Raw genomic sequence first — 72,089 nt, 5'->3', positions numbered from 1 at the left:
CACCTCACTGATGATGCCCAACAAGGCTGAAACACGTGTATGGGGTTGCTGATGGTACTCTTGTTCAGAGAGGAATTGCCATAGCATTTCGGTGCTGGACTGCTCTTGTGGGCGGGACAAAGACTGATATGCAAATGGATATTTCCCATCTGTGAAGGTACAGTGAGCAAAAAGCTATGGCTGCGAACTCTCAATGTGGTTAATAACCACTGAACAGGTTATCATGCCTCGTTCTTTCGAGAGAGGGGCGCCTGCTTCCTTTTTTGTATTATTGAAAGGAACTTGGGGTTGGTCACCCTAGGTTACCTGGGGGCAACCAGACGTGGACTCCCTGCTCACTGTGCTTAGAGAGGCTGAGCTTCACCTCACTGATGATGCCCAACAAGGCTGAAACACGTGTATGGGGTTGCTGATGGTACTCTTGTTCAGAGAGGAATTGCCATAGCATTTCGGTGCTGGACTGCTCTTGTGGGCGGGACAAAGACTGATATGCAAATGGATATTTCCCATCTGTGAAGGTACAGTGAGCAAAAAGCTATGGCTGCGAACTCTCAATGTGGTTAATAACCACTGAACAGGTCATCATGCCTCGTTCTTTCGAGAGAGGGGCGCCTGCTTCCTTTTTTGTATTATTGAAAGGAACTTGGGGTTGGTCACCCTAGGTTACCTGGGGGCAACCAGACGTGGACTCCCTGCTCACTGTGCTTAGAGAGGCTCAGCTTCACCTCACTGATGATGCCCAACAAGGCTGAAACACGTGTATGGGGTTGCTGATGGTACTCTTGTTCAGAGAGGAATTGCCATAGCATTTCGGTGCTGGACTGCTCTTGTGGGCGGGACAAAGACTGATATGCAAATGGATATTTCCCATCTGTGAAGGTACAGTGAGCAAAAAGCTATGGCTGCGAACTCTCAAAGTGGTTAATAACCACTGAACAGGTTATCATGCCTCGTTCTTTCGAGAGAGGGGCGCCTGCTTCCTTTTTTGTATTATTGAAAGGAACTTGGGGTTGGTCACCCTAGGTTACCTGGGGGCAACCAGACGTGGACTCCCTGCTCACTGTGCTTAGAGAGGCTCAGCTTCACCTCACTGATGATGCCCAACAAGGCTGAAACACGTGTATGGGGTTGCTGATGGTACTCTTGTTCAGAGAGGAATTGCCATAGCATTTCGGTGCTGGACTGCTCTTGTGGGCGGGACAAAGACTGATATGCAAATGGATATTTCCCATCTGTGAAGGTACAGTGAGCAAAAAGCTATGGCTGCGAACTCTCAATGTGGTTAATAACCACTGAACAGGTTATCATGCCTCGTTCTTTCGAGAGAGGGGCGCCTGCTTCCTTTTTTGTATTATTGAAAGGAACTTGGGGTTGGTCACCCTAGGTTACCTGGGGGCAACCAGACGTGGACTCCCTGCTCACTGTGCTTAGAGAGGCTCAGCTTCACCTCACTGATGATGCCCAACAAGGCTGAAACACGTGTATGGGGTTGCTGATGGTACTCTTGTTCAGAGAGGAATTGCCATAGCATTTCGGTGCTGGACTGCTCTTGTGGGCGGGACAAAGACTGATCTGCAAATGGATATTTCCCATCTGTGAAGGTACAGTGAGCAAAAAGCTATGGCTGCGAACTCTCAATGTGGTTAATAACCACTGAACAGGTTATCATGCCTCGTTCTTTCGAGAGAGGGGCGCCTGCTTCCTTTTTTGTATTATTGAAAGGAACTTGGGGTTGGTCACCCTAGGTTACCTGGGGGCAACCAGACGTGGACTCCCTGCTCACTGTGCTTAGAGAGGCTCAGCTTCACCTCACTGATGATGCCCAACAAGGCTGAAACACGTGTATGGGGTTGCTGATGGTACTCTTGTTCAGAGAGGAATTGCCATAGCATTTCGGTGCTGGACTGCTCTTGTGGGCGGGACAAAGACTGATATGCAAATGGATATTTCCCATCTGTGAAGGTACAGTGAGCAAAAAGCTATGGCTGCGAACTCTCAATGTGGTTAATAACCACTGAACAGGTTATCATGCCTCGTTCTTTCGAGAGAGGGGCGCCTGCTTCCTTTTTTGTATTATTGAAAGGAACTTGGGGTTGGTCACCCTAGGTTACCTGGGGGCAACCAGACGTGGACTCCCTGCTCACTGTGCTTAGAGAGGCTCAGCTTCACCTCACTGATGATGCCCAACAAGGCTGAAACACGTGTATGGGGTTGCTGATGGTACTCTTGTTCAGAGAGGAATTGCCATAGCATTTCGGTGCTGGACTGCTCTTGTGGGCGGGACAAAGACTGATATGCAAATGGATATTTCCCATCTGTGAAGGTACAGTGAGCAAAAAGCTATGGCTGCAAACTCTCAATGTGGTTAATAACCACTGAACAGGTTATCATGCCTCGTTCTTTCGAGAGAGGGGCGCCTGCTTCCTTTTTTGTATCACATACAATGCTGCTTATTCTGGCAGTCTTGGAAGATGGTAACTATTTAGCTGGAGGTAATTGTACCATATTAAGGCATGCACGGCTAAGTGACCTATTAGGCTATCAGCTTCTGAACATTCATATGGGATATTTAGGTTCAAGGCAGTATCCTGGCCTGTCAAAGGTCTGGTGAACGTATATGTTGATGTTACACCTCCTCAGAGGTACTCTACCTTTTCTCACTTTCCCCCAGCAGCGTACTGTCGCCAGAGCACTGGTTCTCTCGAGGCTGGACTATTGCAACAGCCTCTTCCTCAACCTCCCCTCTTCTACCCTACACCCTCTGTAACTCATCAAGAACAGAACCACAAGACTTATCCTTGGCCTCAAGCTCGGGGACCGTATCTCTCTGGCAGTGAAATCCCTTCACTGGCTCCCCGTGGCTGCAAGGATCAAGTTCAAGACAGTCTGCATTGTTCTCAAGGCTTTCTGGGGCCTGGGACCTACCTACCTGCCACGCTGCCTAACTAAATTCTGTCCTTCATGAGCCCTCCACTCTTCTACCTCCAACCTTCTGTAAGTGAGCCGGTTCTCCTAAATACTGTCCCTCACAAGCCGTCCGCTCTTCTACCTCCAACCTTCTGTGAATGAGCCGGTTCTCTGCGCAGAGATTTGGAGGGAGATCCTTATCCTCAGCAGGGGCCTCCCTCTGTAATAGTGAAGTATGCAAGCAGGAACACTGAAGGTACGAGCAACTTCAAGTTTATTTATATCTGCAAATGTCCCAGCGCCCTGCACTGCAGCTCTCCACACATCCGCCCGTCTCCACTCCAACTCCCAACCATCCGAACTCGACACACACTTCCAATATAAACATTCTATATCTCGCTCACGCAGGCAGGGCACCTGATTACATAGAGAACTGTAAACAGCTTTTTACAATACAACATCACCCCCCCCCTTTGAGAAATTACAAAAGCAGAGAAGAAAACGAAAAGAACAATAAAATAAAAGAATTATGTAAAACATGAAATTACACAGAATGCATGTACATGGCTCTCGAACAAATTCCGAAAAACAAAGTATAATCGATTCACAACTGGTCGTCCTAAAACCCAAACATGGTCTTATATTAATTGTATATAGAGTAGTTAAGAGACTACAAAGGTAACTAAAAGTCCTTAATTTTCCATGACATAGGGCCTCATCACGAGTTTGGCGGTAGCCCTTAAATCCAGCGGTAGCGCTGTTACCACCGGATTTAAGGGTCTGCCAAATCACGGCTTCAGCTGATTTCCCCCCCAGCTGTAAACTGGGGGGAAATCCGCCGAGATTTTGCCGATTTTCGGCACGTTTACCGCCGGCGGGAAACCTTCCAAATACAAACCCTCCCAATTCTACTGCATTACAAATCTCACTTTGTATGCATTCTACTGCTTTATTACATTCATTACTCCATTCATACCTAGCATCCTTTTTCATCAATTTCCTCAACGGTTCCGTTACGCTGGCAACATTTCTTACAAATCTATTATAATATTCACACAAACCAAGAAATGATCTGAGCTCATCCTTATTAGTGAGATTAGGATAATCCCCAATCACTTTCATGGCCTCCATTTTAGGTTTGTAACCCTTTCCATTCACAGTGTGACCCAAATATTCAACTTCTTTCACACCAAACTTGCATTTGCTTTGTTCAATCTTTAACCCACCAGCCTCCACCTTCGCCAACACTTCTTTCAACCTTTTGTCATGTTCTTCAAGACCTTTGCCGAAAACAATAATATCGTCTTGGTACACTAGTGTTCCACTTAAACCTTTAAAACACTGCTGCTGCGGACGTCAACCCAAATGGCATTCCCTTGTACCTGTACAAACCATATGGCGTGATAAACGCTGTGATATCCCTACAGTCCTCTGTGAGCGATATCTGATGATACGCACTTGAAGGGTCCAATGTGGAAAATAAGTCTGCGTCCCCAATGCGGTTTAACATTTCAGATATTATTGGTAAGGGAAATATATCCGTAATGATGTTTTTGTTAACATCTCTCAAATCCACACAAATTCTTGGTTTTCCATTCTTCTTTATGGCTACAACAATGGGACTCACCCACTGTGATGACTCAATCTTCTCAATTACTCCTTCTGATTCTAATCTTCCTAGTTCTTGTTCAACCTTGTCGACAATGGCAAATGGAATGGGTCTGGTTTTCGTGTGTGCCACTGCCAATGCTCCTCGTTTGAGTCGTATTCTGTGAGCAAAATCTTTTAACGACCCCAAATTCGCTTGTAATTCATTTCCAGATGTCTCCATTCTCTTACTTTGTTCTTGGCTACTGTTCACGATCAGAATTTGTTCTTCTTCACACGGATCTAACCTTATTCTCAAGCCTGCTTGATCTCTCCAACCTATTATGTTCACACCCCTTTCAGCCACATAAACTTTCACCTGGGCACGCCTGTCCTTGAACTGAATGATGCTTGAAAACCAACCCATAATTTGAATCTTCGACCCTTCGAATCCGCCTGGATTCTTTATGTCTGATGCTTTCAATTTGCATCTGAGGCCACTTGTCACCAGATTCTGCCAAGTCCTCTTCGTAATGATTGTCCATGGAGAACAGCTATCAACCTTCATCTTTAATTTCCAATTGTCTAATATCACTTCACAACTTGGGCATTTAAACTCTCCTCCTGGTGGTTCATGAATCATGAACACTCTCTCTTCATCGGATTCTTCTTCCTCATCTTGGATTGGATTTTTTCGTCTACAAGTGACAGCAAAATGTCCTTTCACTCCGCAATTTCCACATTTTTGCCCAATCGCAGGACAATTTCTGGAGTAGCATAATGGCCTTATCTACCACAACTGTAACATCTGTCGCCATTTCTTGTTTGTGTATTCTGGGCTCTGGGTTCAGTCTTCGTCCAAATCTTTCCTCTAGGAAAATTTCCTTTACTCTCAAATCCTTTTGCTCTATTGCCTTTGTTTGTGGCAAAATCAACTCGATCCTTGGTGCGTAGTGTATTAACTAGACCTTGCTCCTCCGCTTCTTGCCCGCCTTTAACACTATATTGCAACATATTATGAGTGGCTTCCTGCTTTTTGTTCATCTCCTTAGAACACAATTGACTATGTTCTATCCTTTTTGCGATGGCAATAGTCTCGGGTAGGGATGGGTTTCCTACCATCCACAACCTATCTTGAATTAGGCTGTATTTAGAATGGATTATAATTTGGTCTCTAATTAGTTCATCAAGAGTGATCCCATTTCCAAAATGACATGTACGTGCCAGCAATCTCAATGCTGAAACATACTCTTGTATATTTTCCTGCTCCTTTTGCACTCTTGTGTAGAAATGATATCTATTGAGTGCCACATTAGCCTCTGGGGCATAGTATTTATCTAGTTGTCTTATGGCTTTATCATGCTCATCACCATCGCCAGCTTCATCTCCTGATAATTCTGGAAGCTCCCTATATTTCCTTTGACCCTCCAAACCCAAAGCATGGAGAAGTAACAGTTTCTTTTTGTGAGAAGTAAGTCCTTCTTGCTCCACAGTCTGAATATAGTTCAACCAAAACTCCTTCCATTCAGACCCAATCACTGCAGGCTGCCCAGGTGTTGGGAGAAAACTTGCGGGCGGTTGTATGCTGATGCCTTGCATGGTCAGCCTTGAACTATGCTGACCACTATCTCCTTCCAGAATACTAATCAGTCTTTCAAAGTCTAATGTATCCCTTGAATAATAACAAAACGTTTTGTTATTCTATTGTTCGCCTGATATGAGTTTCCAAGAGGGAAAGATAATTTTTTTTTTCTTCAACTACTGAGACGAGGAAGAAGCTTGACTCCTCTCGTCCCTGCCTGACTTCCTCGTTTGCTACTGGATCCGCGTCACGTGAGCGTGTGACGTTTCATTAGGTTCTTTACTCTAATATGGTTGAAATCAATATGCCCCTTAGGTGCGCGCATATGCAACAATCTGCGTCTGAAAAAAAAAATCTCTGTCTGCGAGCAAAAAATCAAAATAGCTGAGGAATCATAATCGTCTGATCTCCTGGCCTCCGGGATTGATGACTTAAATAGCACAAGCAAACATAACCGTTCGCTCGGAGCAGCCGCTCTCTCTCCGTGGGTGAAAGCGACGCTGGGTCAATCCTCGTCACCAAAATGAAGTATGCAAGCAGGAACACTGAAGGTACGAGCCACTTCAAGTTTATTTATATCTGCAAATGACCCGGCGCCCTGCACTGCAGCTCTCCGCACATCCGCCCATCTCCACTCCAACTCCCAACCATCCAAACTCGACGCACACTTCCAATATAAACATTCTGTATCTCGCTCACGCAGGCAGGGCACCTGATTACATAGAGAACTGTAAACAGCTTATTACAATACAACAAATAGCCTCCCTGCCGCCCTCCGTCTTGAGCCCGATCTTCTTAAATTCTGGAAACTCCTCAAGACCTTCCTGTTCTCCTCTTCCTTCTCTCTCCCTCTATCCTGCTTACCTAGTTCTCTGCTCTTCCCCTCCCTCCTCCTCCATACAGGTTGATGACTAGCCGCCTGGTGTGCCTCGAAGTCTTACAGGTCCCTAGCACCCCCGCCAGTCCTCTTTCGCACTTGCCCCACGGCCCTACTCCCCACCCACACTCATTGCACTTTGAGAAATAACCCAAAAGAGTGGTTCTCTCTGCACTTACCCCAGTCCCCACTGATTGGGTGCACTTAGACCTCCCCCTCCCTGTGACCGTCAATGCACTTGCCCAATACGTACGTACCGTGCCTGAAGTTCGTCTTGTTTGTTATCCCTTGTCTTGACCCCCAAATTGCACTGGTAAAACTGCAGTATCCCTGTCAGGCCTATTTGCTGTGTCTCCAATGTTAAATGTATTTTATGCACTTACTCTACCTATTATCGTCGCAGAATTTCAAGGGCTCTGAGCGACTGTTTTTTTCCCTATGTTCCAACCCTCCTTGCACTCTTTAAAACACTGCCTGTGTATCGGCACTTTATGAATAAACAATACCATACCTACCAATACCATTATTTTAATTTGTAAAGCACAAGTTACTACGAGGCACCAATTGTAATGTGTCTACGACATTTGTTACCTATGGTCAGCCAAAACTATCTTCTTTTGTTTTTCTGGCATGTTATTGTGATTTTTACCATGTACCACTGCCATTTGCATGGTCTCCAGGCACGCTTAGTCAAATAGAGCTTCTGGGTCCAACAGTTCAGGAGCAGTGTCTTTGAGAATACTCTTACCACTTAGATAGCAGGCTAGCTTTGTGGGGCTGATTAATAGATTCTTGGATGCCCACCTATTAACAGTAAGTGATCCCTCAAAGACAGATTGCAATGCAAAAAGTAATTGCGAGCCCAAGATAAAGATGTCTATGTTGCTCACAAAGCTTGAGAAATTATGAACGATTTTGGTATGAAAACTATTAGGCTGAGAAAAAATAAATGTTCAAAAAGATACACTTCCAGACACATTGCAGTTCTGACACAGTTTAAAGGTTAAAGTCCAGTAATTGGTATAATAACCACGCTATTTGTGAGTTTGAGTATCGACAATAACAAAAAACAATAGCGGGATCCGGCGGAGTCGTTAGCCAAAAATGTTGGAGGAGGGCTTATTGTCCTGAATCGTTTGCATAGACATTTTGGATTGTCAAAACACCCAGCTTTGGGCCGATAGTCCTCTGTGGAAAAGCTCCATCCAACCTAAGTAAGTCCATTGGTAACAACCAATTATCCCCTTCTGTACAAAGCCAGTAGGCGATACAAACAGGCCAAACTGACCTGATAGCTGCCCAAGCATAACACGCGTTCAACATGTGTACCAAATGGTATCACCACAATTGTGAGCGTATAGAGGAGTGAATATCATCCTCTGCGATGACCACAAATGTTTAGTGCCCAATCCCAAAAATGATCTGTAGCATGGAAGTATCACACCAGGGACGTCCTTTAAAATATGGCTTTCCCCTTTATCTTAGTAGCTAACAGTCAAAGCTAGAGGCTTCTAGACAGACATACATACCGTTGAGAGTTAAGCTGAATTTCTTTCCAATCTTTCCGAACTTTTGCATCCACCCACCACACTTTAAGTCGATAGCTTCCAGAATTTCACAGGTACTTGAGACAGTCGCCACAGAACAACAGGACACTAAATGCCTCTAGATAAACAAGACCAGAGACAGTGTCCAAGGCGTTCCCCTTGCTACTTACAGCAACTTTATCACTACACCGAACATTGCACTCGTGTATACAGGTATGACAGTCACACTAACACTATCCTAGGTACATCATGGACCTCATCATGCATAGCAGCTTCATATCCAACTCCTTAAGAACACATCCCATTCCTCTACCCTCACAGCACTGCACTACTCTGCAGTCTGCTGCAGTCTGGGGCTAGGTAGTGATGCACTACCATGCAAATGAAAAACAGTACAAGGCGATGTGCGCTATACAGGTGCCTACAACACAACTTCGTTGTGTTCATGTCTGTGTCTCAGTTTCAACGCTTTCGCAGGCTTGTGTTACAGTCACATCTGGAGTAATGCAATAAGAGTCGAAACAATAGCTTTATTAGAAAAGTATTCCTTTAAAAAGGCTCCGCTCCAGTCGCCTTCTCAACCATCTCTTCTCCAGCTCCGTCTCTCGTTCTCCTTGGCATTCAAGCACCTATTCTGGAATCTGCATGCAAGACACCACACGTACATATGAACGTGTTGCAACTTCGGAAGTCATAGCCAGCTTCTTTCTGATTACAGTAATATTGCTGGCGCCTTCCATGATAAAAGGGCTAGAGATGTTACTTTGCTTTCAGTTGTCCCGGTGCCAAAGAGAGACAGGGCTTCCCTGCCCTTGCAAGCCCAGAGAAGCAGTAATGACTGCATGTGCAGCTTGCAGATGCATGCAGTACTTCAAATGGAAAAAAGAAGTGCAGGTACCCACCAGTCTAGGTTGAAGTGGGTGGGGGCTCAGACCTGGCCAGGTCCCAAAAATTGCACAAAGTTCGGGCCGTGCCAAGCGAAACCTGCCTCACTTCTAATAAGGTCACTCTCTGTGTCTTTTTGTGTAGTTTCCCATTTGAGTCACGTTCTATGTGTGCCACCCACTTTTTGTCTCACTCTTCATGTTTCGCTTTTCGTGACCCTCTCTGTCCTTTTTGTCTGTCTCAACAACCCTCACCACCACACGGCCATTGCATTCAACCTATTTGCACCGCACCAGATATGTACACCTAGCGGCGGACAAAAAATATTGCACATTACAGAGAAATTATGCATAATTGTATTTGGTTATTTATAATGCACTTAATATCCAGAGGTTTCCTAACGCGGACCCGGGGATCGAACCGTGTGTTGCTCCATATCGTCTTGCTTCCAAGGCGAGCGCGTTGCCCGAGCAATCCTCCCGAGAAGATGACAGCATTGGGTCATCACAGGTCGCCCACTGATCTAGCAGAGTTACTGTTGGACGCAATAGGATACAGCACGCTCAAGGCAGTATAAGACCTGATGCTCATACAGCATGGCAATACTTCAAACACACAGGAGGACAATACCATTAAGGGATCTCAAGTAGTTTGCGATAACAACTTTCTTAGTAGAGCTCATACTTCCCAGCACTGCACAGCCGCCCGGGTAACCAGTGGCATACATTCCCCATCCTGATTAGAATTCTTTACTAAAGCAATGTGTGCTGTGGGTAGTGAACACTGACACAGTTACAAACAAAAAAGAAAAAACACAAAAGCCAAATAAACTCTATTTTAGGCACTATAATAATTGTTTGAAACATGCACTTGACGTTGCTTGGACTTCTGAGTAAGTAAGGCACATGCACTTCTGGGCTTACACTCATAGCCTTGTAGGCTTCCATAGAATTCATGTATTTACTGGCAAACACAACATGGTGGGGGGGTAGTTGGGTGGTGGGGGGGTGTTTACCACATGCACTGCGAATCAACCTGTTTCTACAGATAGAAACCATTAGCACATCCACAAATTCCAAAATGAAACCTACTTAGCCTCAACCACGCATGATTACAACTTCCATTTAGGAAGAGATGTGCTTTGCTCAGGGGGCTAACTCACAGAAAAGTGCATAGAATTTATTTTTGAAAATCAGCAAATCATTCATGCCAGGCGGGAGGGGAGGATTAAGAAGATGACTCAACTGGACGGCCCGTCCAGAAATCAACTGATAAAAATGAAGCTAGATTTACTGAAGGAGGAGAGCATACCACATACCTATTTTATGCATTGTGTGGTTGTTAACAATGCACCTATCATGGTCCAAGGTCCTCAGGCCAATCTCCTCCTCTTTGATAGGCTCTTCCCTCGCCTCATCAATTTCCTCTAATCTCCTGCTGTCCCCTCCTCTCCCCCCTTGGCTACCTTGCCCTCTCCCTCATCTTCCTCCTCCTCTGCCCCTGAGAGGGCTCTTTCTCCTACGCAGGGCGTACCTCTGATTTGTACCCCTCTCCGGAATGTCTTTAAGGCTGGCAACCTTCTTCATATTGCCACTCTCAACTCTCGCTCTGCCGTCAAACACTCCCCTGACATCTGCCACCTCCTTGACGAACTAGACCTTGATGTCTTTGGCCTTACTGAGACATGGTTCACGGCCAGCTCTGTCACGAGCTTTGACACTCTCCTCCCTGATGGCTACAAGATCCTCTCAGCACCCAGATCCTCCCGGTACGGTGGTGGGGTAGCCCTGATCTTTCCTGAGTGGATTCCTGCCTCTATCATTCCCACTCAGACCTACTCCTCTTTTGAATGCCTTGTCTGTAGGCTTTCTCTCTCGCCTACCCATTCTCTTACTGTGGTTACCATCTACCGGCCTCCTGGTCAAATCACATCATTTCTCTCTGAGTGGGCAGACCTGTCCTCCTCCCTCCTGGCCTCTACCACTCAACTCCTCCTTCTCGGTGACCTAAATATACATTTAGACTCTCCTTGCTCCTCCTCTGTACTCTTCCGTGACCTCTGCGACTCCCTCTCCCTGTCCATCCTCCCCTCTGGCCCGACTCACTCTGCAGGGCACACACTCGATGTCTTGATCTGCTCTGACCTCCCCCTCTCCATCCCTCTGACCACTCCTCTCTCCTGGAGCGATCACTCCCTCCTCTCATCTCATCTCTCCTTCTCTTCCCCCCAAGCCAAGCCTACCCCAACACTGTCACCTACCTTCTCGAACATCTGGCCCATGAAGCGTGTGTCAGTTGAGGCTATTGCCACCACTTTCTCTCCCCCCCTCCACCTTTGGCTGTCTCACATCCTGACACAGCCCTGTCTCTGCTCTACTCTTCAATTTCTGATACGCTTGATGCTCTTGCCCCTGTCATGAGGATCATTTTGAAGTCTAAAGTCAAGTGCAATTCCTGGTATGACTGACCTAGCTACACTTAAACGTAAGTGTAGGGCAGCTGAGAGGAAATGGAGGACTTCCTGTTCATCCTCTGATAAACTGGCCTGTCGCCTGCTACAAAGGCAATACCGACTCTCTGTCCTCGCCAAGAAGAGAGCACACATTCAATCTCGTGTCTCTGCGGCATCTAACAACTCTAGCCCGAACTCTTTAAAATCTGCAAGGAGCTGGCCAACCCTGCTGCAGTCTCTACCCCTCCTGTTGCCTCCCAGGCTCTTTGCAATGCCCTTGCCTCTCACTTCATTTCAAAAACCCAGGACATCCTGTCCACCCTGTCCACCCACACCCCTCCTCTTTGTTAGGGATGATTCTCATCTATGGCTGATGTCCCTCACCTAGTGAGTCCCCCAGCAGCTTTGCTGGACTTCTGGAGTTTTTTTTTCCCACTTGGTAAGAGTGAGAGCTTTTCTCCCACTCTTACCTGCGTTTTGCTATGTGTTTCTATCTGTTTTTGTGATTGTGGACTCTGAAGTACACCACTTCAGTAGCCCCCTTCTTTTTGTGTGTCACAGAGCACCTTCAGTGCCGTGGCACAGGGTTGTCTTTGAGACTTCCCTCAACTCCATTTCTGAGGCGACTAATGTATCCCAGAAAAGGGTAAAGTTACCATTAACTTTACTTATCAATCTACCACAGACCCAGTACACCCCATCTTCCATGGAGTACTGGAAAGGGTTAACTTGTATCCCTTTGTATCTGTACCTCCTAGAGCATTGTTTTGCTCTTTTAACATTTAGACTCGGTTGGTGGCAGTGGTATCTATCCTAACTTTTCTACCACGATTATATTAGATAAACATGGTACTGTTATTGGCTATTATATTAGCCCCGAACATAAACCTGCTTGACCAAATCGTCTTTCTTTTGGCTCCGGTTGGGTTTATTCGCCATTTCTTTTTGTTAAAGTCCTTCTTGTGTTTTACTTTGCGCGGCAAACTAGGTTCGCCTTCTTTGTTCACTGTCTTTTGGCGGGCTTCTGCCCAGAAGCCCTCCTCAAAGGCGCCTGGGTGTCTAGGTGGCTGAATGTGAGGGAGGGGTGTAGTCACCCCCTGCACAGGGTATCCTAGGAAACCCAAGTCGCACTTTGTCATGATTGGCCAGGGTAGTTGTTCGGGCTGGACAACCCCCTGCTGGGTGATTGACATCCAGGCTGCGTGAATGGGGGTTTTTCGCATAAAAGGCAGGTCTCTTGAGCTAGAAGTCAGAGAGTCGCCACTGGAACTACAAGGAACCGAAGAGAAGCAGAGAGAACGACGGCTGCTGCAACTACCCCGTCCCGGTGAAGCCCTGCTGCAGTCCTGAGCTATCTGCCCTTCGATGACTCAGAGAAGATCCAGTCTGGAGTCTTCTTCCGTTGAGCTTGGTGGGGATAACCAGCTCATCTTCTACAGCCAGAGGATCCTCTTCCATGGTCGAAATCGATGCACACTGCTGCAGTGGTCCGGATAGCCACCTGAAGAGCCTCTCCTGTTTTTAAGGAGTGCACCTTTTATTCCTTATCGCGGCTGCCGGCTTCATACCTGTGTGGTGCAGACCCCCTTCAGACGTCCTCCTTCACACAAAGCTCCAGGAATCATGGGTCTGCGGGAAACCAACAGGAACAACTGCAAGGGCACTAGCTGCACCACTGGAACAAGGTACTGTGTTCTGTTGAGGAAACTGGGTGAATCCCTTTTTCTTCATTTCCAAGGCTTGCCCATGTCTTCCCTCCTTCTTATAACTTTTGCTTCCGAACATTGACAATATCGAAGTACTTTTGGCTACGTTGATTTGTGAACTGTCTGACTGTGTGATCTTCGGCAACTGGCCCTGGTGTCTTTCGACCCTGGCTCCGGCCCTTTGACTTTTGACCTCCTGTCTCGGAGTGTTTCTTGATTCTGCCTGCCTAACCAAAATATTGCCTGTGATTTTTGTCTCCAACTGCCTCTGGGTATCTCAGGTGCCAAGTGTGTTTTTGCCCCGGTAGCATTTCATGTCACGGATACGCGTTTGTTTAGTAGACCGAACTGTGAAAAAGTGATCACAATCGTATTTGCGGTAACGTGTTTTGTTCATAACACCGGTTTATTCAAACACAGGGTCCTTACCTTGAGACTTACTGTACAAAGTGAATTGGTTATTTGTAGTATATTTAACGTGTGGTTTTTATTGAAGTTTAATAGAAGTGTTGTGTTTATAACGAATGGTTTAAAAATAAATGTACTTATATTTTTCTACCTGAAACCTTGAGTCAGTGTTTGCTTGAGTCACAGTTATTGTGGTCCCTTTGTGTAATCTCTGCTTCTGCCCATATACTCTTGAGATAAGCCTGGCTGCTCCGCCACCGCTACCACTCTGACATAGTAGTACAGGCTTGTACCAAAGGTAAAACTTGTATTGCCACCTGTAGTCTTAATTGTGTGTCGTGGTCCCTAAGGGCACGGCACAGGATTCTGCCTAACACTCTTCCCTCTCCATTTGTGCTTGCTGACCCTCCTTTAGCCACCCTCCCACCATCCTTCTCGTCCTTTTCTCTTTTCACCCCTGACAAGGTCGCTAGACAAGTCCGATCTATGAAAGCCTCTTCAAAACAGGTTCATCCCTGTTCCCCTAAAACCATCAAGGACCACATTGACACCCTCGCTCCGGCCCTTGCTGATTTTTGCAACCACTCCTTTGCCTCTGGATCCTTCTCCTCCCCTCTGAAGCAATCCTTTGTGCATCCTCTTCTCAAGAAACCCACAGCTGATCCTTCTTGTCCAGCTATCACCCAATTTCAATTACTCCCTTTCTTGGCATACGCCTGGAAAAGTTGGCCATCTCTCAGCTTAACCTTCATTCCAATTTTGTTGGCTGTCTCCATGACCACCAGTCTGGCTTCAGAGCTGCCAGAAGCACGGAAACTGCTCTCCTGAACATCCGTGAAGATCTGCTCTCCAACCTTGACTCTAACATTCCCTCTGTCCTCATCCTCCTCAATCTCTCTTCTGCCTTCGACACGGTCAACCATACCATCTTGCTCAACCATCTCCGTGAAAACCTGGGCATCACTGATCAGGCTCTGGCCTGGCTGACCTCTTTCCTCACAGATCGACCCTCCCAGGTCCAACTTGGTTCCTTCCTTTCATCTATCTTCCTCTCTACCTGTGGTGTTCACCAGGGGTCTAACCTCTCGCCCTGGCTTTTCAACCAATACCTGGCAACTCTCGCCCACTGCATTGCCACTTTCTGCTCAAATTTCCAGTGCTATGCTGACGACACTCAACTTATTTTCAAGCTGCCCTCTGCCACCTCCTCTCCCTCTCTCCTCTCTGATTGCCTAACTGCCATTCAAGATTGGTGTGCCGCCAATGATCTTTGTCTGAATGCCAGCAAGACGGAGATCCTTCTCATCGGCACACCTTCACCATCCTTTCCCCTCACTCTCTGGCCAGCCTCCCTTGGCCCTCCTCCTACCCCCACCTATGAGGCTAAGAACCTCGAGGTCATCTTTGACTCCACCCTTTCCTTCTCCGTCCACATCTCTGAGGTCTCCAAAAAGTCAAATTTCCGACTGCACCTCCTCAGATGTACTCTGCCTTTCCTCTCCTTCCTCCAGAAGCTCATGGTATCCCAAGCTCTGGTTCTCTCTAGCTTGGACTATTGTAACAGCCTCTTTCTAAATCTACCTGCTTCTTCGGCCTCTGCAACTAATCCAGAACAGGACTGCAATGACTTGTCCTTGGCCTCAAGCCCTGGGATCGTATCTCTCCAGCTCTGAAATCTCTCCACTGGCTCCCAGTGGATTCAAGGATTAAATTCAAAACCCTCTGCATTGTCCACAAGGCTTTCTGGGGCCTGGGTCCAAAATACCTTCAGATTTCCCTCTGAAAATACCTCCCCTCTTGAGCTATACGCTCCTCTACCTCCAACTCCCTCAGGGTCAGTCGTTTTTCAAAGAAACGAGGTGGGGGTAGATCTCTGTCTTCGGCTGGGGCCTCCCTCTGGAACAGCCTCCCTGCCACTCTAAAACTTGAGGAGAACCATCTCCGGTTCCGGAAGCACCTCAAGACCTTCCTCTTTTCTTCTGTCTTCCCCCTCTCCCCTGCTGATCTGTTCTCTCTTGGCACCGTGCACCTGGTCACACTCTGTCCTTCGGGCTCAGGTACCTGCTCACCCTGCCACCCTCCCGCCGGGCCTCCCCTTGCACTGGGGTCTGTATTTATACCCATACAGCCCCGCCCTTTTTCTTCCTGCTCTTATCAGACCTACCCTTTCTGCTGCCTTAAACCTAGCACTTGCAAATTGCTGGCTGCATTACCACTGTTTGTTGCCTTTATTATTTATTTATTGTTATTTATCTGTTTCTCCTCTGCTTCGCACTTTCCACTTCTCCCCCCTTCCATGCACTTTTCCCCTCCTCCCTCTCCCATGCACTTGCGCGTTCTCAATGTCACTGGGCCTAGTAAGATCGCTGTTTTGTTCTCCTCTGTTCCCCTCCCTTGCCTTGTCCCGCTCTGAAACACTTGTGTACGAGCGCGATAGAAATAAAATATCAATCAATCAATTAACAAAACAATGACCAATTTTGCAAAGAACTTAACCCATCTAATGCATTGGAGATCTGTTAAACTGGGCTACTTTCATATATTTAGCTATTTCCAGCTTGTATGACAGATTATCTGTCAACACATTCAAAAGTGCCCTAAAGAAGTCAGAGGAGGGAAGGCCACAGGGCATGGCAGGAGGTCTGAGCAGGGGGCTTCTGCTTGATTGGGGGAGCCAGGTCATACTGTAATGTGCTGTCTGGCTCTGCCTTTGCTTTAACTTGTGCTGGCGAACCTGCATCCTAATGAGATCTTTCTGCAGGTTGGGACTTAAAGGTGTCAGGATGTGATGGGGAGAAGGAGGGGGGGCGAGCATAGCTTCCCACAGCAAAGGCTGCATGAGCTATCTCATAGCTGAAAGCTATGAAATGCTTTCATTTTGACTGCACTGTATATGTGATTAACTGTACTCTTCTACAGTTTGGAAAAGTCTGGATACCCAATATTTAGAAAAATGAGACATGGCGACCATGACAACCGGCTACGACCGACACATTTCAAGCACTTGATGTATTCATGCTAACATTGGGGGTCTTTTAACAGTCTCACCAAACTTGAGAGAAATCATCCCTGTGCCCCACCCTGAAATTAGAGAGAAGCGGGAAACAAGCCGCGAAGTGAGTTGCGGAGAGTGGGGCCATTCCAAAGGGGCTTGCTTCAGCTCCGGCACCCCGGCATCACTGCCCCATCAACCCCTTTATACACAATAAAAGGTACAAACGAACAAGGAGGAAGCGGCAGTAAGCGTGGGTGTCCACAGCACGCGATGAACGACCTGAGACGGGGTTCGCTGAAGCGCGACCCGTACCAAGTGGCCGGAAGGAGCGGGACGGCGAATGACCTAGGATGGGGTTCGCTGAAGCGTGACCCGTACCAAGAGGCCGGAAGGAGCAGCTCTACAGGCAGAGGCGGCCAGGAGACAGCAGGGTTCGCTGGGAGCGACATGCTTCAAAGGAAGCACAGCGACAAGGGGAAGCAACAGGCAAGTGTGCAGAAAAGCAAGGGCAATGGACCTAGCAGCATTTATGGCCATGGCCAAACTGGCAGCTGCAACACATGGCCCCAAGTGGATGGAGGTCTTAAGAGCACAACAAAGGGAAGAGGAGCAAACGGGGCAAAGCCAAGGGCCGACCTCCCCGCTGCTGTACCCAGACAACGAGAAACTGCAGGAACTAGAAGAAGAGGAGCATCTGGAGGAAGAAGAGGAGCTGTAACGCTCACCTGATTCTCGCAGAGGCGCCGGTCTTGACTGGGCGACTACCGTATCTTCAAAGGTGATGTGTAGCACCCGGTTGGCTCTTTGGGCTGGACCTCTGTGCACTGTATGCCTGACGTGTAGAGTAAGATGTCTGCAGATAGAAAATATGGGGTTAATGAACTGGGGTTATTGGGGTGTCCCTATCTCTTTCCTCTTCTCCTCTCCTGTAGACCCCCAAAGGTTAACGCTCTCACCTTAGGTAAGTGAATGCCGAGCTCTCCATCTGCCTCGGGGCAGGGTGCTGTAACCAGTTTCTTCACTGGATAGGTAGCGCAGGCCTCTTGACTTCAGAGGACTGCTGTCCGTCGTTTACTGCACGAACGGTAAGTTTCGAGTCATTCAAATATCTTTAAAGTCTTTAGTAATGATGTCTCTTGTTTTGCAGGGTTCCGGCGATGGCGGATGACGGGCTGAAGTGAGTTGAAGATGGAGCCCGTGTGATGAATAGAAGCGCCTGGAAGCACGTAAGTAAGCGCTTGTTGCCTGCTTCACTATGCGCTCTAACTGTCTTTTTATTTTGCAGGTACGAGTTCGGAGCGGCTGCAGGGTGCCGGAATACCCACTGGATTAGATGTGGAAAGGAGTAATGGCACGTGAGTATTAAAGTTCCCCAATGTCTTTAAATGCACCTTGTTTTGTCTTTCAGATGCGGGATGCAGCGCCGAAGGCCTCCGGAGCGTGCAAAGAGTTGGTAAACTTTTGTCTTTCAGATGCCGGAATGCAGTGTGAAGACCTCCGGAGCGCACGAAGAGTAGGTAAGCCTTTGCCTTTCAGATGCCGGAATGCTAACCTGTTCTTTCTTGTCTTTATAGGTGTTGCTGAAGACTGGATTCAGGATGGTAAGCCTTTGCCTTTCAGATGCCGGAATGCTAACCTGTTCTTTCTTGTCTTTATAGGTGTTGCTGAAGACTGGATTCAGGATGGTAAGCCTTTTTCCTTAGGCCCAGGACCGGATGCAGAAGACACGATGAGCGTTCTGCTGCAGAGGTTGCAGAATAACGCAAAGCAAGATTCATCCACCGGGTGTGGTTTAAATAGCCTCCTGTAGTGCTTAGAAGTCTCCTTCCACAGCCACGCCTAAGTAAGAAAAGACTTCCTGGTAAGAAAAGAGTTCCTGCCTTCCAGAAGAGTTCCAGTGTTCTGAATCTAGGGAGTGGCTCCAGCCCCACCCAACAGGAAAAGTAGTTCCAAACAGAAGAGGATCAGAGGCTCAACTGGCAGGCAAGTAAGCAGCATGGTCTGCTGAAGGTGAGTCCACCCAAGCATTATGAGCCCGGCGCTTCCAGCGCTGGGACTGGGCATATTTATGAGCCTGGTGCCACTGGCGCCAGGACTGGGTCCAAAAGGTCCCAATTGGGACTGGTTGGCACTCGGAACCTGGGTTATGGATCTGCTTCCAAGGGAGTTGGGAAAACCCTGACCTTTTGGAAGCAGAGATCATGACAGTACCCCCCCTCAAGGCCCCTCCCAAACCGGGCTTCTCCGGGGGTTTTGGCTTGTCAGGAAATGTTCAGTGAAATCTTTTGATTAGGCGAGGAGCGTGGACATATTCAGCAGGTTCCCAGGATCTCTCTTGGGGGCCGCAGCCTTTCCAGTCAATTAGGTAGAATAGTTTAGATTTGGAGATCTTGGAGTCCAGAATGCTTTTGACTTCAAACTCGAGTTCTCCATCCACTAGGATAGGTTTTGGAGATTTGGTTAGTCGGGTTTGAGGTTGCACGGGTTTTAATAGAGAGACGTGGAAGACCGGATGTATCTTCATGTGCGGGGGCAAGTCCAACTTGACCGCTACTGGGTTTACTATGGTAGTGATGGAATAGGGACCAAGGTATCTTGGGTTGAATGTGCGTGGCCCTTTTAGAGATAGATATTTGGTGGATAACCAGACTTGATCCCCTACTTGATAGTGAGGGGCTTCCTTCCGATGTTGATCTGCTCCTTTCTTGTATTGTTCTTTAGCCCTTTGAAGGTGAGAAACAGCTTCCTTAAAGGCTTGGGTGATTGTAGAATGCAGGAAGTCTACTGCTGGTGTTTCAAGATCTTGGAGGGGATCCAACTCCGAGGTTCGAGGGTGACTGCCGTACAAAAGAAAAAACGGGGTTTTCCCAGTTCCCGAATGGACAGAGTTATTGTAGGCATACTCGGCTATCCAAAGGATATCTTTCCAAGTTTTTTCAGTTTGTTGCAGCATGCACCGTAAATACTGTTCCAGAGTTTGATTGGTCCTCTCGGTTTGTCCGTCGGTCTGAGGGTGGTGACTGGTCGATAGTCTCACATCAATTTGAGCCGACCGACAGCAACTTCGCCAAAAATGAGAAATAAATTGACTTCCTCGATCCGAAATTAGAACCGAAGGAAAACCGTGCAGTCGGACGATGTTTTCGAGAAATTCTCGGGCCAGAGTTGCTGCTGTTGGCAAGCCTTTGAGCGGAATGAAATGCGCCATCTTGGAGAATAAGTCCACGATTACTAGAATCGTATTGTATCCGGAGCATGGAGGTAGATGGGTGATGAAGTCCATAGAAAGCGTATGCCAAGGGCGAGGTGGGATGTCAATAGGGCGTAAGAGGCCTGCTGGTCTTTCCTTTTGACTCTTGTTTTGGGCGCATACTCCACAGGACATTATAAAGTCTCTGATATCTTTTTTCCAAGACGGCCACCAGAAGTAGCGCTTGATCTTTTCAGAGGTCTTGGCTATACCGGGATGACCTTCCATTAAAGAGTCGTGATAACAAGAGATTACTTTTTTCTGTAAATCTGTGCTGGGTAGGTATAATCGTTCTTGGAAATACAATAAGTTGTCCTTTACTGCAAAGTCCTTTCCCTGCAGATGCCAATTCTGTATGTCTGCTGGAGTTACAAGTTGCCTGGCTTTATCCTTAACTTCCTCTATGGATTCTGTGGCGATTACACCCAGAATTCTTTGTTCGGGAATGATTGGTACAGGTTTAGGGTTGACCAAGTGTTCTTCCACTCCCATCCGAGAAAGGGCATCGGCTTTACCGTTCTTTGTACCAGGTCGATAGGTAATTATGAAGTCAAACTCGGCAAAGAATAATGCCCAACGGAGTTGTCTAGAGGATTGGGCTTTTGCGGTCTTCAAATATTGCAGGTTTCGGTGATCCGTAATCACAGTAACGGTGTGTCGGGCCCCCAGCAGATAATGCCGCCAAGCCTTAAAGGCAGACTTGATAGCCAGAAGTTCCTTGTCAGTAATCGTGTAATTGATTTCAGGAGGCGAGAATTTGCGGGACCAAAATGCCACGGGATGCAACTGATTGGTTACCGGGTCCTTTTGTGATAGAACTGCCCCCATGGCAAGGCTTGAAGCATCAGTTTCCACGATGTAGGGGAGTTCGGGGCGAGGGTGTTTTAAGATTGGTGCAGAGATAAATTTAGTCTTCAAATCCTGGAAAGCTTGTTCCGCCTCGGTAGACCATTCAAAACGTTTGTTTTTCTTTAACAAGGCAGTGATGGGCTGGACTATTCGAGAGAATTCGGGGATGAACCTGCGGTAAAAGTTAGCGAAGCCTAACATGCTTTGCACACCTTTTACGGAGGATGGTGATGGCCATTTGAGAACTGCATCGACCTTCTTTGAATCCATACGCACTCCGCCAGGTGATAATATGAATCCCAAGAATTCAACTTCAGTCACGTTGAAAACACATTTTTCCAATTTAGCGAAAAGTTTGTGTTGACGCAATCTTTCGAGGACCATTTTCACGTGTTTCCGATGTTCAGATTCCGATGAAGAATAAACGAGGATGTCGTCAATGTAAACAACAACACATACATCTATGAGCTCTCTGAGGACATCGTTCATAAAATATTGAAAGGCGGCCGGGGCATTGCAAAGTCCGAAGGGCATGACCTGATATTCAAATAGCCCATACTTGGTGCGGAAGGCCGTCTTCCATTCATCGCCCTCTTTTACTCGTACCAAGTGGTAAGCTCCTCTAAGATCCAGCTTTGTATATATGCATGCTTTTCTGACTTGGTCCAGGAGTTCAGGGATCAAAGGTAACGGATATCTATTCTTAACGGTGATCTGGTTCAGGGAGCGATAATCGATACAAGTTCTAAGGTCTCCTTCCTTTTTTGGAACGAAGAACAAAGCTGAAGAAGCAGGGGACTTGGAAGGACGAATAAACCCATTTGCCAGATATTGATCCAGGTATTGTCGAAGGTGAAGGTTCTCAGGCTCGGTGAGGGCATACATTCTACTACAAGGAGGAGTAGATCCAGGTATCAGGTCTATCTGGCAGTCATAAGACCTATGAGGAGGTAGAGAGTTAGCCTGATCCTTCCGGAAAACATCTTGGTATTCTAGGTATTCGGGAGGTAACTGGGGAGTCTCTGAAGAAATTGCGGCCAGTGCAACACCAGGTGGAGGGTGACAAGTAGAGACACATTCTGGAAACTGGACCGTTCTTGCTCGCCAATCGATCAGAGGATTGTGTTTCTCTAACCAAGGTATTCCTAGAATAATCTGAAACTGAGGGGCCTTGATCACATCGAACACGATCTTCTCATGGTGTCCATCTTGACTTACTAGCGTCACCTCTTGAGTGGTATGCGTTACTGGCCCGGAGGCTATCTCCGTACCATCCACCGTAGTAATGACGTCCTTTACAGCCTTGGGACAAAGAGTTAGATTCATCCTCAAAACCATTTCATGATCCACATAATTGCCGATGGCACCGCTGTCGACGTAAGCTTCAATTGCATGTAATCGATCCGGATTATCAGGGCTAATGAGGACCATAGGTATCACGAAATGCGAGGTCACGGAACTGGTTTTCACGCTCGGCAAGAGGACCTCTATTCTTGTCGGGCGAGGTCGTTTCCCTGCTCAGAGTTTGTAACTTTGGTAACTGCAGCTCCTACTGCCTTCTTGGCAGGTTTCACCGGACAGTCTCGAAGAAAGTGCCCTGAGTTTCCGCAATATAGGCATAATTGCAACTGTTTCCTCCTTTCCCGCTCCCTTTGTGTTAGAGGACCTTTCAGACCCCCTATTTGCATGGGTTCCCCGGAGTCTACTGCTTTGGAAGGAGTTGGCGGTTTGGAAAATACTCGAGCATCAAACTTTGAACGATCGGCCTTCCTGTTCTGCAGCCTGTGATCTATTTGAACGACCAAGTCTATATAATCCGAACAGTCTTGTGGGGGATTCACTACTTGGGCTAAAACGTCTTTGAGCTCTCCACGTAGACCTCTATAAAACAGCGTAATCCTTTTGTCCTCAGGCCATTGAGTTTCCACTATTAGCCTATTGAAAGATGCAATATAAGCCAAAAGGTCTTGATTACCCTGTCGCAACGAAAGAAGCTCATTGTCCAAGGCCTGCCCCTGTGAATGTCTTGCGAACAGTTTTTCCATACTAAGCTGAAAGGCTTGAAAATCATGGAGAACCGGATCATCTTGATTAACTAGAGGGATCGACCAGTCTGCCGCATTGCCACTAAGGTACGAAAGTACAAAAGCTACTTTTGCTTGATCAGTTGGAAAGGCTGCTGGCCGGCATAAGAAGTGCAACCGGCACTGATTGATAAATACTGCAAACCTCTTTGGGTCACCAGAAAATCGTTCGGGCAGAGCCAGAGGTACATTCCCAGGTAGGTTGATCTGCACTGGATTCATAGAGGATGTTGAAGGAAGATTTGCCCCTGATGCGGGTAACGGGGTCTGTCCGGCTTGTGACTGTAGCACTTGTCTAGCAAGATTGTCTGTTCTCTCCTTGGAAATAATTAGTTCCCTTCTTAGAGCATTCGTTTCCTGACGAGCTGCATGCACTTCTGCCCTTAGTTCCCCAAGTAACTGGGCTAGGGGGTCAGTGTTCGAGGTTTCCATAGCGCCTGGGCGAGAGTTTTGCGGTAGGCTTTGCGTTCTGTAACGCTCACCTGATTCTCGCAGAGGCGCTGGTCTTGACTGGGCGACTACCGTATCTTCAAAGGTGATGTGTAGCACCCGGTTGGCTCTTTGAGCTGGACCTCTGTGCACTGTATGCCTGACGTGTAGAGTAAGATGTCTGCAGATAGAAAATATGGGGTTAATGAACTGGGGTTATTGGGGTGTCCCTATCTCTTTCCTCTTCTCCTCTCCTGTAGACCCCCAAAGGTTAACGCTCTCACCTTAGGTAAGTGAATGCCGAGCTCTCCATCTGCCTCGGGGCAGGGTGCTGTAACCAGTTTCTTCACTGGATAGGTAGCGCAGGCCTCTTAACTTCAGAGGACTGCTGTCCGTCGTTTACTGCACGAACGGTAAGTTTCGAGTCATTCAAATGTCTTTAAAGTCTTTAGTAATGATGTCTCTTGTTTTGCAGGGTTCCGGCGATGGCGGATGACGGGCTGAAGTGAGTTGAAGATGGAGCCCGTGTGATGAATAGAAGCGCCTGGAAGCACGTAAGCGCTTGTTGCCTGCTTCACTATGCGCTCTAACTGTCTTTTTATTTTGCAGGTACGAGTTCGGAGCGGCTGCAGGGTGCCGGAATACCCACTGGATTAGATGTGGAAAGGAGTAATGGCACGTGAGTATTAAAGTTCCCCAATGTCTTTAAATGCACCTTGTTTTGTCTTTCAGATGCGGGATGCAGCGCCGAAGGCCTCCGGAGCGTGCAAAGAGTTGGTAAACTTTTGTCTTTCAGATGCCGGAATGCAGTGTGAAGACCTCCGGAGCGCACGAAGAGTAGGTAAGCCTTTGCCTTTCAGAATGCCGGAATGCTAACCTGTTCTTTCTTGTCTTTATAGGTGTTGCTGAAGACTGGATTCAGGATGGTAAGCCTTTGCCTTTCAGATGCCGGAATGCTAACCTGTTCTTTCTTGTCTTTATAGGTGTTGCTGAAGACTGGATTCAGGATGGTAAGCCTTTTTCCTTAGGCCCAGGACCGGATGCAGAAGACACGATGAGCGTTCTGCTGCAGAGGTTGCAGAATAACGCAAAGCAAGATTCATCCACCGGGTGTGGTTTAAATAGCCTCCTGTAGTGCTTAGGTGTCTCCTTCCACAGCCACGCCTAAGTAAGAAAAGAGTTCCTGGTAAGAAAAGAGTTCCTGCCTTCCAGAAGAGTTCCAGTGTTCTGAATCTAGGGAGTGGCTCCAGCCCCACCCAACAGGAAAAGTAGTTCCAAACAGAAGAGGATCAGAGGCTCAACTGGCAGGCAAGTAAGCAGCATGGTCTGCTGAAGGTGAGTCCACCCAAGCATTATGAGCCCGGCGCTTCCAGCGCTGGGACTGGGCATATTTATGAGCCTGGTGCCACTGGCGCCAGGACTGGGTCCAAAAGGTCCCAATTGGGACTGGTTGGCACTCGGAACCTGGGTTATGGATCTGCTTCCAAGGGAGTTGGGAAAACCCTGACCTTTTGGAAGCAGAGATCATGACAGGAGCCGGCTCGTAAAAGGAAGAGGACCTTAACGCAGAAAGCCAAGGCTAGCAAGGAACAAGCAGCAAAGGCCAAGAAACCCAGGACCAACTGGGCTAGGAACAAGGGAAGGGCACAGGAGGTTGTGGCCATACCGGCACCTGCACCTGTGGTACCACCAAGGGAACATGGTCCACCCAACACGCCTGCAACCATACCGGTGGCTGCAAGGGAAGACGGGCCAGCATCCCTGGAGGCGGTAAAAGGTATGCTAATACAATGTATGCAAGCATGGGGTAACGGGGGTAATGGGCAGGTACTGAGTGTGAATGTGAATACATTTAATCAGGGGGGCAACGACGCAGCGTTAGGGCAACAGATAGGGGTTGCACTGGGGCCCGGGGGACTGTGTGCAGGAGGGTACCAGGCCGGGAACCCAAGCATCAATGGGTTGCCAATAGGGATGAACCAGTGGTCAGGGGCATGGTTGAACTCAGCAGTCGCAGGAGGGGCAGCGCTACAGGCGCAGGGGAAGGTGGCCAATGCAATGCCCAAAGTAAACTCCATAGGGCAGGGCAGCAATGTGCAGTTGGCACAGGGTCAACAAGCAATGGCAGGGAGCAGTGCAAACCTCTTGGGGGGACACAGTAGAGCAGCCCAAGAGGGAGGGGCAATGGCAGGGGTTGCCCAGGCACCAGCCTGGTGGGGGCAAGGGGTCGCTGGGGCAGGTCTTGCCCACAGTACAACAGCCCAAGAAGGAGGGGCAATGGCAGGGGCCGCTCAGGCGCCAGCCTGGTGGGGGCAGGGGGTTGCCGGGGCAGGTCTGATCCCAGGCCCTAATGCAAATGTAGGACAGGAGGGGATGTGGGGACCCATGATGACACAGTATGGGAGAACAATGCCAGGCTTTGGCCCAGTGAGGGTGGCAGTGAATTCCTTATCGTGGCATATTCCATTGGCCATTAAAGAGAAGGTATGGAGAAAAGAATTTATTTAAATTTTGGATTTTGTGGGGATGGAACCTCCGGGTAATGGGTTAAGGGAATTATCTGAGAAGGAGAAGAGGGACAAGGAACAACCTAAACGGAGGCATCCATACATAACTGGGTGAAGGCATTCAAGGTTTACACATCCATTATGATTGAAAAGTACCCACAAGATGCGTCTTCAATGATGGCCTATGAACAATACATCCATGACCTCTATTTAAAACATGGGGGGGTGGTTGGTTGCCATATGATCAGGCTTTTCGTTTGAAAATGCAAGTGTGGCCAGCTTTGTCTTGGGATGAAATGGATGTGGGCGGATTCTTAGATAAGCTGATCCAGCCAGGGGCAGGGGGAGAGAAATCCCCAAGTGAGAAACCCTAAGTGTGGAGGGGTAGGGAACGATACACCAAACAGGGGAGGTCGTCCTTTCGCGGGTACTCCTCCTGGAACAGCAGAGCCAGCTACCAGGGGGAGCAAGTGGAATGCTGGAGGGTCAATTCAGAGGAAGGCTGCCCTTTTGGGAAAACATGCCGCTACGAGCACCCCCGGGGGGGAGCCAGGGATCACAACTCCTCAACCAATGAAGCGAAACGTAAAAGCAGCCCCAAAGCAGAGGAGAAGGTCAAAAGGGAATGAAGATGAGAGCAGGATGTCTAGGCCAAAACAGCAGTTGTGTAAAAATGTCATTAAAGAGGGACTGCCTGCCAACCCCAGTCAAACTACAGTCTATGACTCAGTGGTTGAATATTTATCATAACTGTGAGGATGCTAGACTATTGTGGGAAGGTTTCAGGTGGGGGTTTAAAATCCCATGCGCAGGAGTAAAGAAAGGAACAGAGGCAGTCAACCTGCGGTCGGCTCTAGCAATGCCAGAGGTTGTGGCAACTAAGATCGCCAAGGAAGTCAGGTTGGGCATGGGGTGGCAGGCCCATTCCAAAAACCTCCATTGGATAATCTGGTAATATCCCCATTAGGGCTGGTTCCAAAAAAGGAGGAGGGGCAGCATCGACTGATTCACCACCTTTCCTTTCCCGAGAGAGGGTCAGTCAATGATGGGATCAGTGAAGAACGATGCAAGGTACATTATTCATCCTTTGATGATGCAGTGGAAGTGGTAAGGAATGCCGGGAAGGGAGCCCTTATGGGGAAGGCGTACATAGAATCCGCATTCCGGTTACTACCCATTCACAAGGAAAGCCAACATTTGTTCGGGTTCAAAGTGCAGGATATGTATTACTTTGATACATGTCTACCTATGGGGTGTGCCATTTCTTGTGCATATCTTGAGGCTTTTAGCACCTTTTTAGAGTTTACGGTAAAACAGGAGTGACAGGTAGAAGCAGTGGTACATTACCTGGATGACATTTTGTTTATTGGTAAAAAGGGGTCCAAGGATTGTGGGGCTCTCATGGGTACATTCCAGAGATTGATGAAGATAATGGGGGTCCCATTAGCAAGGGAGAAAACAATGGGACCTGTGACTTGTCTAACCTTCCTGGGGATCGAAATTGATACAGTAAAAGGAGAGTGCAGGCTCCCCCAGGAGAAGGTTCAAAAACTGAAAGGGATCATCAAAGGCCTAAGGGGTAAGAACAAGGCAACCCTGCGAGAACTCCAGGCACTGGCTGGTAACCTCAATTTCGCAGGGAAGGTCATCCCAGGGGCAGAGTGTTTGCAAGGAGTGTCGAGCTAAAAACGGTGGGGTTACAACACGCAAATCAGCATGTGCGGTTGGGGGCAGAAGTACGGGAAAACTTAGCCATGTGGGACAATTTCAACAGGGTGCAGATGTGGAGAAGGGACTGGAACAACAGGGACAAGTCCAAGTTGTTCACAGATTCATCCGGAGCACTGGAGTTTGGGGCAATCCTGGACACCAAATGGTGCGGCATGGCCTGGCCAGAAGAATGGCATCGGCAAGGGGTAACCAGAGATATCACGCTGCTAGAACTCTTCCCCATTATGGTAGCATTCAGATTATGGGGGGAGCAACTGAAGGTCAGCAAAATCATGCTTTGGTCGGATAATTTAGCAGTAGTCCAGATCATAAATCAAAGTTCTGCTAGTAACATTAGGGTATTACGGCTGTTAAGAGAGCTCAACAAATGCATGCTGCAATGCAACATTTCGGTGCGAGCAAGACACATACCTGGTGTGCAGAACATGGCCGCTGATGCTTTCTCTCTCGTTTGCAGTGGGAAAAATTCCGAGGGAGTTGTCTGGAAGCAGACGAGTTAATGGCCACATTCGAAACACAGTGGTGGGGCATGATTGGGGCAATCTGAGCGCTCTGATCCAGACGGCGCTAGCTCCGGGCACTGCAAGTAGATACAAAGCATGCTGGAAGCGCTACTTGAAATTCAAACAGGTGGTATAAACGGGTAGTCAACGGGAGCTACCGGTGAGGGCCTTTGTAGGTTGGGGCTGGCATGAAGGAAAAAACAGATCATGGATGGCTTACCACTTAGCAGCCATCGCCCATTATTACAAACTAGAAGGGAAAGACGACCCCACTAAGGAGCACTACATAGTGACAGCCATGAAGGGGTGGGCTAAACAAGGAACACCTAAGAGTGACGAGAGGAGGCCCATAGACGTGGTCAAGCTACAAATAATTGTAGCACACTTGGACAGAGTGTGCCATGGCGGTGTTGAAGTGGCCCTATTTATAGCAGCATTTACTCTGGCGCTTTTTGGGGCCTTCAGGGTGAGTGAGCTGGTGCCTGAAAACGAGGACGCAAAGGAGAAGGGGTTTTTGCAGGTTAAAGATGTCCAAAGTTTAGGTACTCATCTGGCAGTATGGGTGAGGCGCTCAAAAACATACCTAGGAGGCAAAGGGTGCGCAGTGTCCCTCCAACCCATCATGGGCAGTCCGATATGCCCAGTCAGGGCAGTGGCAGATTTCCTCAGGTTAAGACCTCCCTCGGGAGAAGAGGTGCCGCTGATCATTCACCACGATGGGTCGGCATTAAGACACTTTCAATTCAGACGGGTGATGGAAATGGCGCTGGAGGGAATTGGGGAAACAAAGGGAGTGTTTGGAACCCACTCATTTGGAATTGGGGCGGCCACATCTGCCGCGACTATGGGCATGGGGGAAGGAGCAATCAAGCAGATTGGCAGATGGAAGTCGCGGTGTTTCAAGCGATATATCAGGCCTGAAAACATATAAATTGACATGTCACCTTTTCTCCCCTCCAGCAGCAGCCCCGACGGAAAAGTGGACGGTCTGGGTGGTAGGGCATACATTCATATCAAGGGCAGGGGCAAGCTGGTTAGCTGATCAGGAGGAACTGACAGACGGCAAATTCCGAATTGTGTGGCACGGGGTGCCAGGGATGAGATGGGCACAGCTGCAGGGGCAGGTGCGCAGATTGCTGGGGAAACAGCAGATGCCGGACGTGTTGGTCATACACCTGGGGGGTAACGCTCTGAAAAGCCTACGGAGGGGGGCCTTGATGCCGGTAATGATGGCCTCCTTACAGGAGCTGGCAGGTCAATTGGGGGACACAGAAATCATTTGGTCAGAGATAATCCCTAGGCCGGAATGGAGGGGGGCGGATAATCACGCAGCCATGGAGAGGTCCAGACAAAAGCTAAATGGCTCAATGGCAAAATTCTGCAGGGGCAGGGGCTTTGGCCAGATCAGGCACAGCTTGATTAATTTAAAAACTCCTGAGTATTTTCTGAAAGACGGCGTACATTTGTCTCCACTGGGGTTGGAGCTATTTTATTGGAACGTTTGTACAAAACTCCTAGAGTGTAAGCAAGGAGGCAGGGGGGAGCCACAGTGGGAGGTAACCCACCTGTGGCGTGGCGGTGTTTGGGCAACCAAACACAAGAGACAGACTCTGTATGAGCCAGGAGGAAGCGGGAAGGGTCTTTGCTCTTCCCAGGCCAGCGCCCCTTGGGAGCCTAAACGGCAGAGGCGTCTGGGGGGGAACAACAAGGGCTCAGCTTCCCCCAAGGAATCGGCACTCTCCCCGCCTACGGACACCTGCATGGGCATGCGAGGCTCAGGCGCAAAGGGTTGGGAGAGTTGGGCCTATGATGGACTTTTGGAAAGCAAGGGGGAAGCAAGTTTTGGACACAGAGCAGTCGCTGCATCTTCCAAAGTATTTACACTAATGTGTGCAGTGTGTTTTATGATTTTGTGGGAAATAAATCTACGGCCTTTTTATGCCAAAAAACTAAGCAAGACACATGTTACACTTTTCTGGGGGGAAAAGGAGGAATTAGTTATTGCTATGTACCGGGTCCCAAATGGACGGATGCACGGGTTATGACAGTGTCGATGAAATTCCAAAATGGAGGAGGCACCCCGATAACCCAGGCAGTGTCCTCCTCCTAATCTCCCTCCCCCTCCTCAAGGGAGGGGAGGTAACTGCAAAGCGCGGCAAAGGCGGGGGAAAGCCAGCGCAAAGGAAAACAGCACGGTAAAAAGGGGGAGAAAGCCTGCATAGAGCTACAATGGAAAGGGGCGGAGCTACCCCCTTTAAAGCAAGCAGGCTTCCCACTGCAGGCTTCATTCAATAAATGTTGCAATCGCCCCAGTGTATAAACAGGGTGAAAACAGGGCAGAGTCTATTAGTTATGCAGTGTGTTCTCTCTCTCCCCACAGCATGACACTTGTAGTAGACAAGCTCAATGGTGGCATAATAGATGGAGCTGGACATCAGTGTGAGGAGCGAGTACTACCAGACTTCATGGGACAAACTTCTTGAACTAAAGTAAGTGATAGATATTTAGTAATGACTAGCAGTCAACCAGACAATCTGTAAAAACGGAACATGAACAATGGAATAATTACAGCAAAGTTACTATGGGGTCTTTATATGTCATAACAGCATAACGCTGATGTAAATATATAAACGTCCAGTGGGGAAAGCGAGAGAAAATACCACTCTAACTCGACACACAGAGGAAAAGCTGTTTAAGGAAGTGCTTTGCGCTCTGGTTGTTGTTTGTATTATACATCGACTAACACACAATTGGTGTGTCTATGAAGGTAACTAACTAGGCTATGTGGCATATGTTTTCTTAGGGAATCGTACAGAGAATTAACTCTATACAGCCTACCTTAATTACGAAGCTGACAGTAATTCGAGGTAAGCTCCACAAATAGACTCGTAATTTAAGTATTAGTCATTGTGTTTCAATACCGTAAACCGCAAGTAGTTATAGCTGTTTCTTGTGTGTTTTGTGATGCAGGTAGCAACGCTGTCAACGATGAATTAGATCACTACATGGAACTAAGTGCTATGAGTAATTGATATACATTGAAAAGTGTATTTTTGGTGACCTATTTCATGGTATCCCCTTATTTAAGTAGGCAGTGTGAAAACAGCGAAATAGATAAAAATCCCATGGAGACGTTCCTGATATCCATAACATTGATTTAGGAACAAAACATGTTGGGTTACATGTTGCACCCCTGCTTGTAAGGAGTGTGATATCACAAGTTATTTGTTTAATAAGGGTTTTGCACAACGAATAATGAGCACAACCTTTTTACAGTTTTTATATGCATTGCTGTTTTTCAATTGTATGGATGATTTGCTCTAATCGGAGAGACTCATGAATTGTATAAGGTTCTGGTAGCACATGTCACTTTTTTGGATTGCACTTTATAAATGCTGAGCACATTAAAGCAAGTTCTTATGTCTTTTATGAGGATAGTTTGTAATAATAAAATTTGAATTTATACTTTGTATTTATAGTTAGGAATTTGTATTATTTATCTGATTCGAGCTTTGCTACATTCTGCATTACACATAGCTATCCACACACACATGCTCAAGGTTTGTTGAAATCATGTTATATATTACTTAACCAGGATTGACCTTGTTGCATCTTATCCTGTTTTTTCGGAAACCATACATAAAAGAAATGCCTTCCTTCATACAAGATACCACAGATGTTATTAATCTTATACAGGGTCAAACGTGGTATAGTCAGACGAACATCTGGTGGGATTAGATATCATCTCGCTGTACACGAAAATACCTTAGTAGGTAACACTCAATATGGCTGAAGAACTACTCCTTGGCAAATGAGAAGGTGGTTCCACACCAAACTCGTTCATACTTTGGTGTACGGAAATGGCGTTAACCAAGAATTATTTTATGTTCTACAACACTATCTTCCACCAAGTCCACTGCACAGCGATGGGCTCAGCTGTGGCACCCACAATGACCAATCGTTATGTAGAAAGCCTCGAAAGGAGTAGGATTTTCTCTGACAATAATGAGTTCAAAAAACATATTAAATTATGGAAGAGGTACATCGACAATGTACTTGTAATCTGGCATAGGATATCAAAAGCTGTGAGGAATTTTTTTCTTGGCTTGACAAACAGAATCCTTACCGGAAATTTACGAGTAGTCAAAGCAACAGCGAGATTAACTTCTTGGATTTAACCATTTACGTAGACCAGCAAAATGGTGCTCTAAAAATAAAACCGTTTCATAAAGAAACAGATGCATACTAGTTGTTGGATTTCTCAAACTTGCACCCTAAGCACACTAGAGAAACCTACCTGTAGAGCAGTTTTTACGAATGAAGCGCAACAGTATGAACGAACAGGAGTTTGAAAAGGAGGCTCTGAATTTGAGTAATAATCTTAAAGCAAGAGGATACCCAAGAAAAATGATCCGGAAGGCTTTCAAACTAGCTTCAAACAACAAAAGCCATTACTAATTTGACAATAATTTGAGGTAAACTTCACAAATAGACTCGTAATTTAAGTATTGGTCATTGTGTTTTAATATGGTTATACCATAAACAGCAAGTAATTATAGCTGTTTGTTGTGTGTTTTGTGATGCTGGTAGCAAAGCTGTAGACAATGAATTACATCACTTCATGGGATTAAGTGCTATGAGTGATATACATTGAGAAGTGTAGTATTGGTGACCTAATTTATGGTAACCCAATTATTTATGTGGGCAGTGTCAAGACAGCAAAGAAAAATCCCCTGAAGAAGTTCCTGATGTCCATAACATTGATTTAGGAATGAAACATGGGTTCTATTTTTGCACTCCTACTGGTAAGGAGTGCGATATCACAAGCTATTTGTTTAATAAGGGTTGTTTTGCATAACAAATAATAAGCACAATGTTTCTAGAGTTTGTATATGCATTGTTGTTTTTCAGTTTTATGGATGATTTATTGTAATGTCTGAGAGAATTATGAATTGTGTAAGGTTCTGTTAGCACATGTCACTTTTTTGGATTGTGGTTTATACATGCTGAGCACATTAAAGCACGTATTTAGCTCTTTTATATGGAATGTTTGTAATAATAAAATTTGAATTTATATTTTGCGTTTAGAGTGAGGTAATTGTATTATTTATCTTATTCAAGCTTTGCTACATTCGGCATTACATATAGTTATCCACACACACATGCACACGTTTTGTTGAATTCACATTATATACTGATTAACCAGGATTGAACATGTTGCATCTCATCCTAGTGTCCCTTCTTGGTATAGAAAGGAACCCTCTGGCAAAACACTTTCAGCAGGCCAAATCAAGTGGGGTCCCATTAGCATGGTTCTGCCCATGGCAATGCTGTCCCGCCGACTTGCACTTGACAATTAGGCTTTATGGGGCTAGTCTGACGTACCCCTTTGGGTTTAGAGGGGTTACTTACCTTCTATGCAGATGAAAATTCTACTAATATGACAAATTATTTTCTTCAATTCCAATGGTAATTCTGTTTGAAATTGTCCAAAAAGGTGTCAGAATAGCAACTCTTGATCGGTGTACATTTGTTTCCACTAAACAAATATGTAAGGTCACTAAGTCATTACACATTAATTTGAAAAATAATAGACCAGTTTTGCCTGTGTTATGGAGATAGAGAAATCTGTAAAAGGGTGACATAAAATGAAGAGGGGCACCTTGTTTATATATACCCGATTTTATACAGGGCTTGATGGCAGTTTTTTTTTTTTAACCTTTTGTATGGGTATTGTCGGGCATTTTATAATAAAAAAGTGGCCTAAAATGAATGAAGTGAGGAAGGCCATCCTGGCAAGAGCATGATAAATAAGGTGTATTGACTGGCCCTTTTAATGGATTTCTTCCTCTTTGCTGTAACATGAAAAAGGGACAACTGTGGAGCACACCCAAATGTCGAAAGATAACTGTTGAATTTATTTATTTTGAAAGCCTGACTTCATAATTGCAATGTACAGCGAAATATTTTCTTTCAGTCATTGTGCAATCCACATAAAGTGCATCGAAATGTATTTCCTTCAGTGCCGTTCCTGAGTATGTGTGGTGGAGTACACAAACCTTCTTGGCAAAGCGCATCCCTGTCTTGTGTGAAATCCTGAGCCCAACACATCAAGCACAGGATATTATACATTTGGAGTGCAGCTTTAAATAGAGAGAACTGTAATGCTTGCACTAAACCGCCTTTTATTTCCAAGAATGAGCCATGCAACATGTGAAAGGTAGGCCCAGAATTGAAGTCGTTTTCATGGATATTGTAAGATTTTTAGCTAAAAGCTTATAATTGGATTTCTTCATATGTCCTTCCATTGCGAACAGCATATGTAAAGATGTTCTCATTACAGCAAAAGGTCTATTCCAGTCAATGTGAGAATGGACAGAGAACAGAATCGAATCGCATTTTAGGTTTCTATTTGCACTTGTAGGCATACTGAAGAGAACAGAAGTATCCAGTCTAGTGGGAACTCTATCTAAAATAATTATTTGTTATGATGGGGCCAGTTGGCTTTTAAGACCACCCTGAGATGCTCCTTTATGGTATTCAAGGCAGGCTTACAAAGCATAAAAAACTATGAATTATTGGATATTCAGTTTGACACCAGGCTTTGCCTTCAAAGAATCTATCACATGTTTCATTTCACATCAACTCACAGACCGAATCCATTTGCAATAGAGGTCAACAGAAGAGATCATTGGCATTTAGATGCACGGCACTAGCCATCTACCTTGGGTTAGTTAGGGTGAAAAGGTCATTGAAAACATGCACACTAAAGGCATTTTACTTTGAATAGTTGTGGAATAGAAAGGGACTTTTTAGGTGATGTGTTGTCTTTGTCCTCTTGTGGAGTGCAGCTGCAATTGCACACTCAAGAAATCAATGTATTAGAATTGAAGATGAAAATACTTACCGTGTGTAAAAAAATATAAATTACTCACCATAGTGACTAACGTACTCTTAGTCTATAGTCCCCTTTCCTCCACACTGTATGGGCGTCTTTTCCAAGGGACGGGAGACAGAACCCTTTTCAGCAGAAAAAAGCTTCTTCCCCTTTAAACTTAGAGGCGTGTGGGGGCGCGGCCCAGGGAGCATGCGCTACCCTGACTATGTCCTCCGGCGCCACACCTCAGTCCCCATTGACTCGTCAGCAATAGTTTTAACATTGCCTAATTACACCAGTATTATTAGGGAGAGGTTGGTGGGACGTATGGAGGAAAGGGGACAATGGACTAAGAGTATGTTAGTCACTATGGTGAGTAACTTATAATTACTCTTATGTCCCGTCCCCTTTCCTACATACTGTATGGGCGATTACAACTGATTGTAGCCCCAGGGTGGAGAGGAGACCCTCCTTAAGCAAATAGGTTCCTGAGAACCGCCTGTCTGAAAGCCGCATCAGATCTAGAGCCGGCATCCAAACAGTAAGGCTTGCAGAAAGCCGAGGGAGAGGCCCAAGTGGCCGTCCTGCTTATGACTTGCCAAGGGACATGGCGCTGGAATGCGATGGCCGTTGCCTTGGCCCCGACTGCGTGGGCATGCATGTTGTCCAGGAGCGGCTTGTGCTGGCCCTCATACGCTTCTTTGATGGCAGAGACCATCCAGCGGCATATGGTAGCCTTAGAGGCTCGATAGCCTGGCCTCGAGCTGCCAAAAGTGACAAACAGGTCATCTGACTTGCGGAAGCCATTGGTCCTGTCCAAGTAGAATTTTAGGGCACGCCTGACGTCCAGGCATTGCAGCACTCTCTGTGCTTCGTCCTTGGGATCGGGAAAGAACGTTGCAAGAACTATTTCCTTGTTCAAGTGAAACTCAGATGGAACCTTGGGCAGAAATGCCAGGTGCGTCCGCAGGACTACCTTGTCCTTGTGAAAGCTGGCATATGGTTAGAGGCGACCAGCGCCTGAATATCACTGAATCTGCGAGCCGAGGTAAGACCGACTAGTAAGGCCGTCTTGATGGTGACCAGCCTGATGTCCACGGACGCCATGGGCTCGAGTGGTTTGTGCGCCAGGGTGCTCAAGAGTATATTGAGGTCCCACACGGGGTGCGGTCTCTTGAGGGGCGGGTAGAGCCTTGTGAGACCAGTCAGATGTTTCTTGATGATAGGGCTGGAGGTGGAGAAAGTGCCCTCCTCTGAGTTCCTGTACGCCACAATGGCTGACAGGCAAGTACGGCAGGTGTCCACCTATGCGCTGGAATGAGTGAGGTGCACTGAGAAGGAGAGCACATCGTCCAAATTGTAGGCCAATGAGTCAATTCCCTTGAGTCTGCCCAGTGGCAGAACCTGGTCCATTTGCTCTTGTACTGGGCCCTGGTGGCTTTGTTCCTGGTGCCCTGTATGATCTCCGGATTGGCCTGGGAGAGGCTAAGGTGTCGAAGAGTTACCTGTTCAGGTACCACGCTGTGAGGGCTAGTTTCCCTGGCACGAGGTGGATGATTCTGCACCCCCTGCTGTGCCAGAAGTTGTGCTGGGCCCACCGGGAGGTGTATAGGGGGCACCTCTGATAGGCTGAGTAGCTCCAAAAACCATGGTCTGCCTGGCCACCATGGAGCAATCAGAATGAGGAGGAGTCGGCACGACTCCTTGATTTTGCAAATTACCCTGTGGATCAGGGGAGTGGGCGGACAGGCGTAGGCCTTCATGCCGGCCCACTAGAGGTAAAATGCGTCGCCCAGAGAGCTGTGGTCCTGACCCTGCCAAGATGCGAACTGTGGGCACTTCTTGTTGTGCAAAGTGGCAAAGAGATCTACTTGGGGGTGACCCCACCTATTGAAGATCTCCTGAATAACGAGGTTGTTTAGCTGCCACTCATAGTTGTCCGCTCCCAGCCTGCTGAGCCTGTCTGCCTCCAGGTTGGATTCCCCTCGGAGGTGAACTGCCGAAGGGAAAATTTCATTTTCCAAGGCCCATTCCCACATGCTGGTCGCCAGTCTGCACAGAGGAGGGGATCTGGTGCCTCCCTGCTTGTTGACGTAGTACATGCTGGTCGAGTTGTCTGTCTGGATGAGGACAACCTTGCCCTTGAGAAGTGGTAGGAATGCTTGAGCGCTAGCCAGATGGCGTTCAGCTCCAACCAATTGATGTGGTATTCCTGTTCCTGTCGAGTCCAGTTGCCGTGGACCGAGAGATCGTCCAGGGTGGCTCCCCAGCCCTAGATCGAGGAGTCTGTGGTGATGGTGGCCTGCGAAGAGGGCGTCTGAAAGGGCTTGCCCGTCCGTAGGTTGCCCTCCATGAACCACCAAGTTAGGTCCGGGAGGAGAGATGGAGGAAAGTTGATCGTCTCGTATTGCGAGCCCCGCTCCTGATTACATGAGGCCGCGAAGTGCAGCTGAATCCTTCTCATCCTTAGTCTCGTATGTGGCCTGGCTACCAGAACTCCAGCTAGTAGACCCAGGAGATGTTGGTACCACCATGCCGAGGTCACCTCTCTGCTGAGGAAGTGGGTGGTGGCCCTCTTAATGGCCGAGATCTTGTCTTCCGATGGGAAGACCCTCTCGGTGCACGTGTACTAAATGAGTCCCAGGAATGTCAGAGTCTGCGTAGGGAGCAGCGGTGACTTCTTGTGGTTGAGCGAGAAGCCCAGGTCATGCAGTGTTCATAAGGGCCTGGGAAGAGTGGTGAACCTCTTTCGCAGATGTAGCCCTGACAAGCCAGTCGTCGAGGTATGGGTAGATGTGGAGGCCCTGTTCTCTGAGGAGGGCCGCTACAGCGTTCATGACTCTGGTAAAGACCCTGCGGCCCGAGTTGAGGCCAAACGGAAGGACTTTGTATTGGAAATGGTAGCACATGATCTTGAACCATAGGAAAGAATGATGGGGCTTCCAAATCGGGACGTTGTTTCATGCGTCCTTCATGTCCAGGGAGCACATCCACTCTCCCTTGTCCAATGTCTCAGCTATAAAAGCTGGCGTAACCATCTTGAATTTTTGCAGGGCTAAGGAGAGGTTGAGGGTGGAAAGGTCCAGCACAACCCTTAGGCCCGCCTGGTTCTTCTTCTGAATGGCAAAAATCCTAGAGTAAAAGCCAAAGCCTTGCTGTGAGGCTGGAACCTCCTCCACTGCCTGGCACTCTACGAACGATCGGATCTCTGCCAAAAGATTTACTGTGCATACTTGTGGGAGTGGAGAGGAGGAAGGAGGAGAGGATGGGATATGAAGGCGGTACCCCGTGGATACTACGGAGAGGATCCAGGGGTCCGCGAAATTCTGGCGCAGGCTTGTGTATGGAGAGCAAGCATGCCCCCCACCGGAGACATGTGGACCCGAAGGGGCGTGTCATGCTTTCTTTCCCTCGGAGGATGAGGCTGAGGAGGGGGACTGGATGTCATGATCACTGTTCCCAAGGAGCCAGGACCAGCCCAACGTCCTTGGGAGCAGGCCCCTAACCCTAATCCTAGGCACCAGCCGGTCCCTACTGGGACCTTTTGGACGCTGTCCTGGCGCCGGTGGCACCAGGCTCATCAAAACCATCGGTCCCGGCACTGGAAGCGCCGGGCTCATAATTGGTGTGAAAGTGCTTGGGTGGACTTACCTGCAGCAGACCATGCTGCTTACTTACCAGCCACTTAGAAGCCCTCTGTGAACAGGAACTACTTTCTTACCTGGGTGGGGCAGCTCCACTCCCTGGATACAGCACTGGAACTCTTCTGGAAACTGGAACTCTTTTCTTACCTAGGCGGGGCCGTGGAAGAAGACGCCTCATCACTCCAAGGCTATTTAAACCACACCCGATAGATGAAACGTGCTTCGCGTTATTCTGCATCTGCAGCAGAACGCTCACCGAGTCTGTTCCAGCCTTTCCTCTTTCGATCCTGAACCTGCAAGAATTATACTTACCATTCCTGTATCCAGTCAACATCAGCACCTGCAAAAGACAAGAAACAACAGGTTAGCAAGACAAACTCTACACACAGTGCTTTCTCACCTGATCCATCAGCAGCGGCCGTGTCTTCACGCTGCACCTTCGGCTGCAAAGACAAAAGCATTGTTATACTTACCGGCACGCCGTGAATTCCGGATTTCTTCATTCTGCATCGCCGCCTGAGAAGACAAAGTATAGTTAAAACTTACTAGCATTCCGCTGACTCCGGCGCTGCAAACCAACATCTGAAAGACAAAAGAAAAAGACATTAAGCAGGTATTTACACACGCCCATCACGCTCGTCGCAATAAAACGCCTGCGAATACTCTGGCGTCTCTTTAACATGAACTAAGCTGCAAGGAAAGAGACAGTTAGAGCGCTTGCCATACTTACGAATTTCCAGGCGCTTCACTCCATCTTCCATCCCAAGAGTCCTGCAATACATAAGGGAAAAGCATTATACAGAGTCTTCAATATTAACGTGCCACGCATTTAAAGACTATAAAGACAAAAGGTGTCCAGAAACTCACCGCTCGTGCAGATAACGACGGTAACCATCCTCTGAATTCAAGAGGCCAATGTTTCACCAGTGAAGGAACTGGCAACGGCACCCTGCACCAGACGCAGATGGAGAGCCCAGCATTCACCTATCTAAGGTGAGCACGTTGACCTGGGGGGGGGCTCTACAGAAAAGCTGGGAAGAGAGAGAGAGAGAGGGACATTCAACAACCCAGGCCATTAACCCCCATATTCTTTCACCTGCAGAAACCTCACTCTTCGAGTTCAACACACAGTGCGAAGAGGTTCGACCCCAGAAGCCAATCGAGTCCTGCACATCACTTTTCGAGTCACAGACACCTTCCTGCCAAGACCCGCGCCTCCGTGGGAATCAGGTGAGCGTTACAGAATGCGAAGCCCACCACAATACTCCTACCCAGGCGCAATGGAAACCTCAAACACTGATCAACTAGCCCAGTTGCTCGGAGAATTAAGAGCAGAAGTACATGCAGCTCGTCAGGAAACGAACTCTCTAAGAAGAGAACTGATAATTTCCAAAGAGCGAACTGAGGACCTCGCTAGGCAGTTGCTACAAACGCAGGCAGGACAGACACCTTTGCCCGTTCCAGGAGGAAGTTATCCTTCTGCATCATCTTTAAATCCAGTGCAAATCAATCTGCCCGGTAATGTGCCCTTGGCTCCGCCCGAACGCTTTTCTGGTGATCCAAAGAAATTTGCGGTGTTCATCAACCAGTGCCGCTTACACTTCTTATGTCGACCAGCTGCTTTCCCAACAGACCAGACCAAGGTGGCTTTCGTGCTTTCTTATCTCAGTGGCAGCGCCGCAGATTGGTCGATCCCTTTAGTCACCCAGGATGATCCGGTTTTACATGATTTCCAGGCCTTCCAGTCCAGCATGGAGAAACTGTTCGCAAGACATGCACAAGGGCAGGCCTTGGACAATGAACTTCTTTCATTACGACAGGGTAATGAAGACCTCTTGATTTATATAGCCTCATTCAACAGACTTATAGTGGAAACTCAATGGCCCGAGGATAAGAGAATAACGCTTTTCTACAGAGGCCTGCGTGGAGAGCTCAAGGATGTGTTAGCTCAAGTTGTGAATCCTCCACAAGAATGCTCAGACTATATTGACTTAGTTGTCCAATTGGACCACAGACTACAGAACAGGAAGGCAGATCGTTCCAAATTTGATACCCGAGTGTTTTCTAAACCACAAACCTCTACTAGGGGAGCTGACACGGTGGAACCCATGCAAATAGGGGGCATGAAAGGACCTTTAACCCAGAAAGAGCGGGAAAGAAGAAGGCAGCTGCAATTATGCCTCTATTGCGGAAACTCAGGACACTTTCTTCGGGACTGTCCAGTGAAACCAGCTAAGAAGGGTGTAGGAGCCGCGGATACCTGTACCACAAATTCTGAGCAGGGAAACGACCTAGCCCGACAAGAGTAGAGGTCCTCTTGCCGAGCGTTAAGATCTGTCCCGTGACCTCGCATTTCGTGGTACCCATGGTCCTCATTAGTCCTGAACGTCCGGATCGTTTGCATGCAATTGAAGCTTACATCGACAGTGGAGCAATCGGTAATTATGTGGACCGTGAAATGGTATCAAGGATGAATCTACCCCTTGTCCCTAAGGCTGTAAAAGACGTCATTACTACTGTGGATGGCACGGAGATAGCCTCCGGACCAGTAACGCATGCCACCCAAGAAGTGACGCTAGTGAGTCAAGATGGACACCGGGAGAGAATCGTGTTTGATGTGATCAAGGCTCCTCAGTTCCAGATCATTCTGGGAATCCCTTGGTTAGAGAAGCACAATCCTCAGATCGATTGGCGAGCAAAGACGGTTCAGTTTCCAGAATGTTTTACCACTTGTTATCCTAGGCCTGATGTTTCACTGGCGGCAATCTCTTCGGAGGAGGTTCCCAAATTACCTCCCGAATACCAGGAATTCCAAGACGTCTTCCGGAAGGATCAAGCTAACACCCTGCCTCCTCATAGGTCTTACGACTGTCAAATAGATTTAATACCCGGAACAACTCCTCCTTGCAGCAGGATTTATGCCCTCACAGAGCCAGAGAATCTTCACCTCAGACAATATTTGGACCAATACCTAGCTAACGGGTTTATTCGTCCTTCAAAATCTCCAGCTTCATCGGCTTTGTTCTTCGTTCCGAAAAAGGAAGGAGACCTTAGGACTTGCATAGATTATCGCGCCCTGAATCAAATCACTGTTAAAAACAGATACCCGTTACCTTTGATCCCTGAACTCCTGGACCAAGTCAAAGACGCATGTATATATACAAAATTGGATCTCAGAGGAGCCTACCACTTGGTACGGATAAAAGAGGGCGATGAATGGAAAACGGCCTTCCGCACCAAGTACGGGCTATTCGAATATCAAGTGATGCCCTTTGGACTTTGTAACGCTCCTGCCGCTTTCCAATATTTTATGAACGATGTCCTTAGAGAACTCATAGACGTGTGTGTTGTTGTCTACATTGATGACATCCTTGTCTATTCATCATCCGAAGAGGAACACCAGAGACACGTTAAAAAGGTTCTCGAGAGATTGCGTCAACATAATCTTTTTGCTAAGCTTGAAAAATGCGTTTTCAACGTAACTGAAGTCGAGTTCCTGGGATTCATATTGTCACCTAACGGAGTCCATATGGATTCAAAGAAAGTCGATGCAATCATCAAGTGGCCATCACCAACCTCTGTAAAAGGAGTTCAAAGCATGTTAGGCTTCGCTAACTTTTACCGCAGATTTATTCCTGAATTTTCTCGGATAGTCCAGCCCATCACCGCTCTGTTAAAAAAGAACAAACGTTTTGAGTGGTCTTCTGAAGCAGAACAAGCTTTTCAGGACTTAAAAGCTAAATTCATTTCTGCACCTGATCTAAAACATCCTCGCCCAGAACTCCCCTACATCATGGAAACGGATGCTTCTAGTCTTGCTATGGGGGCAGTTTTATCACAAAGAGATCCGGTCACACACCAGTTACACCCTGTAGCCTTTTGGTCCCGCAAGTTTTCGGCTCCCGAGATCAACTATTCAATTACAGACAAGGAACTTTTAGCTATCAGATCGGCCTTTAAATCATGGCGGCATTATCTTTTAGGAGCTAGACACACAGTCACATTAATGACTGATCACCGCAATTTACAATATCTAAAGACGGCCAAAGCTCAGTCTTCCAGACAGCTTCGCTGGGCTCTGTTTCTGGCTGAATTTGACTTTATAATTACTTATCGACCAGGCAGTAAGAACGGAAAAGCAGATGCCCTCTCCCGGATGGGAGTAGATGAACATTTGACCAATCCAGAACCAATACCCATAATCCCAGAACAAAGGATTTTGGGTTTGGTCAGCACTCAATCTTTTGAAGACATCAAGACCACGGTTAAATCACTCCTAACTCCGGCCGATTTGCAGAACTGGCAATTAAAGGGAAAAGAATTCTCAGTGGATCAAGACCTACCATATTTCCGAGGACGATTGCACTTGCCCTGTGAGAAAATACAAAAACAAGTAATCTCCTGTTATCACGACTCTCTAATGGAGGGTCACCCTGGCATTACCAAAACCATGGAAAAGATTAAAAGACATTTCTGGTGGCCATCATGGAAAAAGGGTATTAGAGACTTTGTAATCTCCTGCGGTGTGTGTGCCCAGAATAAAAGTCAGAAGCAGAAACCAGCCGGCCTATTACAGCCACTAGACATCCCTCCCTGTCCATGGCATACCTTGTCCATGGATTTTATCACGGACTTACCTCCATGCTTGGGGTATACTACCATTTTAGTAGTCGTGGATCTATTCTCCAAGATGGCTCACTTCATTCCCCTGAAGGGTCTACCTTCAGCCTCAGTATTGGCTCGAGAATTCTTGGAAAACATCGTTCGTTTACACGGTTTTCCCTCGGTTTTAGTCTCCGATAGGGGAAGTCAATTAATCTCCCACTTCTGGCGCAGTTGCTGTCGTCTAGCCCAAATTGATGTAAGACTTTCGACCAGTCACCATCCCCAAACTGATGGACAAACCGAAAGGACAAATCAGACACTAGAACAATATCTACGTTGCATGCTCCAACAAACTGAAAACCCCTGGAAGGATATTCTTTGGATTGCTGAATACGCTTACAACAATTGGACTCATTCTGGAACCGGGAAGACTCCTTTTTTCCTATTATACCGACACCATCCTAGAACCTCCAACCTGGATCCTCCCCAAGAATTTGAAGCACCTGCTGTGGATCACTTGCATTCAGAAATCACCCGTGCTTTTAAGGAAGCCACTGCCCATCTGCAAAGAGCTAAAGCTCAATTCAAAAAAGGAGCAGATCGACACCGTAAAGAGGCCCCTCACTATGCTGTAGGAGATCAGGTCTGGTTATCCACTAAGCACCTGCCTCTAAAAGGACCCCGCACCTTCATCCCGAGATACCTTGGACCCTATCTCATATCTGCCATAATTAATCCGGTGGCTGTCAAATTGGAATTACCTACGCATATGAAAATACATCCAGTATTCCATGTCTCCTTATTAAAACCAGTACAACCAGAAACCCGATTGACTGAACTTCCAGAACCGGTTTTAGTAGATGGAGAACTTGAATTCGAAGTGAAGAACATCCTAGACTCCAAAATCTCCAAATCTAAGTTATATTATCTGGTTGATTGGAAAGGATACGGCCCCCAGGAGAGGTCTTGGGAACCCTCAGAATATGACCACGCACCTCGTCTGGTCAAGAAATTCCATCTGAATCACCCCAACAAGCCAAAACTCCCGGAGAAGACACGCTTAGGAGGGGCTCTTGGGGGGGGTGCTGTCATGATCACTGTTACCAAGGAGCCAGGACCAGCCCAACGTCCTTGGGAGCAGGCCCCTAACCCTAATCCTAGGCACCAGCCGGTCCCTACTGGGACCTTTTGGACCCTGTCCTGGCGCCGGTGGCACCAGGCTCATCAAAACCATCGGTCCCGGCACTGGAAGCGCCGGGCTCATAATTGGTGTGAAAGTGCTTGGGTGGACTTACCTGCAGCAGACCATGCTGCTTACTTACCAGCCACTTAGAAGCCCTCTGTGAACAGGAACTACTTTCTTACCTGGGTGGGGCAGCTCCACTCCCTGGATGCAGCACTGGAACTCTTCTGGAAACTGGAACTCTTTTCTTACCTAGGCGGGGCCGTGGAAGAAGATGCCTCATCACTCCAAGGCTATTTAAACCACACCCGATAGATGAAACGTGCTTCACGTTATTCTGCATCTGCAGCAGAACGCTCACTGAGTCTGTTCCAGCCTTTCCTCTTTCGATCCTGAACCTGCAAGAATTATACTTACCATTCCTGTATCCAGTCAACATCAGCACCTGCAAAAGACAAGAAACAACAGGTTAGCAAGACAAACTCTATACACAGTGCTTTCTCACCTGATCCATCAGCAGCGGCCGTGTCTTCACGCTGCACCTTCGCCTGCAAAGACAAAAGCATTGTTATACTTACCGGCACGCCGTGAATTCCGGATTTCTTCATTCTGCATCGCCGCCTGAGAAGACAAAGTATAGTTAAAACTTACTAGCATTCCGCTGACTCCGGCGCTGCAAACCAACATCTGAAAGACAAAAGAAAAAGACATTAAGCAGGTATTTACTCACGCCCATCACGCTCGTCGCAATAAAACGCCTGCGAATACTCCGGCGTCTCTTTAACACGAACTAAGCTGCAAGGAAAGAGACAGTTAGAGCGCTTGCCATACTTACGAATTTCCAGGCGCTTCACTCCATCTTCCATCCCAAGAGTCCTGCAATACATAAGGGAAAAGCATTATACAGAGTCTTCAATATTAACGTGCCACGCATTTAAAGACTATAAAGACAAAAGGTGTCCAGAAACTCACCGCTCGTGCAGATAACGACGGTAACCATCCTCTGAATTCAAGAGGCCAATGTTTCACCAGTGAAGGAACTGGCAACGGCACCCTGCACCAGACGCAGATGGAGAGCCCAGCATTCACCTATCTAAGGTGAGCATGTTGACCTGGGGGGGGGGGGCTCTACAGAAAAGCTGGGAAGAGAGAGAGAGAGAGGGACATTCAACAACCCAGGCCATTAACCCCCATATTCTTTCACCTGCAGAAACCTCACTCTTCGGGTTCGACACACAGTGCGAAGAGGTTCGACCCCAGAAGCCAATCGAGTCCTGCACATCACTTTTCGAGTCACAGACACCTTCCTGCCAAGACCTGCGCCTCAGTGGGAATCAGGTGAGCGTTACACTGGAAAAAGCTCTTACCCTCCCCCCCTTTTTGTTTTTTGCACTGGTTCTGAGACGGCGAGCAGTCCGGCTGCCTGGATCCTGGAAGTCGCGGAACCCTCCATAGGTACGACCCTTTTCCGAACGCTGCTGAGATTGGGTGTACTATTAGGGTGTGGTCTTAGTAAGAATGGATAAAGACTTTGCCGTTTGTGAGCTGTTCTTCTTTTTGTCCAGCTCTTCGTCCGTAGAGGAGTGGAAGAGCCCCCACCCCCTCGAACAGAAGATCTAGAATGTGCTCCTGGACATCCGAGTTGAACTTCGTTGCCCGGAACCAGGCTGTTCTCCTCATGTCTGTGGCAATGCAAATGGCACGGTCTGATGTATCGATATGAGCCACTGTGGATTCCATGAGTTCATGGGCCAAGAGCTTGGCTTCCGCTGTCTCCACTGGGGTTGGAGCTATTTTATTGGAACGTTTGTACAAAACTCCTAGAGATGTAAGCAAGGAGGCAGGGGGGAGCCACAGTGGGAGGTAACCCACCTGTGGCGTGGCGGTGTTTGGGCAACCAAACACAAGAGACAGACTCTGTATGAGCCAGGAGGAAGCGGGAAGGGTCTTTGCTCTTCCCAGGCCAGCGCCCCTTGGTAGCCTAAACGGCAGAGGCGTCTGGGTGGGAACAACAAGGGCTCAGCTTCCCCCAAGGAATCGGCACTCTCCCCGCCCACCGACACCTGCATGGGCATGCGAGGCTCAGGCGCAAAGGGTTGGGAGAGTTGGGCCTATGATGAACTTTTGGAAAGCAAAGAGGAAGCAAGTTTTGGACATGGAGCAGTCGCTGCATCTTCCAAAGTATTTACACTAATGTGTGCAGTGCGTTTTATGATTTTGTGGAAAATAAATCTACGGCCTTTTTATGCCAAAAAACTAAGCAAGACACATGTTACACTTTTCTGGGGGGAAAAGGAGGAATTAGTTATTGCTATGTACCGGGTCCCAAATGGATGGATGCACGAGTTATGACAGTATCGACGAAATTCCAAAATGGAGGAGGCACCCCGATAACCCAGGCAGTGTCCTCCTCCTAATCTCCCTCCCCCTCCTCAAGGGAGGGGAGGTAACTGCAAAGCGCGGCAAAGGCGGGGGAAAGCCAGCGAAAAGGAAAACAGCACGGCAAAAGGGGGAGAAAGCCTGCATAGAGCTACAATGGAAAGGGGCGGAGCTACCCCCTTTAAAGCAAGCGGCCTTTCCACTGCAGGCTTCATTCAATAAATGTTGCAATCGCCCCAGTGTATAAACAGGGTGAAAACAGGGCAGAGTCTATTAGTTATGCAGTGTGTTCTCTCTCTCCCCACAGCATGACACTTGTAGACAAGCTCAATGGTGGCATAATAGATGGAGCTGGACATCAGTGTGAGGAGCGAGTACTACCAGACTTCATGGGACTAACTTCTTGAACTAAAGTAAGTGATAGATATTTAGTAATGACTAGCAGTCAACCAGACAATCTGTAAAAACGGAATATGAACAATGGAATAATTACAGCAAAGTTACTATGGGGTCTTTATATGTCATAACAGCATAACGCTGATGTAAATATATAAACGTCCAGTGGGGAAAGCGAGAGAAAATACCACTCTAACTCGACACACAGAGGAAAAGCTGTTTAAGGAAGTGCTTTGCGCTCTGGTTGTTGTTTGTATTATACATCGACTAGCACACACCATTGGTGTGTATATGAAGGTAACTAACTAGGCTATGTGGCATATGTTTTCTTAGGGAATCGTACAGAGAATTAACTCTATACAGCCTACCTTAATTACGAAGCTGACAGTAATTCGAGGTAAGCTCCACAAATAGACTCGTAATTTAAGTATTGGTCATTGTGTTTTAATACCGTAAACCGCAAGTAATTATAGCTGTTTCTTGTGTGTTTTGTGATGCAGGTAGCAACGCTGTCAACGATGAATTAGATCACTACATGGAACTAAGTGCTATGAGTAATTGATATACATTGAAAAGTGTATTTTTGGTGACCTATTTCATGGTATCCCCTTATTTAAGTAGGCAGTGTGAAAACAGCAAAATAGATAAAAATCCCATGAAGACGTTCCTGATATCCATAACATTGATTTAGGAACAAAACATGTTGGGTTACATGTTGCACCCCTGCTTGTAAGGAGTGTGATATCACAAGTTATTTGTTTAATAAGGGTTTTGCACAACGAATAATGAGCACAACCTTTCTAGAGTTTTTATATGCATTGCTGTTTTTCAATTGCATGGATGATTTGCTCTAATCGGAGAGACTCATGAATTGTATAAGGTTCTGGTAGCACATGTCACTTTTTTGGATTGCACTTTATAAATGCTGAGCACATTAAAGCAAGTTCTTATGACTTTTATGTGGATAGTTTGTAATAATAAAATTTGAATTTATACTTTGTATTTATAGTTAGGAATTTGTATTATTTATCTGATTCGAGCTTTGCTACATTCTGCATTACACATAGCTATCCACACACACATGCTCAAGGTTTGTTGAATTCATGTTATATATTGATTAACCAGGATTGACCTTGTTGCATCTTATCCTGTTTTTTCGGAAACCATACATAAAAGAAATGCCTTCCTTCATACAAGATACCACAGATGTTATTAATCTAATACAGGGTCAAACGTGGTATAGACAGACGAACATCTGGTGGGATTAGATATCATCTCGCTGTACACGAAAATACCTCAGTAGGTAACACTCAATATGGCTGAAGAACTACTCCTTGGCAAATGAGAAGGTGGTTCCACACCAAACTCGTTCATACTTTGGTGTACGGAAATGGCGTTAACCAAGAATTATTTTATGTTCTACAACACTATCTTCCACCAAGTCCACTGCACAGCGATGGGCTCAGCTGTGGCACCCACAATGACCAATCGTTATGTAGAAAGCCTCGAAAGGAGTAGGATTTTCTCTGACAATAATGAGTTCAAAAAACATATTAAATTATGGAAGAGGTACATCGACAATGTACTTGTAATCTGGCATAGGATATCAAAAGCTGTGAGGAATTTTTTTCTTGGCTTGACAAACAGAATCCTTACCGGAAATTTACGAGTAGTCAAAGCAACAGCGAGATTAACTTCTTGGATTTAACCATTTACGTAGACCAGCAAAATGGTGCTCTAAAAGTAAAACCGTTTCATAAAGAAACAGATGCGTACTAGTTGTTGGCTTTCTCAAGCTTGCACTCTAAGCACACTAGAGAAACCTACCTGTAGAGCAGTTTTTACGAATGAAGCGCAACAGTATGAACGAACAGGAGTTTGAAAAGGAGGCTCTGAATTTGAGTAATAATCTTAAAGCAAGAGGATACCCAAGAAAAATGATCCGGAAGGCTTTCAAACTAGCTTCAAACAACAAAAGCCATTACTAATTTGACAATAATTTGAGGTAAACTTCACAAATAGACTCGTAATTTAAGTATTGGTCATTGTGTTTTAATATGGTTATACCATAAACAGCAAGAAATTATAGCTGTTTGTTGTGTGTTTTGTGATGCTGGTAGCAAAGCTGTAGACAATGAATTACATCACTTCATGGGATTAAGTGCTATGAGTGATATACATTGAGAAGTGTAGTTTTGGTGACCTAATTTATGGTAGCCCAATTATTTATGTGGGCAGTGTCAAGACAGCAAAGAAAAATCCCCTGAAGAAGTTCCTGATGTCCATAACATTGATTTAGGAATGAAACATGGGTTCTATTTTTGCACTCCTACTGGTAAGGAGTGCGATATCACAAGCTATTTGTTTAATAAGGGTTGTTTTGCATAACAAATAATAAGCACAATGTTTCTAGAGTTTGTATATGCATTGTTGTTTTTCAGTTGTATGGATGATTTATTGTAATGTCTGAGAGAATTATGAATTGTGAAAGGTTCTGTTAGCACATGTCACTTTTTTGGATTGTGGTTTATACATGCTGAGCACATTAAAGCACGTATTTAGCTCTTTTATATGGAATGTTTGTAATAATAAAATTTGAATTTATATTTTGCGTTTAGAGTGAGGTAATTGTATTATTTATCTTATTCAAGCTTTGCTACATTCGGCATTACATATAGTTATCCACACACACATGCACACGTTTTGTTGAATTCACATTATATACTGATTAACCAGGATTGAACATGTTGCATCTCATCCTAGTGTCCCTTCTTGGTATAGAAAGGAACCCTCTGGCAAAACACTTTCAGCAGGCCAAATCAAGTGGGGTCCCATTAGCATGGTTCTGCCCATGGCAATGCTGTCCCGCCGACTTGCACTTGACAATTAGGCTTTATGGGGCTAGTCTGACGTACCCCTTTGGGTTTAGAGGGGTTACTTACCTTCTATGCAGATGGAAATTCTACTAATATGACAAATTATTTCCTTCAATTCCAATGGTAATTCTGTTTGAAATTGTCCAAAAAGGTGTCAGAATAGCAACTCTTGATCGGTGTACATTTGTTTCCACTAAACAAATATGTAAGGTCACTAAGTCATTACACATTAATTTGAAAAATAATAGACCAGTTTTGCCTGTGTTATGGAGATAGAGAAATCTGTAAAAGGGTGACATAAAATGAAGAGGGGCACCTTGTTTATATATACCCGATTTTATACAGGGCTTGATGGCAGTTTTTTTTTTTTAACCTTTTGTATGGGTATTGTCGGGCATTTTATAATAAAAAAGTGGCCTAAAATGAATGAAGTGAGGAAGGCCATCCTGGCAAGAGCATGATAAATAAGGTGTATTGACTGGCCCTTTTAATGGATTTCTTCCTCTTTGCTGTAACATGAAAAAGGGACAACTGTGGAGCACACCCAAATGTCGAAAGATAACTGTTGAATTTATTTATTTTGAAAGCCTGACTTCATAATTGCAATGTACAGCGAAATATTTTCTTTCAGTCATTGTGCAATCCACATAAAGTGCATCGAAATGTATTTCCTTCAGTGCCGTTCCTGAGTATGTGTGGTGGAGTACACAAACCTTCTTGGCAAAGCGCATCCCTGTCTTGTGTGAAATCCTGAGCCCAACACATCAAGCACAGGATATTATACATTTGGAGTGCAGCTTTAAATAGAGAGAACTGTAATGCTTGCACTAAACCGCCTTTTATTTCCAAGAATGAGCCATGCAACATGTGAAAGGTAGGCCCAGAATTGAAGTCGTTTTCATGGATATTGTAAGGTTTTTAGCTAAAAGCTTATAATTGGATTTCTTCATATGTCCTTCCAATGCGAACAGCATATGTAAAGATGTTCTCATTACAGCAAAAGGTCTATTCCACTCAATGTGAGAATGGACAGAGAACAGAATCGAATCGCATTTTAGGTTTCTATTTGCACTTGTAGGCATACTGAAGAGAACAGAAATATCCAGTCTAGTGGGAACTCTATCTAAAATAATTATTTGTTAAGATGGGGCTAGTTGGCTTTTAAGACCACCTTGAGACGCTCCTTTATGGTATTCAAGGCACGCTTACAAAGCATAAAAAACTATGAATGATTGGATATTCAGTCATGACACCAGGCTTTGCCTTCAAAGAATCTATCACATGTTTCATTTCACATCAACTCACAGACCGAATCCATTTGCAATGGAGGTCAACAGAAGAGATCATTGACATTTAGATGCACGGCACTAGCCATCTACCTTGGGCTAGTTAGGGTGAAAAGGTCATTGAAAACATGCACACTAAAGGCATTTTACTTTGAATAGTTGTGGAATAGAAAGGGACTTTTTAGGTGATGTGTTGTCTTTGTCCTCTTGTGGAGTGCAGCTGCAATTGCACACTCAAGAAATCAATGTATTAGAATTGAAGATGAAAATACTTACAATGTGTAAAAAAATATAAATTACTCACCATAGTGACTAACGTACTCTTAGTCTATAGTCCCCTTTCCTCCACACTGTATGGGCATCTTTTCCAAGGGACGGGAGACAGAACCCTTTTCAGCAGAAAAAACCTTCTTCCCCTTTAAACTTAGAGGCGTGTGGGGGCGCGGCCCAGGGAGCATGCGCTGCCCTGACTATGTCCTCCGGCGCCACACCTCAGTCCCCATTGACTCGTCAGCAATAGTTTTAACATTGCCTAATTACACCAGTATTATTAGGGGGAGGTTGGTGGGACGTATGGAGGAAAGGGGACAATGGACTAAGAGTATGTTAGTCACTATGGTGAGTAACTTATAATTCCTCTTATGCCCCGTCCCGTTTCCTACATACTGTATGGGCGATTACAACTGATTGTAGCCCCAGGGTGGAGAGGAGACCCTCCTTAAGCAAATAGGTTCCTGAGAACCGCCTGTCTGAAAGCCGCATCAGATCTAGAGCCGGCATCCAAACAGTAAGGCTTGCAGAAAGCCGAGGGAGAGGCCCAAGTGGCCGTCCTGCTTATGACTTGCCAAGGGACATGGCGCTGGAATGCGATGGCCGTTGCCTTGGCCCCGACTGCGTGGGCATGCATGTTGTCCAGGAGCGGCTTGTGCTGGCCCTCATACGCTTCTTTGATGGCAGAGACCAACCAGCGGCATATGGTAGCCTTAGAGGCTTGATAGCCTGGCCTCGAGCCGCCAAAAGTGACAAACAGGTCATCTGACTTGCGAAAGCCATTGGTCCTGTCCAAGTAGAATTTTAGGGCATGCCTGACGTCCAGGCATTGCAGCACTCTCTGTGCTTCGTCCTTGGGATCGGGAAAGAACGTTGCAAGAACTATTTCCTCGTTCAAGTGAAACGCAGATAGAACCTTGGGCAGAAATGCCGGGTGCGTCCGCATGACTACCTTGTCCTTGTGAAAGCTGGCATATGGTTAGAGGCGAAAACAAAGAGGTGATGGCTGGAAGGTTTAGACTGAATCTTAACCACTGGCATTGCTCGGGGCAACCCTCCAGACCATCGTTCTTCGCCTGCCAAGCCATTACAGAAGGGGAAAGACCATATGCAAATCAGACTTGGCCCCACCCCAAAAGGGGCAGTCCAGCCCGAACTGCTAGGTCACATCCCTTCTGCACAAGACCACAAGCATCCCCAAACATGTTTCGCCCTTGTTGGGGCTCATCAGTGAGGAGGTTTAGACTGAATCTTAACCACTGGCATTGCTCGGGGCAACCCTCCAGACCATCGTTCTTCGCCTGCCAAGCCATTACAGAAGGGGAAAGACCAAGATTAATTCTAAACCTTCCAGCCATCACCTCTTTGTTTTTGCTATGTCACCCCGAGTGGGACGGGTATGCCCAGACGTGGGTCCCGTGCCTGCTGGGCCTAGAGACCCAAGCTACTCCTCACTGATGAGCCCCAACAAGGGCGAAACATGTTTGGGGATGCTTGTGGTCTCGTGCAGAGGGGATGTGGCCTAGCAGTTCGGGCTGGACTGCCCCTTTTGGGGTGGGGCCAAGCCTGATTTGCATATGGTCTTTCCCTTCTGTAATGGCTTGGCAGGCGAAGAACGGTGGTCTGGAGGGTTGCCCAGAGCGTTGCCAGTGGTTAAGATTAATTCTAAACCTTCCAGCCATCACCTCTTTGTTTTTGCTATGTCACCCCGAGTGGGACGGGTATGCCCAGACGTGGGTCCCGTGCCTGCTGGGCCTAGAGACCCAAGCTACTCCTCACTGATGAGCCCCAACAAGGGCGAAACATGTTTGGGGATGCTTGTGGTCTCGTGCAGAGGGGATGTGGCCTAGCAGTTCGGGCTGGACTGCCCCTTTTGGGGTGGGGCCAAGCCTGATTTGCATATGGTCTTTCCCTTCTGTAATGGCTTGGCAGGCGAAGAACGGTGGTCTGGAGGGTTGCCCAGAGCGTTGCCAGTGGTTAAGATTAATTCTAAACCTTCCAGCCATCACCTCTTTGTTTTTGCTATGTCACCCCGAGTGGGACGGGTATGCCCAGACGTGGGTCCCGTGCCTGCTGGGCCTAGAGACCCAAGCTACTCCTCACTGATGAGCCCCAACAAGGGCGAAACATGTTTGGGGATGCTTGTGGTCTCGTGCAGAGGGGATGTGGCCTAGCAGTTCGGGCTGGACTGCCCCTTTTGGGGTGGGGCCAAGCCTGATTTGCATATGGTCTTTCCCTTCTGTAATGGCTTGGCAGGCGAAGAACGGTGGTCTGGAGGGTTGCCCAGAGCGTTGCCAGTGGTTAAGATTAATTCTAAACCTTCCAGCCATCACCTCTTTGTTTTTGCTATGTCACCCCGAGTGGGACGGGTATGCCCAGACGTGGGTCCCGTGCCTGCTGGGCCTAGAGACCCAAGCTACTCCTCACTGATGAGCCCCAACAAGGGCGAAACATGTTTGGGGATGCTTGTGGTCTCGTGCAGAGGGGATGTGGCCTAGCAGTTCGGGCTGGACTGCCCCTTTTGGGGTGGGGCCAAGCCTGATTTGCATATGGTCTTTCCCTTCTGTAATGGCTTGGCAGGCGAAGAACGGTGGTCTGGAGGGTTGCCCAGAGCGTTGCCAGTGGTTAAGATTAATTCTAAACCTTCCAGCCATCACCTCTTTGTTTTTGCTATGTCACCCCGAGTGGGACGGGTATGCCCAGACGTGGGTCCCGTGCCTGCTGGGCCTAGAGACCCAAGCTACTCCTCACTGATGAGCCCCAACAAGGGCGAAACATGTTTGGGGATGCTTGTGGTCTCGTGCAGAGGGGATGTGGCCTAGCAGTTCGGGCTGGACTGCCCCTTTTGGGGTGGGGCCAAGCCTGATTTGCATATGGTCTTTCCCTTCTGTAATGGCTTGGCAGGCGAAGAACGGTGGTCTGGAGGGTTGCCCAGAGCGTTGCCAGTGGTTAAGATTAATTCTAAACCTTCCAGCCATCACCTCTTTGTTTTTGATATGGTTAGAGGCGACCAGCGCCTGAATATCACTGAATCTGCGAGCCGAGGTAAGACCAACTAGTAAGGCCGTCTTGATGGTGACCAGCCTGATGTCCACGGACGCCATGGGCTCGAGTGGTTTGTGCGCCAGGGCGCTCAAGAGTATATTGAGGTCCCACACGGGGTGCGGTCTCTTGAGGGGCGGGTAGAGCCTAGTGAGACCAGTCAGATGTTTCTTGATGATAGGGCTGGCGGTGGAGAAAGTGCCCTCCTCTGAGTTCCTGTACGCCCCAATGGCTGACAGGCAAGTACGGCAGGTGTCCATCTATACGCCCGAATGAGTGAGGTGCACTGAGAAGGAGAGCACATCGTCCAAATTGTAGGCCAATGAGTCAATTCCCTTGCAGTCTGCCCAGTGGCAGAACCTGGTCCATTTGCTCTTGTACTGGGCCCTGGTGGCTTTGTTCCTGGTGCCCTGTATGATCTCCGGATTGGCCTGGGAGAGGCTAAGGTGTCGAAGAGTTACCTGTTCAGGTACCACGCTGTGAGGGCTAGTTTCCCTGGCATGAGGTGGATGATTCTGCACCCCCTGCTGTGCCAGAAGGTGTGCTGGGCCCGTCGGGAGGTGTATAGGGGGCACCTCTGATAGGCTGAGTAGCTCCAAAAACCATGGTCTGCCTGGCCACCATGGAGCAATCAGAATGAGGAGGAGTCGGCGCGACTCCTTGATTTTGCAAATTACCCTGTGGATCAGGGGAGTGGGCGGATAGGCGTAGGCCTTCATGCCGGCCCACTAGAGGTGAAATGCATCGCCCAGAGACCCGTGGTACTGACCCTGCCAAGATGCGAACTGTGGGCACTTCTTGTTGTGCCAGGTGGCAAAGAGATATACTTGGGGGTGACCCCACCTATTGAAGATCTCCTGAATAACGAGGTTGTTTAGCTGCCACTCGTAGTTGTCCGCTCCCAGCCTGCTGAGCCTGTCTGCCTCCAGGTTGGATTCCCCTCGGAGGTGAACTGCCGAAGGGAAAATTTCATTTTCCAAGGCCCATTCCCACATGCTGGTCGCCAGTCTGCACAGAGGAGGGGATCTGGTGCCTCCCTGCTTGTTGACGTAGTACATGCTGGTCGAGTTATCTGTCTGGATGAGGGCAACCTTGCCCTTGAGAAGTGGTAGGAATGCTTAAGCGCTAGCCAGATGGCGTTCAGCTCCAACCAATGGATGTGGTATTCCTGCTCCTGTCGAGTCCAGGTGCCGTGTACCGAGAGATCGTCCAGGGTGGCTCCCCAGCCCTAGATCGAGGAGTCTGTGGTGATGGTGGCCTGCGAAGAGGGCGTCCGAAAGGGCTTGCCCGTCCCTAGGTTGCCCTCCATGAACCACCAAGTTAGCTCCGGGAGGAGAGATGGAGGAAAGTTTATCGTCTCGTATTGCGAGCCCCGCTCCTGATTACACGAGGCCGCGAAGTGCAGCTGAATCCTTCTCATCCTTAGTCTCCTATGTGGCATGGCTACCAGAACTCCAGCTAGTAGACCCAGGAGATGTTGGTACCACCATGCCGAGGTCACCTCTCTGCTGAGGAAGTGGGTGGTGGCCCTCTTAATGGCCGAGATCTTGTCTTCCGATGGGAAGACCCTCTCGGTGCACGTGTACTAAATGAGTCCCAGGAATGTCAGAGTCTGCATAGGGAGCAGCAGTGACTTCTTGAGGTTGAGCGAGAAGCCCAGGTCATGCAGTGTTCATAAGGGCCTGGGAAGAGTGGTGAACCTCTTCCGCAGATGTAGCCCTGACAAGCCAGTCGTCGAGGTATGGGTAGATGTGGAGGCTCTGCTCTCTGAGGAGGGCCGCTACAGCGTTCATGACTCTGGTAAAGACCCTGCGGCCCGAGTTGAGGCCAAACGGAAGGACTTTGTATTGGAAATGGTAGCACATGATCTTGAACCATAGGAAAGAACGATGGGGCTTCCAAATCGGGACGTTGTTTCATGCGTCCTTCATGTCCAGGGAGCACATCCACTCTCCCTTGTCCAATGTCTTCGCTATAAAAGCTGGCGTAACCATCTTGAATTTTTGCAGGGGTAAGGAGAGGTTGAGGTGGAAAGGTCCAGCACAACCCTCAGGCCCGCCTGGTTCTTCTTCTGAATGGCAAAAATCCTGGAGTAAATCCTGGAGAGTGCCACTGCCTGGCACTCTACGATCGATCGGATCTCTGCCAAAAGATTTACTGTGCATACTTGTGGGAGTGGAGAGGAGGAAGGAGGAGAGGATGGGATATGAAGGCGGTACCCCGTGGATACTACGGAGAGGATCTAGGGGTCCGCGAAATTCTGGCGCAGACTTGTGGATGGAGAGCAAGCATGCCCCCCACCGGAGACATGTGGACCCGAAGGGGCGTGTCATGCTTTCTTTCTCTCGGAGGATGAGGCTGAGGAGGGGGACTGGAAAAAGCCCTTACCCTCCCCCTTTTTGTTTTTTGCACTTTTTCTGAGACGGCGAGCAGTCCGGCTGCCTGGATCCTGGAAGTTGCGGAACCCTCCATAGGTACGACCCTTTTCCGAACGCTGCTGAGATTGGGTGTACTATTTGGGTGTGGTCTTAGTAAGAATGGATAAAGACTTTGCCGTTTGTGAGCTGTTCTTCTTTTTGTCCAGCTCTTCGTCCGTAGAGGAGTGGAAGAGCCCCCACCCCCTCGAACAGAAGATCTAGAATGTGCTCCTGGACATCCGAGTTGAACTTCGTTACCCGGAACCAGGCTGTTCTCCTCATGTCTGTGGCAATGCAAATGGCACGGTCTGATGTATCGATATGAGCCACTGTGGATTCCATGAGTTCATGGGCCAAGAGCTTGGCTTCCGCTAGCCCCGCCTTAAAGTGCGACTGGCATTGGGTGGAGAGTTCCGGGAGGAAGTCCGCAATTTCCCGCCATAACCGTTGGTTGGCGGCAGTCAGCATGGCATCTGTGTTGGCCTGACGCAGGTGCAAGGAGGCGTTGGAGTAGATCTTGCCGTACGTCTCCAAGATCATCATCTCCTCCTTGCCTAGCAGCGCAGCAGAAGAGGAGGCTGAGGACGACTGAAGCTTGGAGTATAGTGATGCCGCAGCGATCACAGAGGAGTGTGGCTGAGGATGGGTCGAAAGCAAGAGTGTATCCCCCTTCATCTGCCTGTACTTGGTGTCCAGGCGTCGGTTGACCGGCTGGACCGAGTGGGGCTTGAGCCAACCCTTCTTGGCCAGGGAGACTACATCGGTTTGCAGTGGAATCCCTGTGTTGGCAGAGGGGCGTCTAGTGAGGACTTCAGCCAGAACCCCCCTTCTGCCAGCTGCTTGACCTCGGGTGGGGGGGGGGCCCAGGTTCTCTGCCAGGCCAGCAAGACGTTCATGGAAGGCCCTGGCTGAGGATGGCGTGTCCGGATCCTCCTCGTCGTCTGTATCCTGCGGATCCGGAGGATCTTGTGGAGGAGGAGGGGTACATGGAGGCTGGGGTACATTGACCGCAGCCGGAGGATGAAGAGGAGGCAAAGGTTGTGGCGTTGGCTGTGGAGCCGTAGGAGGCGGCTGCACCGGGGTCTGGCGGCCCAATGAAGGCGTCTGTGGCGCCTATAGCATGGCGGGAAGGACTTCCCTAACTGGGTCTTTGATGAGAACCCCCACCTGTGGAGAGCGCATGAGGCCGAGGAACTTCTCGAAGAGCATCTCCTCACTGGCCAGAGAGGTGGTAGGGGGTAACGACAGGGTAGCAGGGAGCTGCTGGAGCCGCTTCATATCCCGTCCATATGGATACAAAGGAAAGCTGCCCTGTGCAAATGAAGGGTAGACTGTAGGCCACCTACCTCGTTGAGGCCAGTCCCACCTCGACACTCGTTCTTCGCTAAATTCGTGGAATGGCAGATGGGTGCTCCTTTCTGGCGCGGTGGCCATTTTGTCGAGCTGCCTGCCACGTGCCTGCGACATGTTGCTGGGCCCGGCCACGTCCAAGACTCTTGCGTGTGGATCACGAGGCCTGCTCCTCGGGTCTCGGGCCGGTAGGTGTGTCACCCTCGACCCAGGGGTCGGTAGAGCTGTGTTTAGGTGCCCCCTCGGACATACTGCCGGTAATAGGGCATAGCCCCTCAGACGTGTTGCTGGTAACAGGGTGGTATAGGCCCGGTACAAGAACCTTCCAGTCCCTCGACACTGCGCCCGGGAGGATCCGCAGACCCCTCAACCCGAAGGCTGGTAGCTGTAGCAGCCTCGGGGCACGTGCTGGGGGAAGGACCTAGCCGGTCCCTCCCGCACGGGAGAGTCCCTGGGAAGGAGTCTCCCCTGTGGGTTGCGCTAGAAAATATTGGCTCTACATTGGGCCTGGTTCGATGCTTCACAAAGTTCTTAAGATACTCTGGAGGCCCTCCACCTGGCTAGTCTTTTCTTCAGCACCTTTCAAGGACAGCGAGTCACATGCCGAACATGATTGCCAACCATGGTCTGAGCCAAGGCAACGTAGGCAGAGGGAATGGGGATCTGAAGTTGGGAAGAGCCTGTTGCAGGATGGACACCTGCTGAACCCTGTAGAAGTCGACATGCGCCGGGGAGAAACGTGACGGCTGAGGACCGAGTGCCTGAATGATAGATAAGACAAAAAAGACAAAGAGAGGAAGTATCCGTGCGTGGAATTACATGGCCAAAGCCAAACCCAGGAGGGCTGGTGAATTCGGCCCGTTCCCGTCGATGCAGAAAAGGGGACTGGGGTGTGGCGCCGGAGGATGGAATCAGCAGCGCATGCTCCATGGGCCGTGACCCTGCACGCCTCCAAGTTTAAAGGGGAAGGTTAATTCCGGTGAAAAATGTTCCGTCTCCCGTCCCTTGGAAGGCACGCCCATACAGGATGGAGGAAAGGGGATGGGACGTAAGAGTACAAAATGTATCAGTACATCGCAAGAAAATTAGGATTGACTCCATATTTGGAGAGTATGCAGATATAAGTAAGCTCTATCGGAATCCTTAAACAGAATATGTGGTCATTTTTAAAATTACTCAAAATTGGCAAAAACGAGAGGGCGCTAGAGACCCGAACAAAATGGCCGCTCCTCTGTGAGCTCTCGCGCGGCCTCTCAAAATCCTTATCAATCCCACACATTCCGGCAATACAACTTCTTAAAAACGTACACTAACGCTCCTACCGGAGCACAGTGAGGAAGCACAGCTGAGCTGAAATTGGATCCGAAGACCCTGGCCGCCTAGGCACCGCCCAGCGCATCACAACGTCTCCGGGTGACTGAGGATTCCCGAGGGCCTGCCAACAACCAACAGCTGACTCCGGAGCGGCTCGGGCGAGTCTATGTTGAAGGCGAAGGAGCGGGCGGCCCGCCCCCCTACGACACCAGCGCTGTGGGCGCTCATCCCGGCTCTGCGCTCCCCCCGGGATGGCTGAAACTAATTCCGGCCTCACCCACGCCTCCTCCCCGGCAACAACAGCAGCCAACTCCACGCGGATCGGCTGGCCTCCGCGGGTGGCAGACGCCTCGGCCTAGCCGCACAGGCCCCCTCCCCTGGGGGGTGCCACCGACCCCAGAGACACGTGCAGGGGCTTGGGCGGCCCGCGGCTGTCCTACGGTGGTTTGCTGCGGACCCGAATGGGCGCGTGCGGCTTGGTGCTGGGCAAGTGGAGGACGCGGAGGCCGGGACGCCCTGCGGTCCCATAGCCGCTCACCAGTGACCTATGCAGCTGCACCCTGAGGACACGTACAGGCACGGAGCATGCAGGGGGGGCGGCTTGGAGGGGCACGCTCAGCAGAAAGAGCCTCAGAATTGCAGCGCCTGGCCCAGGCTCATACCCACTGCCCCCCCCCCCAGCGCTTGTTGACTGTGCCCCTTTGGGCTGCCCCAAACAACAACCCAACACCATTCAACAAAGGGCTCCAGCCCTCACAACACGGTGAGAACATTGTGGCCAGCCTGCACCGGCCATAGCACCACGGCCCGCACTGACCGCACCGGGACACCACATGCGTGGTTCACGGCATCCACGCTAAACAGGCTGCATATCCCTCACCGGCCCTGACACCTACCAAAACACGCATGGCGGGCTGAAAACCCTGCTCTGGATAACGCCTCGAAGAGATATAAACAACAGGTGAAAAACCTACAGAGCAACGAGAATCCTCACAGACATTACAGACACTCGGTAGTCTGGCACACCGCCTCGACTGTCCCCCAAATCCTGCCATTGAGCGAACAGCGACACCATCCATTTGCACTCGCAATGGGGAAAGCCGACAAACATCAGCGGAAACTGAACTTTGACGCAGGCACTTCAGCAAAAACCCCGAGACACAATAGCGAACCAGAATCCCTGCCACTCATGTCACACCAAGACAATGCTGAATCCCAATCACTCGACATCAGAGCGCTTCTTTTAGAACTGAAATCCAGAATCAACAACTTAGACAGTAAACTAGATGGCCTCTCATCCAAAGTTGATCAAATCCAACACCGTCTAGACACCCATAACGAGCGCCTGGATGAAGCAGAGCAACGGATCTCTAACCTGGACGACGGAGTATCATCCTTAAATACCACAGTGTCATCCCTCGAAGCCCAAATCAAAATAACCAACGCCAAAAACGAAGACCTCGAAGGGCGATCCAGAAGGAATAACATTCGGATAGTAGGGGCAAGAGAGAAGCAACTATAGGGCAAGATGGAAGACCAGATTGATGAAATGTGTAAATCCCTTTTTGGCTCCGACACTCTCTCACCCCTGTTCGTCGTCGAAAGAGCCCATAGAATACCGACGTCAAGGCCTGCTCCCGGAGCGCCATTGCGACCAATAATTGCAAAGTTACTTAATTACAAGGACAGAGATGCGATACTCCGGATGGCCAGGGAGAAAGGCGAGTTACAGTACGATGGCGACACCGTCCATTTCTATCCTGATTTTCCAAGCGCCCCTAGCGCAGCAATGTTCAAGTTTACAAGTTTCATGTTAAAGGAAGAGGGAACCATGATGAGCCAGTTGGGGGTTGCTCGCGGAAAATGGGAGGGATACACTCACAAGTTGGGAGTTGACATGTTTTATGGCACCCAGGCTACCCCAAATGCTCCACTCAAGGAGACGAACACGTCACAAACAAAAGCAACACGGGAAGATCCAACCCCCCCGCCCTTCAGCCTTCAAACGCAAAGAATCGGTTTCACAAGAATTAAAGTCACAGCACCTTCACCGTAGCTACATGGAATACTAAAGGTGGAAATCAGCCAGCGAAGATTAGGAAAATGACTCAATACTTGCGTCGGCATAAAATCGACATTGCGTTCATTCAGGAAACGCACCTACGCCCGAACTGCGAACATCCCTGGGCAAAGGAATTGGGATGTCACCGCTACTTCACCTCTTTCTCGTCCTATGCCAGGGGAGTAGCCGTAATAATCAATAAAGCAATCAATTTCAGACTCATCACCCAAAAAAAGGACACAGAAGGCAGATTGTTCCTGATACAGGGAACGATTGACGGGGAAGAAGTCACTCTAGTGAACTCATACGGCCCAAACACTGACGGTCCTAACAACTATGAATGGGTGATGACGCAACTGAGCACGGTCAAGCAATCCACGATCATCTGGGGCGGCGACCTCAACTCAACGCTGAATCCAGACAAAGACAAATCTCATACCATGACAGCAACTCCATCCAAGGCGTCCCTAAAAATTACTGAAATCTGCGGAGCCTACGACCTGGTCGATATCTGGAAGCAAAAGAACCCAAACACCCGCGACTACACCTTTCACTCCTGGGTCCACAAAACAAGCTTGAGGATAGTTGATATCCTCGTATCCAATCACAGCCGCCTACAACGGGGCGACTGCCGCATTCTGCCTAGATCCTTGTCAGATCACTCCATGGTGTCCCTAGTTTGCACCACCACACAAGCAACCAAACCACGTCCTCACTGGAGATTCAAGCCACGAGCATTGCAAGACTCGGTCTTTGCAGAAGAACTCAGAAATTAACTAGTACACTTCCTCGACTCCAACCGAGGCTCGGTCCACTCAGTCGGGACTCTGTGGGAAACCTTAAAATGTTTTACTAGAGGGGTCTGCATGACAAAAGAATGTGGAGTACTAAAACTACTGCGGAGGGAGCTGAACACTAGCAAATCAAGACTCAAAGACCTTGAAGGAGCTCTCCGAACGGATAACACTCCACAAGCGCTAGCAGCTATCAAGGAAGAATTAGAGTTATTCCGAAGCGCAGCCGAAAGGGAAATAAAGTTCCTAGACAGACATCGTATGATTCGTCAATATGGCGAAGGTCAACAGCCTGGGGCCCTCCTCGCGAGGCTTATAGCCGCTGACAGACGACCCATAGCGATCGACGCAGTGAGAGACCCCACAGGCAATACCGTCCACTTGACAGTCGACATCGTCAAAAGCTTCTGCAGATTCTACCAAGACCTGTACGACTCAAGCTACTCCACCGATCCAGCATAGCTGACGCGATACCTAGATGAAATCGAACTATATCGGGTCGCACCAGAGCTCAGAGAACCTCTGAATGCCCCCATCACAGTTAAAGAGATCCTCAAGGTCATCAAGGAACTTCCAAACTCTAAAGCACCAGGACCGGATGGCCTATTCGGCGACTTCTATAAACACTTTGCAGACATCCTCGCCCCACTGCTCCTCCAGATCTACAACGAGGCCCTCTCCAGGGACCAGCTACCACCAACACTATACATAGGCAGCATAATCCTGTTACACAAGAACAGCAAAGATCCCTCTGACTGTAGCTCATACAGGCCAATTTCATTAATAAATCTCGACAACAAAATATTCGCAAAAGTCCTAACCAAGAGGCTACTACCCCTCATGTCCGCCATGGTGCTGGCCGATCAAGCGGGTTTCGTCCCTGGGAGGAACACATCATATGGGAAAACAAGCATGTTCGGAGCAATGGCGGCCCTAGAACCGGACTGTCAAGCTGTGGCAGTACTGCTGGATGCCGAGAAGGCTTTCGACTTGGTTGAATGGCCGTTTCTGTTCACAGTTCTGGAGAGGATGGGTCTGGGCAAGCGGTTTTTACACATGATCTCTCTACTCTACAAAAAAACAATTTCCAACATCTTGCTAGGTGGTCTCTGCTCTGCCAATATCCACTTGAGAAGAGGAACAAGACAGGGCTGTCCACTCTCTGCACTTCTGTTCGCTCTAATAATGGAACCCCTTGCCTCAGACATACGCCTCCACAGAGGCCTCTCATTTGGCCCACACAAGATAATCATCTCACTCTACGCCGATGGCATAGCCTTGTTCCTACAGAACGCAGATGAGAACCTAAAGCCGGTAATGAGAGCAGTATTACAGTTTGGACGTTTCTCAGGGCTGAAAATTAACAACAGCAAGTCTGTAATCTTCCCGCATACCACTACTGAATTCGCTGACGACTTTGGCTTCCAGTGGCAGCGCACACATGTGAGGTACCTCGGCATCTACATGTCCCGCTTGAAAGAGGAGATCATTCACAACAACTACGAAGCCACCATGGCCACCATCCAAACCAAGATCAACAGGTGGAAATCTCTACCACTCAACCTCTGGGGCAGGATTTCGATTGTAAAGATGATCATTTTACCAAAACTACTCTACTGTTACGAATCTCCAAAAGAGACCTGGTTTGACAAGAACAGTTGCCCGTTGAGCACGTAGTGTAGCCGAAGAATTCTTCCTGACAATGTAACTCCCAAAAGTACTAATGGACTGTTTGGGAGGGAGATTGTCCGGAAGAAGGAATAAGCCCCAGAACACAGCTGTCTGCACAGAAAGGAAAACAATATCAGACTAATGGTAACAGGATAATATTAGGCAATTCCTTCAGAAAAGGTTTAACTAACTCACGTAATGGGAAAAACCTCTGGCTGTGGGATTTCAGGCAAGTTCGTGGCGTAATCCCTCTCGGTCCCGGAAGCCAGTGATGTGGTGAGACGTAGTCCGATGAAAACCAATGGTCCGTGAAGAAATAAATCCAGAGCAGAGAACAATCCAACCTATACCTGTACCCGCCGGCACGCGGACGCCTAATGTGTGTAAGGAAGTCTCTAGTCCACACACAACAGTTAGAGGAACCTGGGAAGGTATCCCCCGGTCGGGGTGCTCTGAAAAGTGAAGAACTTACCGGGCGTTTCTTCTTCTCGTCGATGAATGCCTGAAAATGAGAAGGAGGAATTTGTCGGAACACCTCCTCCCACCGCTCCAACCGACGTTGAAGTGCCCGGACCGAAAGGGAGTCACAGTAAAAACAGGAGTCCCAACGGTGATCCAGACCCAAACACTCTAAACAAAGAGGATGGAGATCCGCCCTCGTGAAGCGACGGTGACACGATGAACAGTCTGGAAAATCTAATTTGAAAGACATAGACAGACTAGTAAACGAATGCTAGCGAGAGCCAGAGAGGAAAACAGGGAAGAAAATCTTTCGAGGATGCAAGTGCGTCCGGCCCCGATCGTGCGGAGAAAAGGACTGATGGGCGATGCGCAGGCCGGAGCCAAGGTGGGCGGGGTTACGGGCGCGTGCCGGGTCCCGCGCAGGAAAGAGAGGAGGGACACATTTTTGGAAAAATGTTGATGCTTTTTACAAAGTGCTCCGGTCCCGTCCCACAGGACGGAGAGATGTCCCACAAGTGTGGAGGAAAGGGGACGGGACGTAGGAGTACAGATGTTATTTTATATGTTCTGTTAGAAAGCTTTTATACTTTGCCAATCACCACCATAGTGGTTTACAACGCTGGTACCTTGTCTTAGAAAATGGAATATTGTGCCCACGCCAGGGGTAAGTAAACCCTAATCTGTGGAGAAAAGAAATGAAAAACAGTGCAAAACACGTGGGTGGAGAGAAGCAGGAATTAAATAGTGACACAGAACAAAATAACTGGGAAAATACAATGGGAATTTGATAGAGGGAATTTGATTGTATTGTAATCATCGTTACTCTTAGTCCTTTAGACTCACACCAGTCCTTAATATATGAATGCCATCCGGCTTCTTGGATGGATACAACAGAACATTGTCCCAAATTGCAAAGGGGGATATATAAAGCCCTCCTCCTGCCCCACCATTTTTTTTTTCCCTCGACATGGACAGCTCTTTACAGATGGCAGGGAGAGGGGCATAAAGAATGTGAGGAGTCAGGAGGACTAAGACTAATGATGATTACCATACGTAATCTGCCAATACCTTCCATCCCTTCTTCCCCTTCACATTCCTTACAATTTCAAGATTCTGCAAATAGTTCCCCTGAGCAGTAAGTCAGAATTGTGAAAGTGACATTAACACTGAAGCCTGATGCACTGAAAAACTATATGGGTTAATTAGGATGTCATCTGAAGGATTCAGAAGCAAAATTCTGCTGACAAGGAGCCTCCCATTGCCAGTCGGTAGTGCCGAAGGTCATTGGGGAGTCTCAGGTGGCAACAGTCGATATGTCTTGCATTGTAATTCGTTGAGGTTGCGATGGGGCAGCTACACCTCGTGCTGAACACCCTTGTTGTCAGCCAAGTGCATTAAATAGGCTCTAGTGAAGGTCTGACATGTTTGCAAATGGTGTCTTTCCCCCTGGCAAGCCAACGCAGCCTAATGGTGAAAATACACTGCCTTAGTTGTATCCGGTGTCGCAGTCCGAAGGCAGGAAAAAAACACATGCTCAGAGAGAAAAAACCTGCAAGATTATCAGGGGGTCTTCTGAATACTGGAAAAAGGCTGAACAGAGCGAGCAGAGCAGAGCAAGAGAAGAATCCAGGAAAGAAAGGGAAAAGAGAGGGAAACAAGACAGACCAGGAAGGACGAGGAGGCATAGGGAACAAGAATCCAAGCAAGTTGACCAGTGAGGAAGAGTTTCCACAAATTAAAAACTAGCATCAGGGCAACAGAGCAGTTGAGAGGTGCCGGCATACCATGGCTTCTTGATTATATATAGCTTGCATCCAGTGGTGTCCTTTGAATCTGCGTTTGTCTGGGTGACATCAACAGGTCGACAATGAACTGCTATATGCAGGAAGCATCAGGATGTGCAGAGCCGCCATGTTGTGATGCTGCAGCCCCCTCTACTCAGTGGCGTCGCTCGGGGGATCCTGGGGGGCCAGGGCCCCCCTGTGAAACCATGTGCCCCCCTACCTAAGACGAGCAGTGACCATGTTCTCCCCCTACTTTTGTCTGTGCCCCCCCTACTTTTGTCTTTGGCCCCCTCTGTGCCCCTCCTAAATTTGATTCCTGGCAACGCCACTGCCTCTACTACCCTAGAGACCAGGACGCGTGTCAGCAGCAGTGATTCCCGACACTTGTGTAATTCCGGGGAGCATTACTCTGGCCATCTCGTTGCAGGTATTGGTCGTGCCCTTAACACATCAACTTAGAATTGCCATCCCCAGCTTGCTCCCTCTTGAATTGCCTCGAAAGGTGACGATCAATGCTCTGAATTTGCAGAGGAATGCAGTATTAGTCTTTTTTGTCCGCAGGGCTCTGTAGACATTCAGATGTGCACCTGTTCAGATTTGGACCACTTCTTGATTTTAGTGAAATTCAAAAGCAACACGGGAAGATCCGACCCCCCCGCCCTTCAGCCTTCAAACGCAAAGAATCGCTTTCACAAGAATTAAAGTCACAGCACCTTCACCGTAGCTACATGGAATACTAAAGGTGGAAATCAGCCAGCAAAGATTAGGAAAATGACTCAATACTTGCGTCGGCATAAAATCGACATTGCGTTCATTCAGGAAACGCACCTACGCCCGAACTGCGAACATCCCTGGGCAAAGGAATTGGGATGTCACCGCTACTTCACCTCTTTCTCGTCCTATGCCAGGGGAGTAGCCGTAATAATCAATAAAGCAATCAATTTCAGACTCATCACCCAAAAAAAGGACACAGAAGGCAGATTGTTCCTGATACAGGGAACGATTGACGGGGAAGAAGTCACTCTAGTGAACTCATACGGCCCAAACACTGACGGTCCTAACAACTATGAATGGGTGATGACGCAACTGAGCACGGTCAAGCAATCCACGATCATCTGGGGCGGCGACTTCAACTCAACGCTGAATCCAGACAAAGACAAATCTCATACCATGACAGCAACTCCATCCAAGGCGTCCCTAAAAATTACTGAAATCTGCGGAGCCTACGACCTGGTCGATATCTGGAAGCAAAAGAACCCAAACACCCGCGACTACACCTTTCACTCCTGGGTCCACAAAACAAGCTTGAGGATAGTTGATATCCTCGTATCCAATCACAGCCGCCTACAACGGGACGACTGCCGCATTCTGCCTAGATCCTTGTCAGATCACTCCATGGTGTCCCTAGTTTGCACCACCACACAAGCAACCAAACCACGTCCTCACTGGAGATTCAAGCCACGAGCATTGCAAGACTCGGTCTTTGCAGAAGAACTCAGAAATTAACTAGTACACTTCCTCGACTCCAACCGAGGCTCGGTCCACTCAGTCGGGACTCTGTGGGAAACCTTAAAATGTTTTACTAGAGGGGTCTGCATGACAAAAGAATGTGGAGTACTAAAACTACTGCGGAGGGAGCTGAACACTAGCGAATCAAGACTCAAAGACCTTGAAGGAGCTCTCCGAACGGATAACACTCCACAAGCGCTAGCAGCTATCAAGGAAGAATTAGAGGTATTCCGAAGCGCAGCCGAAAGGGAAATAAAGTTCCTAGACAGACATCGTATGATTCGTCAATATGGCGAAGGTCAACAGCCTGGGGCCCTCCTCGCGAGGCTTATAGCCGCTGACAGACGACCCATAGCGATCGACGCAGTGAGAGACCCCACAGGCAATACCGTCCACTTGACAGTCGACATCGTCAAAAGCTTCTGCAGATTCTACCAAGACCTGTACGACTCAAGCTACTCCACCGATCCAGCATAGCTGACGCGATACCTAGATGAAATCGAACTATATCGGGTCGCACCAGAGCTCAGAGAACCTCTGAATGCCCCCATCACAGTTAAAGAGATCCTCAAGGTCATCAAGGAACTTCCAAACTCTAAAGCACCAGGACCGGATGGCCTATTCGGCGACTTCTATAAACACTTTGCAGACATCCTCGCCCCACTGCTCCTCCAGATCTACAACGAGGCCCTCTCCAGGGACCAGCTACCACCAACACTATACATAGGCAGCATAATCCTGTTACACAAGAACAGCAAAGATCCCTCTGACTGTAGCTCATACAGGCCAATTTCATTAATAAATCTCGACAACAAAATATTCGCAAAAGTCCTAACCAAGAGGCTACTACCCCTCATGTCCGCCATGGTGCTGGCCGATCAAGCGGGTTTCGTCCCTGGGAGGAACACATCATATGGGAAAACAAGCATGTTCGGAGCAATGGCGGCCCTAGAACCGGACTGTCAAGCTGTGGCAGTACTGCTGGATGCCGAGAAGGCTTTCGACTTGGTTGAATGGCCGTTTCTGTTCACAGTTCTGGAGAGGATGGGTCTGGGCAAGCGGTTTTTACACATGATCTCTCTACTCTACAAAAAAACAATTTCCAACATCTTGCTAGGTGGTCTCTGCTCTGCCAATATCCACATGAGAAGAGGAACAAGACAGGGCTGTCCACTCTCTGCACTTCTGTTCGCTCTAATAATGGAACCCCTTGCCTCAGACATACGCCTCCACAGAGGCCTCTCATTTGGCCCACACAAGATAATCATCTCACTCTACGCCGATGGCATAGCCTTGTTCCTACAGAACGCAGATGAGAACCTAAAGCCGGTAATGAGAGCAGTATTACAGTTTGGACGTTTCTCAGGGCTGAAAATTAACAACAGCAAGTCTGTAATCTTCCCGCTTACCACTACTGAATTCGCTGACGACTTTGGCTTCCAGTGGCAGCGCACACATGTGAGGTACCTCGGCATCTACATGTCCCGCTTGAAAGAGGAGATCATTCACAACAACTACGAAGCCACCATGGCCACCATCCAAACCAAGATCAACAGGTGGAAATCTCTACCACTCAACCTCTGGGGCAGGATTTCGATTGTAAAGATGATCATTTTACCAAAACTACTCTACTGTTACGAATCTCCAAAAGAGACCTGGTTTGACAAGAACAGTTGCCCGTTGAGCATGTAGTGTAGCCGAAGCATTCTTCCTGACAATGTAACTCCCAAAAGTACTAATGGACTGTTTGGGAGGGAGATTGTCCGGAAGAAGGAATAAGCCCCAGAACACAGCTGTCTGCACAGAAAGGAAAACAATATCAGACTAATGGTAACAGGATAATATTAGGCAATTCCTTCAGAAAAGGTTTAACTAACTCACGTAATGGGAAAAACCTCTGGCTGTGGGATTTCAGGCAAGTTCGTGGCGTAATCCCTCTCGGTCCCGGAAGCCAGTGATGTGGTGAGACGTAGTCCGATGAAAACCAATGGTCCGTGAAGAAATAAATCCAGAGCAGAGAACAATCCAACCTATACCTGTACCCGCCGGCACGCGGACGCCTAATGTGTGTAAGGAAGTCTCTAGTCCACACACAACAGTTAGAGGAACCTGGGAAGGTATCCCCCGGTCGGGGTGCTCTGAAAAGTAAAGAACTTACCGGGCGTTTCTTCTTCTCGTCGATGAATGCCTGAAAATGAGAAGGAGGAATTTGTCGGAACACCTCCTCCCACCGCTCCAACCGACGTTGAAGTGCCCGGACCGAAAGGGAGTCACAGTAAAAACAGGAGTCCCAACGGTGATCCAGACCCAAACACTCTAAACAAAGAGGATGGAGATCCGCCCTCGTGAAGCGACGGTGACACGATGAACAGTCTGGAAAATCTAATTTGAAAGACATAGACAGACTAGTAAACGAATGCTAGCGAGAGCCAGAGAGGAAAACAGGGAAGAAAATCTTTCGAGGATGCAAGTGCGTCCGGCCCCGATCGTGCGGAGAAAAGGACTGATGGGCGATGCGCAGGCCGGAGCCAAGGTGGGCGGGGTTACGGGCGCGTGCCGGGTCCCGCGCAGGAAAGAGAGGAGGGACACATTTTTGGAAAAATGTTGATGCTTTTTACAAAGTGCTCCGGTCCCGTCCCACAGGACGGAGAGATGTCCCACAAGTGTGGAGGAAAGGGGACGGGACGTAGGAGTACAGATGTTATTTTATATGTTCTGTTAGAAAGCTTTTATACTTTGCCAATCACCACCATAGTGGTTTACAACGCTGGTACCTTGTCTTAGAAAATGGAATATTGTGCCCACGCCAGGGGTAAGTAAACCCTAATCTGTGGAGAAAAGAAATGAAAAACAGTGCAAAACACGTGGGTGGAGAGAAGCAGGAATTAAATAGTGACACAGAACAAAATAACTGGGAAAATACAATGGGAATTTGATAGAGGGAATTTGATTGTATTGTAATCATCGTTACTCTTAGTCCTTTAGACTCACACCAGTCCTTAATATATGAATGCCATCCGGCTTCTTGGATGGATACAACAGAACATTGTCCCAAATTGCAAAGGGGGATATATAAAGCCCTCCTCCTGCCCCACCATTTTTTTTTTCCCTCGACATGGACAGCTCTTTACAGATGGCAGGGAGAGGGGCATAAAGAATGTGAGGAGTCAGGAGGACTAAGACTAATGATGATTACCATACGTAATCTGCCAATACCTTCCATCCCTTCTTCCCCTTCACATTCCTTACAATTTCAAGATTCTGCAAATAGTTCCCCTGAGCAGTAAGTCAGAATTGTGAAAGTGACATTAACACTGAAGCCTGATGCACTGAAAAACTATATGGGTTAATTAGGATGTCATCTGAAGGATTCAGAAGCAAAATTCTGCTGACAAGGAGCCTCCCATTGCCAGTCGGTAGTGCCGAAGGTCATTGGGGAGTCTCAGGTGGCAACAGTCGATATGTCTTGCATTGTAATTCGTTGAGGTTGCGATGGGGCAGCTACACCTCGTGCTGAACACCCTTGTTGTCAGCCAAGTGCATTAAATAGGCTCTAGTGAAGGTCTGACATGTTTGCAAATGGTGTCTTTCCCCCTGGCAAGCCAACGCAGCCTAATGGTGAAAATACACTGCCTTAGTTGTATCCGGTGTCGCAGTCCGAAGGCAGGAAAAAAACACATGCTCAGAGAGAAAAAACCTGCAAGATTATCAGGGGGTCTTCTGAATACTGGAAAAAGGCTGAACAGAGCGAGCAGAGCAGAGCAAGAGAAGAATCCAGGAAAGAAAGGGAAAAGAGAGGGAAACAAGACAGACCAGGAAGGACGAGGAGGCATAGGGAACAAGAATCCAAGCAAGTTGACCAGTGAGGA

The sequence above is a fragment of the Ambystoma mexicanum genome, chromosome 13 (assembly GCF_040938575.1).
Source record: "Ambystoma mexicanum isolate Mex_15411 chromosome 13, UKY_AmexF1_1, whole genome shotgun sequence".
NCBI classification, from domain to species: domain Eukaryota; kingdom Metazoa; phylum Chordata; class Amphibia; order Caudata; family Ambystomatidae; genus Ambystoma; species Ambystoma mexicanum.
The sequence above is the reverse complement of the archived record's forward strand: the minus strand, read 5'-3'. Positions refer to the sequence as shown.